The sequence below is a fragment of the Crassostrea angulata genome, chromosome 3 (genome assembly GCF_025612915.1).
Source record: "Crassostrea angulata isolate pt1a10 chromosome 3, ASM2561291v2, whole genome shotgun sequence".
Classification (NCBI taxonomy): Eukaryota; Metazoa; Mollusca; class Bivalvia; order Ostreida; family Ostreidae; genus Magallana; species Magallana angulata.
This window is the reverse complement of record NC_069113.1, coordinates 42,905,244-42,956,269: the sequence shown is the minus strand read 5'-3', so window position 1 is coordinate 42,956,269 and position 51,026 is coordinate 42,905,244. Positions and strand designations below refer to the sequence as shown.

Genomic DNA, 51,026 nt, shown 5'->3' with positions numbered 1-51,026 from the left:
TCATCCTGAAGTCTCTTCTGTTGACGGAACAGAATCTGAGAACCATTCTGTTGAGGAAAAAGAAACAGAGTCTGTGAGAGATCCTTCTATTGAAGAGACGGAAACGGATTCTGTAGAAGAGTCCACTCCCCCAAAGGCAACACAAAACTGAGTCAGGCCAAAGTGGACAGATTTCAGAGAGCCAATTATTTGCGAACACTTGCTACTACCGAAGTATTTGATAAAATTGACAAAGATTCCGCTAAAGCACTCGTAATCATCATCACAGGCAAGTAGTGTTTTAACTATGCTGCTACTTTTTTCCAGTTATGTTAGTTACATTCTCGGTTTTTTATTTCAATGGTGCGGACGCCATTTTTGCACCAGCCATAGCTCGATATACTTAGTTTTTATACAAAACAGACACCCATTCTTTTTTCAAAAAGCATAATATTGCCAAGAGCATGTGACATGGCTGTGATTTTATTAAGCAACCCAATGTTTATATTTTAAACCATGTAGAGTGGTTGTTCTAGATATCATCGTTTAGTTTAAATAACCGCTAGATGATGAAATAAGACAAACATCACATAGATTTTCATGTTTTAACATAAATCAAAGTAGGATATGATATGAAAACGACCAGTACTAACGTATTTTGAGAATATTATACGAAAACTCATACTTCCGCTCGAAATTTCCCAGGAACTGTACAAATCTCGGGGAAGTCTCGTGAACTTTCATTCGAGCACATGTTTATTACATAATTCGCAACGATAAAGAAAACGTTCCCAACACATTCCCAGGGGTGATTGACAGACCATGTTACATATTTAATCAATAATAATGACCTCACTTGATAGTTCTAAGAGAATACAAGAAAGTATATTGATTGTCATTGACTTTCCTTACAGGAAATTTATGCATCAATCGCCGAGTTAATTAAAACTTATATGTAGTCTTTATCTAGCCCTTCTTTTCTATTCACATCGTCTTTCTCTATATCTTTTGTGTTCATTGTATATTTAACAAGCTTTCACTTTTTCTCAGTCTATTAATTATGACTCGTCCGAGTCATCCCATCACCTAAAACATTTTTTGGTCACCGGAAACCCTCCATTTAAGGATCCATGAAACCATCAACCAAAATTGCGAAATTCATGGCCCCTGGGTCAGGGGTTCAGGCTCTAGGGTGGAGCCAATATGGCCAAATTGTTAAATGTATTGAATCTTAGAAAGTCTTCTTCTCTACTCCCATATATATTTGTAAAAAACTAAATGCATGATCATGATGTCCATGAAGCCCTCAACCAAAATTGTGAAATTCATGACCCTGTCTTAGCGGTCTAGGCTCTAGGGTGGGGCCAATATGGCCATATAGTAAAAATGTATTAATCTTAAAAAATCCTCTTCTTTACTCCCACACGTGGGCAAAAAACTGAATACTTGGTTATGATGTCCACTATCTCCTCTACCAAAATTGTGAAATTCATGACCCCTGGGTCAGGGGTTCAGGACAAAGAGGGGGTGGGGGCATTATAGTGTTAATGCATATAATGTTTAAAATCTTCTCTATTCTCACTCATCAGTATGAAAAACTGACTTCATAATTATGTTTATCAGGAAGTTTTCTACTAATTGTTTTTAATTTCATGTTCCCTGAAGTATGGGTTTTGATTCTAGGGCAGGACCAAAATGAATGTAAAGGTGTTAATGCATATAATGTTTAAAAAATATCTTCTTTACTCCCTGAGAGGAAAACTGAATTCATGATTTTGTAGACCAAATCTTTAAGTTTTTCACCAAAATTATAGGTTTCATAGTTCTTTTTGAAAGATTTCAGACAGGGAGGTGGTCGTCATTACAAATTTTAAAATTGTTTTACTCCAGAATGAAACCTAATTAAATGCATATATGAGACTCCTTGACAGGTTTGCTTTGGGGTATATGCTACTTAGTTGACCGTTAAGGCCAACTGGCCTCTTGTTGTGACTATAAATGTTACTTCAGCGGTCAGTGAGAACGTGAGCGTGCATATGAATAATTAGGAATCTTATTTTGCGAATGTTAATTAACTTGTCCAGTTAACAAAAGTGCCAAATAGAACTCAATATGTTAACATTGAACCATATTTTAATTTGTTCATTTTCGTATATACTTTTTCCGATATTTTCCTTATCTTATTCTTTAAAATTGAAATAAAAAACAAACTGCATTATTAGATATTTTGAGGAGCGGACAGGGATGAAAATTCTAAACTGAAATGGATAATATAAACATGTACGTGGCCTTTATCCTGTTCGTTGCAGCTGACTGAATTTTTTTTAAGTTTTTTGTATTTTTTTTCTCAAATCAGTGAATGGGTATTTAGTGTATCTTTCTCTAAATTTGGTTCTTTTTGGTCAATTTTCAATAAGTTTGAAGGGGGGGGGGGGGGGTGTCCCATTAAAACTTACAGACGCAGAATACAATGATCTGTTCATTAACGTTTACTAATTATTGTCCAAGGGTTTACAACCAATCTGTGGTGGTATAAAAAGGTCTGAAATTAAAATACGCTAGGTTATGCATTATTATCCATTTGCATGCATATTTTAAACCTAAGTTGTCCGGCCGATGGTTAACTCGCCCTACACTTTCCGCCATGATGTCAATTAAACAACCCGTTTCTGGGCACCCGTTCTGGAGAGTTCTTTCCATTAGTACTAAAATCGCATTAATTGTTCCATTTTATTTATTACGGGCCGCCGGAAGGCGGTCCGTTATTTGATACACATTTAAATATTGTTACTGCGTTTCTGCGGGATAGTTCTTTTTTAATAGAATTAATATTATGAATATTTTTATGAATTAAAAGTAAATTTGCATGTTGAAATATGTTTTATGCCTTTTAAAAAATATCACATATTTTTTGTTTTACTCGTAAATGAAAAATAGGTCATACTTAGTAGATTGTCGTGTTTGTCGCGTTTTTATCGAGATTATAATCTATTCGGAAAATTCCGGTATGCGGGACATACTAAAGACCTGAAATACTAAAGACCTGAATGTCATTAAATTTTATATAAATGATATTGAATTTCTATGTGCCGTGTCAAATAAAATGACTTTGTGTGTGAATTTTTTATATTTCCATGTAAAATGAGGTAGAAAATATCATGAAATGACATCCATATCAATTATTTACTCAAAAATATAACAGAAATGAAAATTTGAATTGACTGGAAAATTTGAACTTATCAATTTCTATTTTATCATGTGGTCACTTGAAATCATATAAACTAATGCATTAAGTTTTCATTCAATACAATGCAATAAAAAAATGGTTTGAAATACATAATCTCCAAGAGAAAAATAATGAGTTGAACTTTGTATTGTACAAATCAATGTGTTTTCCATTACTTCATACTATGGCAATGATCAAACAATTACCGTTAGAAATTCTTACAGAAACGAACTCGATTCTTTATGATAATAGTAAAATGTTGAACTCTAAAACAAGTTGCTGAAATTATAATTAAATTTACCATAAAGATTAGTACAACCAACTTTTTTTCTTCTTTATGGTGTGTTTTCATGTAAACAACCAATGATTCATACAACAATTATATTTTTGCGGCCCATTTGACGCTTGCGTCAAGATGATTTCTTGTTAACTTTTTGTATTAATAGAAGTCCGATCTAAGGTATGATGAACTCGTCCTACTCTTTTCGTCAATCCGCGGTCTTGGTTACCCCATTCTGCAAAGTTCTCAAGCGAATGTGTATCAAACTAAAATCGCCGACTAAAGACTCATTTTATTTGTTCAACATTTGTCAAATCCTAACTTCTATGTATTTTCTAAATAGTCTCACAGTAAATACAGTCACTCTTTACGTTATCATTCAATATTATTTCATTGTAAGTGTATATTTTGATGCAATCTATGATCCCTGACTTGGATCCGCCAAATCGTGTCCACCACCTTACTCTCATTTTTGCTATTTCGGGCTTGTTTATCGAAAATGAAAGTAGGTTTTTTTATTGATTTCACAATAATAACTTACATGTATCAGTTAAAACTAGAAAACTGACCAGTCAGGAAGGGCCCCGCTATGACAATTAATATAGAGAAGTGAGAAAAACTTTGAATCCATCCTCTTTATATTAACAATGATGAAAAATAAATGCCCGGCATAAGATGTAAAGAACTGCATTATATAGGATCTCATGATTTGTAGTTGGATATGATTTTCATCCAACAAGTAAAGTGTTAAACTGAGGGGTAAAAATATAAGGGTGCAGCTCATGGAATGAGAGTTTAATTTGATTACATTTAAAAAAAAAAATGAAAATTATAAGTAACAACTGTATTTTTAAAATTTCAAGATAATTCCTGAATGTCCAAAAACTCTTAATGGTAACCTTGTATCTGCATAAAACAGGGATAACCTCATGTCTTATAAAAAAAAACCCTAGATTAAATGTGTATTTAAAAAAGATTTGAACAGGTGTTTTATAAAATGCAAGCCTTCAGTGAATGCAAATACATTGTATCACCCAGGGTTGACCTCAACTTCAAAACAAACATCTGTTGCATACAAAAGTGTTCATTAATCTTCATATGACAGATAGAGATAAGCCTCTAAATTTTCTGCAGCAGGCAAGGTAATTAATCCCAGGGGGTTAATTGTTCTGCTCTCCCATCCTTTTCTTCTAAATTTACAATAAGATTTTTTTTTCAGAAATGACAGAATGTGGTTATTATCTGATTACCTGTTAAAATTAACAGCATTAAGGCAGAAAAAAATAAAATAAAAAATCAAAAAATAAAATAGTGAAAAAGGATATCTTAATATATAGCTTGATTTTAGAATTCAATAAAATTATCATAAATCATTGTGTACGGTATTTTAACCAAAATAAAGTATGAATATTATATTTTAAATCCATATTTCAAAGAATGTACACAATACTACACATCATTCAAAATTGACCTTAACTTCAAAACAAAGTTCCTTTGCAGACACAGGCAGTGCAGTAATTAATCTCAATGTGACAGATAAAGATAAAGCTTAGGATTTTCTTCCTGTGGAAGGTTAATTAATCCCAAAGGACAAATATTGGACAGCCTTCCAAGTATACAATGGTAACATTCTCAGAAGTTATCTCTCTTTGCCCATTCATTCTTATGCATAGTTAAGGAATCTACCCCACCACCCCAGCTCCAAACCAAAAGACATAGAGAACCACACATAGCATCAAAACATGTATTTTTGTCTACTGAACTACCATACCAAATTTGAACTTGATTGGGCTACCATAAAAAAAGTTATTAGAAAAAAACAGAAAATTTGTGGACGGAAGAGTGACAGACGGACGGACAGAAGGACAGACGGACAGAGAGATTACTATAGGGCACCCGCAAATCCTTGCGGGGCCCTAATTAAATTATACCTTACGGACATCGTCACGCATGTGTTGAAATACCAAAGGTGTAAGCAGATACTCTGGTGCAGGCATTTTGTAGTTTATTTGCAAAATGCCTTAATTTATAAGTATATATCTTTCGCGAGCAGCTTTTCTTTTAAAGGGGGGGGGGGGGGCTATACATAAGTCACGTTATGAAAAAATTTTAAAACGCCCCATTTCAAAGTTTTCGCCGATCAATTTCTCTTCAATATTCAGGAAAAAGAAAAGATATATTCTTCACAAATACTCAATTCTTAGCGAACATTGGGAACATTTGATTGGCTGAATACATATAACTGGGTTAGGTTCTAAATTAATTTAATATAAGAGAGTTAAACCTGACTGTAAAATCGACAAGAAGGTACATTTTAAGTTACAAAACTAAAGAACTATAAATGCATGTCTACTCAGGTATATTTTGGGTATATCATAATTTAAATAAGTTTACCACATCTTCATAATTTGTAATCTGTTGGTTTTAATGTCAAGTTTTACATAAAGGGGGTTGTAGTGGACGCCTATGTAATACATTCGAAATGTTGTTCGAGCTCTGCCGAAAGATCCAATGGGCTGTGAATGCCTTTTATTGGGGATTCTGATTATTTTAACTCACTTGTGTTGTTAACTTTTGTTTTAGCTGTTCTTGACCATGCAGTTTCATCGAATTGCAATCTCCTTTTTCGCATATGATAAAAGGGGTTATATGTCTGACTGTTCGTCTTACATCCTAATAAGATCGTCTCAAACTTTATCATTTCATTGCAGAAATGATCTGCTTGTGAAGTATGTATACCTTTTGCATCATATTTATTCTACGTCTATTCAAAGTAAGTAAAATATATGTTTGAAATCATAGTTATCTATTCGACTATTTATCGAATTCATCATCTTAATAATTTAAGAATGTTTCAAAAGCGAATCAGGTATCATCCAAATGTTCCTGTACCAAAAAAAATTACAATGTTTTACATACTTAAATAACACTGATAATGGCTATCTGCCATGCATTTTATCGAGTTTGACAAAATGAAAGATTGTCATTTGGAAACATAAAATATCTTATTTTTCTAAAAAAAAAAAAGAAATTTCAATCGATGAAAAGTAAATATCTGATGTACATGTATTGTTATTTGTTTTGTTTCACATTTGTTTCTTAACAATCACATCCATCATTTTAATATATTTTTAGCTTAAATGGCCTTTGTTTTGTAATTTATATTACAACAATGCAAATATCATGTTTTCAATCAACAAACGGTGTTCATCCCGTTTTTCATCAATTTAGTATATTTTAGAATTCCGTATATTATTTTATTATTTGTTTATGTTTTCCATTAGTTATTTAAAGAAACAAATGTAACGTTTTCATAAACATCAACTTGCATGGATATCGAGCTTATATTCTCCAAACAAACACTTAGTTTTAAAAAAAATCATTTATCTGACTATTTATTGAGTAATACAAAAAAATCACTCGTGCAATCGTTATATTTTAACTCCTTGACTCCTTTGTGTACACCATTGCTATTTCAGATTCTAGTTTATTTTTCTTTCGACCTTTCTTTATTCGAAATCCGCTGTGTTCAGCATACCAGGCTTTATCTAATGTTTGTAGAAGATCCATTCCACGAGTCTCCGGTAGATACAATGTTAGGATCGAGACGATAAAACACACACTGGCGAATATAGTCCCAGGAGCCCAAGGGATATATAAAGCCTAATGGTAAAAATATGAATTAAAACAATTTTTAATTAAAGCTATACACACTATAATTTGCGTCAATTCTGAATAACGGTGAAAATGTATATTTGATAACATAAAGTAAAACCTGTCTATCATGTGATATCAACAGCTAAATTTAGTCTTATATTCATACAAAAATTGGTGAAGGGTCAACATCTTCATAATTGTAATAGTATCACAAAGGAAAGGATAGTTTTAGTAAAGCATAAATTTGTCCGAAGTACGAGTACAAACAAAAAGAATACTTCCTTTTTTTCAAAAATGACACAGACCTATGTGTTCAAATAAACAACTGTTAAGCCTATTAAAAATCAAGTCGGATAGCAAATTAGGCAAACAATAACGGCCACCTGATTCCCGCGGACATGCGCAATGAGATCGGCTTCGCTCTTCTTTCATTAATATTCATGAAAAGGTACATTTTCCCAGCAGGAAAATAGTTAAAAATCCATATCTTTGTAACGAGAAGGAATTCACCGAATAAAGGTAACTTTTATAAGTAGACAAACACGCGTATTCACTGTCATTCAAACTTTATACAACTTATAGCGTGTATAGCTTTAAATAATTTCTCAAACGAAAAAATATATATTTCAAAGATAAAATTTAACGCAGATGCCCCTTGAATTTATGTAATAGGAATTAACAACTTATATGCTTGAAAGGAGATCGTAGATTTAGAAAAGTAATGACTTCCTATTCATACTGTTGTTTAAAATGAGTTTTACTAAGAGTTTTGGTATTGTTTATATTCAGATGTGAATTTGAAAAAGCGAACACCCTGTTCTATAGGAAGCTGCACTAAACCACAATTATTTTAAAGAAATAAAGCTTAAACTCTTCACATTTACAGCAACCAATATACTTGAAAAATATCGTCAAAGAAAAAAATACATGTCATTAGTCCTTATCTTTATTTTTACTTGGTGCTTGTTTAGTCTGTTACCATAAACAATAAACGAGTTTACCAGTAGTCCAGCAAATGGAGATATTATGGCACCAATTCTGGAGAATGTTGAGCACACCCCAATTCCGACATTTCTTTAATAGAAAAACACAATCTGTAGGATAATATATTCATTAAGGATAACATCAGTGAGTTTGTTTTCATTTGTTTTTTTTTACCTTAGATTTGTGGGATAAAGTTCTTGTGTAAATAAAAGCAATACACTAAACGATCCGGTAACCGACATTTTCCCTGCAAACGTTGCTATTTTTGAGAGCATTTTAAGAGTCTCATTTCTTCCTGTTAAGAAAAGAAATAACAAAGTTATTAACATTTTCAATGAAAACAGATGGGTCATCAATTTTAATTTTACCTGAAAAGTAATTCAACAGAGTCGCAAGTGCCAATGATGACCCTGTGAAGGTATGGAAAAATATTGTAGCGGTTCGCCTTCCAAACCTGCAAGAAAATAGAAAAACATAAAACATGATTAAGAAAATAAAAATTAAAGGTTTTTCTACCCTTGATGTTTTGATGGGTTTTTTGTAATTTTTGTTAAAATTTTAAAATTAATATGAAAACAAACAGAACGTAAATATTGATATGCTGCAAATATTTTGTTCATTCTGTAGGAGCTAACTCAGGTACACCACCGTGTAGAATCACACACAAGGTGGCTGTGATCGTTGTTACACGGGGGCCATGATTTTCAAGCTGTGAAAGTAGGTCACCGAGTATTCAAAGACTTATTATGTTAAATTAAAATTGATTTTGATTACATAACTTATCGCACGTAAGACAGTGATCATTTATAAACTACTTCTAGTAACATGGGAGTTGAGATATCTTTGGAAAAGCCCAAACACTTCGACAATATGCAGGTGGGGTATCTTAAAGTATATCCATATATATTAGAACGATCTGATGGATAATTTGTTGACAACCTAGCCTCCTTTATACAACATATTATGCAAAAAATTAGCAGTAGGTATAAACTGTATACGGAACAAAAATCAACAATAAAAAAAAGTTAAAAACAAAATAAATAAGGATACATCAGTTTCAGTTTGGGTTATTTTTTTAAAAGGTTTAAGAAAAAATACAAAAAAAATGGATACAACATATCGAAAAAGAAAATGTTATATTCCTTCGAAAATAACCAATTTATTAGAAGAAACAAAGTATCTGCAAGACGTTTGGTTAATTTTGTTCAATATGAGACAAAATTTGTGAAGTAGGAGGCAAATTTGAATTCTCATCAAGATAATAAAAAGGAATATTTATACAGGGTTACATTTTGCCCAGTGTGTTTTTATACCTTCTTCATTTAGATACTTTACTCAATCAAAAACTATTTCAAAACTAGTAGACTAATTGTTCTCGAACAATTAGAGGTCTTTCCACCTCATTATTCTTTATGTTTTGTTGCAAAATGATTAATAAAACATTTTCTCTGCGTAACTTTATAAAAAAAACTTAAATATGGGAATTTTTTTTGGTTTGACCTTGACTTTTGACCTCTATATCACATTGACTGGTAAAGGTCAACATTTAGTTTAAAGAGGTTTGACCCTACGGTGTAAGGTTCAAAAGTTGTAAGTGTTTTTAACAAACTTAGAAACTTTCAGGGGCGATAACTGCTAAAAGGGGTACTCAGGCCCTTTCGGTTTGATAAACTCAAGAACCCTTTAAGAGCACTGAACACTTAAGTAAAAGTTTTCAAGTCCCTACCTCTAACGGTTTAGGAGAAACAGCGATAAGATTTTTGTACAAAAGGGGCAATAACTCTTCAATTGTTTCAAGGTAGGGACTGAAGAGTTATATTTTGAAATGTCTCAAGAAGTCCTACTACATCCCTGAAAAGTTTTCTGTACCATCCTAAACAAAAGAGATCTAAAAACTCATTAATAAACAGATTTTTCAAATGACCTTGGCTTTTGACCTTTATGTCATTTTGTTCGGCCAAGGTAGACGCTTCCATCCCAAGTGGGACGAGGTTTCCATGACAAATAATAAAAAAGTTGAAAGTGATGTTATAGAAATTTAAATACTTTTAGGGGCAATGACTACTAAAAGGGGGCCTCTGATCCTTTTGGGATGAATATATTGAAGAACACTCTAAGTGTACTGAAGACATTGGTAAAAGTTTCAAGTCTCTATCGCTTATGGTTTCAGAGGAGTAGCGATAACATGCTTTTAGTACACAAGGGCAATAGATTTATAAGTTCTGGGAGTTTTCAAGCAAAGGGTCATTTGGTACTATAACTTTTGATGGTCAATAACATGAAGAAAAAAAAATTTCAATATCTCTAGAAATAAAAAAGCTGTCCCTGGAAAAAAAGAGAAAAAAAAATAAAAAACATAATACAAAAGGTCTTTCACCTGAAAGGTGCAATCGCAACTTCTCGGGCCTTTCCGGCAAGCTCCGAAAAACACCTCGAAAGTATTACCTAGGCGTCCATGACAACCCCCCTTTTTGCAAAACTTGAAATAAATAGAACACGTTTTACGATCTGTTGAGATGTGAGCTATACTTCATTAAAGTAAACGATATACACTAAAATATAACACAGAAGCGACATACAAGACTGTCTAGCCGATACTTATTTTAATGGGAAGCGACTCCATTTTGTATAAAATTCTAACATCCGGTGATGTTAATACATTCGAGGTGTTTTTCCGAGCTTGCCGGAAAGGCCCGAGAAGTTGCGATTGCTGAAAGGTGGAAAGACCTAATGATTTGATTTCGCCCTTTGACAACAAAACCAAAAGTAAACGGTGACAAATACTTCGCTGTATACAGTATTTTTTGCTGTTTTTTACGTTATTCTTGTTTTAAGCTATGCTGCGTACGATATAAACAGTTAAAGAAAACAAGTGTAAACGTAACTTGCCTTTTAAGCATGAAGAATTCTAATGCTAAAGATATGTATTCCACACAAGCCATGAAGAAAAAATTAAGAAAACGATTCCCTGCTAGAGATGTGGCGGTCAGTGTCAGGCCAAAGTAGGTCAGCGAATTAGCTATCCTAAAAATAACCAAATTTTTAATTTTAACACTTTCCTCCAAATATAAATTTGCATACCTTTTTTTTCTTCACTGCATGGTAAAAAATGACAAGGAATAAGAAAAAGTAAGTACTAAATCAAACTCGTATGCCATGAGTTAGGAAATGTATACGCAACATTACACCATTTAACAATTTATAAAGGGTCAACTGTCATTACCCAAAAATTATAAAAATATTGATTACGTGATTAGTAAAAAATGAAATACTGTGGAATCTTCAGAATTTGTAGTGGCTCGAACTTTATGTATTTGTGGGTAGCCCTTACCCATGAAATTACATAATCAACGAAAACTAATTATAAAAGACATGGTTTTCCTACTAAAACTGAAAACCAACGCATCCACGAAGGAACATCTTTATGAACAAGCTAAATAACACACAATCCACGAAATTTGGCATCCACGAAAGTAAATAATTCCACAGTATTGTAATTATTTTCTTAACAACCCAACTATCTTAGCTTATTTTTGAATTTTCGTGATTTTTTAGAGAGTACTTGATTATTCAAATATATTAAATACCGGTATACCATGTAAAACACATAAGAATCGTTATACGCAAAACAGATTTGGTCCGTAGGATAGTCAGTATGGAGTATTTCTCTACAGTGATGGATTTGTTAACATTTTCCAAAAGAGATTCCTCCAGATCAGGTTTTTCTGTACTGGAAAATTTTATTTTTCTTGTGACATTTTTCTTCAATTCTCCATAATTTAATTTGTTCCACTTTGCTACTTTGTGTAATATTCTATCGACTTCTTTTGTTTTTCCGTTGACGCTCAGCCATCTTAATGATTCGTCTTGAACCCTGAAAATAACAATAATATTAATCATTTTAAAACATAACTTCTGGAAAGGAAAATAAAAATAATGATGTTATCGATTGTCTTGCCTGATGAATTTAACTGAAAATGTTAAGTTATTCACTAGTCTGTCATAAAAGCTGTAAATTTGTGGATCTGCTCGATATACTAAATGAGTTAGAGTGCACATTCCCATTATTTCGCCTACACCCTTGTTCAAAAGGAAAATACCTGTTACTAAAATATATACAATTCCTTGTCACAATACCTAGGTACTAATTTTTAATGGTGTTTGTAATCACTGATTTGTCATAAATTCAGGAAACCTGCGTCGAGAAATGGGCGTATAGAACTGCGTGTATATAGACAGTAGATTTTCTGCACCGAGATAACATATGGAAATTAGTAGAATGAATATGAGTGTAAATACAAAATATTCTTTTTGAAAATATCAGTTAATATTCGATGTGCTCTTACTCTGAATTTAACAAGAGAATTTGAAGAATAAAAAATCCAGCAGATTGTGCAAAAAAAAACAAATACGACGGCATCCTAACATCAAGACATGTCTTAAACATATTAGAACTCCTAACATCCAGACATGGCTTAAACTTATTAGAACCATGGGTTCTAATAAGTTTAAGACATGTCTGGATGTCAGGATGCCATCGTTTTTTGGCACTTGGATACTTGTGAGTTTTTTTTAAATCGCTATTCTTCTCATGTGTTCAAGTGAAAAAAAACAAATTTGCTTTTTAATGAAATCATTCAGCGACTGCAAATATATATATATATATATATATATATATATATATATATATATATATATATATATATATATATATATATATATATATATATATATATATATATATATATATTGTTGCATTAGAAAAGTCAGAAATTGAAATATTTTTTTTTAATTTTTAGTACAAATGCCACGTTCAACCAAAAGTAATCCAATGTTAACATGTACTACAATACCTGTAGAACATAATTTTAATATGGCATATTTGGTTTCAAGTAGTTCAAATAGTCAGTATTTAACTTTTGATTGCATTTCAAGTATTTTCTTGTATATCCCTAACAAAACCTAAAAATTTAAACGATGTGGTATAAGATAGTAAAGACTCTGTTGACTTGACACTCGTGTGATTTGCGTTTCTTTGAATACATTTTAACTAAATATTGTATAACTTTGACATGTTCCATGCTGCAATAGGTTTTTTTTTAAGGCTTAATATTGTGGAAAGGCGCTATACCTCTTTGGTAAAGAACTACTTTACAACTTTTACCACCCACCCCAACCCCCACACGCAAAAAAGTGAAAATACATTTTAATAACAACACCACCCACCCCAACCCCCACAAGCAAAAAAGTGAAAATACATTTTAATATCCTTATTGTTATGATTTTTTAACTCGACAGTTAATATTTCAATCACAGTTAGTTAAAATACATATTCGAAAGAAAAACTAGAATTATTGTAAGCAAGCTCACAAATTATACCCATTGCTAATAAAAAACAAATATAACTCGACGCTCATTGCGTGCATAAAGTAGACTAAAGGGATACTTGTTTTATTTTATCCTTTCTTATCACTTCATTAAATTCCATTTAACCCTCTCTAAGAATTTCAAAAGACATATAATTATACTTAAATTATACTTTAAAAACCGCTTTTATTGCGATTTGTGAAAAATAAAATTTGAAATAAGGAAAATATACCATTTCAAATATAAAATCATAAATATTAACACAATTAAAGTTGAAACTTAACAGGGACTGAACCCAGGATCGCCTGGCCATACTCTACTCCATTACTCTAACAACTGAGCTACGCAGCTCTCGCTTCAGGACTTTAAAGCCCAAAATGTTGGGAATGTGAGGATTGATTTTAAAACAAATTTAATATTCTGAAGATTTAAAAACGTCTCTGTGAAATGGAAACAAAAAATTTTCAAGTCATAAAATTGAAAAATTTAGATATTTTTTTTCCTTTTCATGACGACCAAAAGTGACTGCGAACGTTCGAATATGTGAAGGGCACTGCGGTTGAAACTCTTTACCACTCCTGAAAATCTAAAAGTTCCATCTTTGATAGTTTTGAAAAAAAAAGGGAAACAAGCAAATATAAAAAATCTTAAATATCGCAAGACCGGAGGTGATGACCAAAAAAATGAGGTGTAATTTTCTTACAAAATTTGCAATGAGTAAGATCTGAAAATTTTATTTAAATAGACTGAAACGTTTTTGAGAAAGCATGAGAGAAAAAAACAATTTTAATCATAGTGAAAAAGAAACAAAGCAATAACAATGAGGTCTTCCATTTTCAACGGAAGACCTTAATAACTCAAGTATTTCTCTGTTAAAAAGTAATGTATGCACATATAATCAAAAAGTGACCTTGAACTTGCAGAAATGACCAGAGCTCAAGTTCATATTCACAGGTCACAAGCAATCTTTAAGTCACACTTAAGCTTCTTATCATTTCCCATTACAGGATATGGCCAAGTCAGGAATTGTGCATTTTTTAAACAACGACATAAAACTAGAACAACTGATTCGGCCAAGTTCATGACACATCCCCACATATATTAAAAAAGATATACAATATAGCTATACTTATAAATTAAGACATTCTGTGAATAAACTACAAAATGTCTTTAACAGAGTAACTGCTTACACCTTTGATATTTCAACACGTGAGATTATGTCCGTAAGGTATAATTAAATTTTAACTGATAGGTTATTATTGTAAAATTTATAAAAACCTTCTTCGTTTTCGATAAACAAGACCAAAATAGCAAAAATGAGAGTAAAGTGGTGGACACGCTTTTGCCGATCAAAGTCAGAGGTAGTTTTATTCAAAATATGTACTTGCAATGAAATAATATTGAATTATTACGTAAAGAGTGAATACATTTACTGTGAGCCTATTTAGAGAATACATAGAAGTTCAGATTTGACAAATGTTGAATAAATAAAATAAGTCAATTCTTTTCTTCAGTAAGCGATTTTAGTTTTGATACTCATTCGTTTGCGAAGCACGACCTCTGATGAGAAAATTGGATAAAACTTTCCAGAATGGGGTAACCAAGAACGCGGATTGACTAATTGACGAAAAGTGTAGGACTAGTTCATCATGCATCCAGGGCGATTTTAGTATTGATGGAAATTTCCAGAACGGGGTGCTAGAAACGGGTTGACTAATTGATATCATAGCAGAAAGTGTTAGGCGAGTTAACCATAGGCAAATACTTTGGATCTGACAATCTAAAATTTTAAAAGTTTAAAATATGCAAATTAATATGCATAACCTAGCGTGTTTCATACATTTTCATACCACGAAAGATCAGTTATAAACCTTGGACAATAATTTGTAAACATTAAAGAACAGATTAAATAGAGGAAGTGTTCTACGTCTATATGGATATATGATGTATGCATTAAACGGGAAAGTTTAATTTCGATGCCCCCCCCCCCTTCCAGATTGTTTTTCAAAACAGTCATTTATCTGAAATTCTTATATGGGACAGTAATAAAAGTTATATTGAAAATTTGCCTAAAGAACCAAATTTAGAGAGAGATACACTAATACCCATTCACTGGATTGAAATGAGAACAATTAAAAAAGTTTTTTTCTTTTTCAGTCAGCTGCAACAAACAAATTAAGGCAACGTACACATGTATATATTATTCATTCCAGTTTAGAATTTTCATCCCTGTCCTCTCCTCTAAATCTCCAATAGAGTTGATTTTAAAAAAATAATTAACAATAAGTTAAGAAAAATTTCGGACTAAGTATGAACAAAAATGAACCAAAAAATATGGTTCAACGTACATGTAATAAGCATTATATTATATTAATGTGAAACGTCCCTATTCCCGCACTTGCGCGGGGTATCATCTAGTAGATATATAAAAGATATAAGAAGTTTTTTTTTTCCTTCCAGTGACTTTGAACTTGCTTAAATGACCTTGGGTTAAAATCATGACACACTATAGGCTAATCAGCATTTTTTGTTCCAAGTAAGAAAAGAGATGCACCGAAGACGAATTATGAACTTTATTTTCAAGTTACCTTTAACTTGCCAATATAACCTAGGGTAAAAATTACGACATACTTTCAGGTAATCTTACTTCCAAATTCTCTCCAAAAGAAATATATGGACTGGACACAAATTTTGCTCTTTTTATATCCTTGAATTTGCCAAAATGACCTTTTCTCAAACTAACGAAACACTCTCAGGTAATCTTAGTAAGAACTCCATAAGAAAGATATGGATGGACAAGATTGCACAGACAGACGGACAAAGTTATTCCTTTATACCCTCCCCCTTTCAATTTGCGGGGGATAAATTTAAATATTTGAATTTGAATAGATTTAACAAAATGTCAATGGGCCATATTGCTCACAAGAACTATTTTGTATCCTTATCTGTAATTTTAATGAAAGAAAAGGTGAGTAGAAGTGTGTTCAGTAGAGCGGGTCTCGCAAGCGCTCGCCAAAATTCCCATTACCTGCAAAACAAATTTTGGCGAGCACTCGCTCTTTTGAACACGCCTCAGGCTTAAACACATCACGTTCCCACATCTATTTCATCTAAAGAAAAACATTCTTAATCTAAAAGGCCTTACGTTTTCAAAAAAGAATGGAATGGGTATTTTCTAGTCATTCACATTACATGTATATATATACAAATGTCTTGATACTATACATTGTGTCATTGTGTAGATGGCCAATTGTATTCAGCGCGTCGGCGCGCTCGCGCAACAGATTTTGTTTATAAAATCAGTTATCGATTAATTTTATTTTTATCGGGCACGTTGTTTTACTCTTCTAGAATGATTGGCTACATGTATTTCTTCGTGACCAAAGCTCGTGGTTATTAATTTCTCATTCATTAATAAGACTTCTTACTCCTGTGATGGTAGACAATGCAAAAAGTAATAAATAATCCTGATATCAATGAGTTGGATTTAAATGAGGCACTTATCAATAGAAATATAGAGAACATTAAGTTTATAAGAATAAAGAAATGATCAATAAAGGAGGGAAAGAAATTGACCGTTTTAATATTGTGAATTTTGTTTCAAGTTAGTTTGATGTTTATAATACAGCTAGAGTTTGACCCGTGCGTGCACGGGTTGACATTTTATATGATATCGGACATTTACGAAACAGATACACCGACGCACTGTATTCCATTTACATAATAAAGCTTTAAGCCTACAATAATACTATTAATTTCACTACACTCTGCTAAGTTAAAATAATATAACTGTGTCTCGGGACAGGCCTATACCACAGTTAAAATGCCTCCCATATACCCGTAATGTAGCAAAAAAATGCAGAATCGCACCGAAACGATTTTGGAGAAAATTAATGAAGCTGCATTGAAAATAACACTCAAATTAGTCATAATTAACCATTTTGAGGCCGTAAATACCTTTCCTCTATAAATATAATTCATATTAATGAATAATTCAACATTTTCTCCAGCAACGGTTTTCACTCGCTTCGAGTTAACATTCGGAACTATCGGGATTTTTCATATTAAATGCACTGAGTTAGAGTTATCTCCCGTATTTCCTTTGATGAACAGAATATACATTATATATATGGCAAATTCTCAATGAAAATTTACACGTATTTGTAATATCGTTTCTGAGTTTATCCATGCAAATGTGATATCGGGAAACAATTACATGTACTAAAGAGCCTCCCGTGATTTAGCATGAATGTAATGCGCATGCGCAAGATTTTAAAATCCAAAAAAATCTACATGATTTTCGGCTTTTTTAAAGGAATTTTCGTTGATTATTAATTAGCAAAATTATCATATTATTAAAATAAGTATTTTGTTAGGCATATGATATGTGTGACTGTCTTAAACCATTATCCGAGTTGAGAAATCGTACCCTGGGTAAGTATTCATTTATCATGTAATGGGTTAAAGGCTTTGGAGATGGAAACATAATCCTATTTGGTCAGTTACCTGTGACATATATACATGTATAGTAGTACCTTGCATTATAAATATTTTTGATTAGGCAAGAAGTTCTCACTTGGTAAATAACAATAATCGGAAATAGGTGCTTGGGAAAATGAAGTTATAAAAATGTCTGTACAAATCTTGTCATAAACTTTGATAATATTAGTGACAGTATGGATAAATCTCGCAGCAAATTAATAACTTAGCTATCATGACATGTAAATTTACAAACTTGACGGCTCCATACCCCGGTTTGTTTAGGCCTGTTGGGCTATTGGCTAAGCAAGTCCAATTTCCAGATGATTGTATTGCACTGATATAAAAATAAATACGGACAGTATGCGTTTGTGAAGCTCTGCTAGCCCACACTGTATGGCATTTTGGCCCAGATTAGTGTTACAAGAGTAGACTAGACTGTAGTATCAATGTGATTTAAAAATTAAAAATTTACGTGATGTTCACAGGGAATAAAAATTAAAGCTCTAACCACTTGTGCCCCTGTGCCGGGGTCTAACCGTTCAAAGTAGCAAAAAGTAAAACAGAACACAATCCAAGGTGAAATCATGAATTACAAATGAAACACAAAGAACATTGGTTGGAGGAACTAAAGAATAAATGTAGGATATATGAAAGTTCTAGCGCCAACCGTAAAAGCTTTGGTTTAAACTGAATCAAAACTGTTTGACAAAGTACTGTAAATTCCTTACAGTAAAGTACTTATATTCGCGATTCTGCTGTTTTGTGTCAAATCGCGAGAATATAAAATCACGATCACCAATTTTTTGTTAACATTTCCTAAAGTTCAAAACTGTCCAAAAAATAATGGCGAGATTTAAAATTTTGCAAGGGTTGCTTCTCGCGATTTTACGCCAAAATTAGTTCCCCGCGTTTAATTAGGAATCTACAGTAATTATTGTCGGGCTCGACATCTCTGGACATGAATGTAAGCGTTAATGCTTTAAAATAAAGAACAAGAGGCTAATAGGCCTTAACGGTCACCTGAGTAGCATATAACCCATATACAAACTTGTTGGGGAGTATCGTGCATTTAATTAGGTTTCATTCTGGAGTAGAAAAATCATAAATTTGTAATGACAACCACCTCCCTGCCTGAAATATTTCAAAAAGAACAATGAAACCAATAATTTTGGCGAAAAACTGCTAGGTTAGCCGCTAGGTCTAAAGACTGATTACATCGTAATTTGTTAATTTTAAGCGAAAATATACATAAAAATTCATTTTCACTTAAAGGAAGAATAAAATATCACTACAGAAATAGATTTCATGTTTGATACAAACAAAAAACTAAGGTGACCATCTTGAATTCGATGCTTAGCATAAAATATTTAGGCTACGAATATCTACGTAGCGGCTAGGCTAGCTTACCGTTCAACTACGTAGCCCTACGTAGCAGCTACGATCTCGAACGCAGCCCAGGTCTACAAAATCATGAATTTAGTTTTCTTTTCAGGTGTGTGGGAGTAAAGAAGATAATTTTTAAACATTATATGCATTAACACCTATACATTTATTTGGGACCTGTCCTCGAATCAAAAGAATATATGCCTTAGCACTATATTGCCCCTTCCCCCATGTCCTGAATCCCCTGACCCAGGGGGCATGGATTTCACAAGTAAGGTAGAGGAGTTAGTGACATCATTACCATGTATTCAGTTTTTAGCCCACATGTGTGGGAGTGAAAAAGATTTTTTTATGATTTAATACATTTTTACTATATGGCCATATTGGCCCCACCCTAGAGCCTGAACCCCTAAAACATGGGTCATGAATTTCAAAATTTTGGTAGAGGGCTTCATGGACATTATAACCATGTATTCAGTTTTTAACAAATATATATGGGAGTAGAGAAGAAGATTTTCTAAGACACAGGGCGAAAAACCATCTTTAAGCAAGTCCTTAAAGGTGGCTTAAAGGTGACTTAAAGGAGCTTAAAGGCTATACAACCTTTAAGCCGCCTTTAAGTCACCTTTAAGCAAGTGCGTATAGGTCCTTAATGTCCAAACTTCTTTAAGCTACCTTTAAGCCACCTTTAAGCCACCTTTAAGCATCTTTAAGTGGCATTTACGCTCTCTTTACACTGCCTTTACACTGTCTTTAAGTGGCCTTTAAGTCAATATTGATCAAGCTGAACAATAAAAACATATATTAAATGCAAAAGCTCTTTTATAGAGATGGGAGGGGGTCATCCGAGTGATAATATAATTTCCAAGGAAGGGGGGGGGGTCCAGGCGGTTTTAATCGTCGCTCCATTAAACACAGATCGCTATCATCAGCACCGCTCCGATGGACACAGATTGCCGTTATAAAATTCTTTATATTTTTTGGGGGGTTTCAAAATTATTGTAGGGGTGAGCGCAGTCTCTGTATCTTAATATGTGCATAAAACTAATTAAAGTATGTTTGTTTCCTATTATAAATTAATCGGTGAAAAAACTCTCTCTCTCTCTCTCTCTCTCTCTCTCTCTCTCTCTCTCTCTCTGTTCATCTGGTTACTAACCAAAATAAAGATAATGAACCAAAAATGCATGATTTAATTTGTTAATCGGTTTAAGGTTTGTATTTTTTTTTTCAATTTTCATTATTTCTAACTCTAGATCTGCTAGATACATGTTAAAGATGAAAAGACTCTCAACTGCCTTTGTTATATCGGGCAGGATATTACTGCTTTGTTTGTCTAGACATAGTTTTGTTCGTTTGTGTATATCTAATTAGAGTCTATTATTTGTCCAACTTAAGAAAACCCCTGGAACTAACACAGAATATACAAGATATACACAACAGTTGTGTCGTGTGCCCAGGTGCATGTTTGTGTATATCTAATTAAAGTCTATTGTTTGTCCAACTTAAGAAAACCCCTGGAACTAACACAGAATATACAAGATATACACAACAGGTGTGTCGTGTGCCCAGGTGCACGTCAGGGTTTCTAAAGGCGTTGAATCTTAGTATGTACGAGTATACGATAAGTCTAGTGAATAAAAGTTAATTTACATTTGTAATTCATTTTCAAAGTATTATTTCCTAGCTCTGGGTTTCAAATATGTTACGTCTACAAATTAACGATACATGTATGTAAGAGTAAAATCTTGAGGCTAATTAATTAATGTACCGGTGATCATAAATAGGGGTTGATTATTTAAATATATGTATAAGGGTAAATATGTCAAATATACCCGGCCTGGCACATCATACAATTGTATGTACAAGTCATTTGCAATTGCCACATGCAGTAAATACTTCACCGGTAATTGGTAATTTATAGAATTGATAGTTTAAAAATCATGTACATACAATTACATGTAAATATTTAAACATATTAGAACGGCGCCGCGATCATGAAAACCGGGAAATTGCGGGAAATTGAACAAATACCCTAATAGTATCAATGCATTTAATAAAAGAAATGATTTCATTTTCTTTCTTACATTTTTATAGCTATAAATTAGATGAATTACGTATATCTACTCTGTTTAAATTTATTAACTAAGAAAGCCTACTATAGTGAACCTAACGGTTTCCATTTAGGTATAATATATTTTTGTTCACTGAAGACCAAGTTCCGTATTTCATTCTAAATACATGCATGCATGTAATTTATAAATTAGATATAATTGATTGTTACAAACTGAATGGTTTGTCAAAATCTTTTCAAGTAAACACATTCAATACAGTGATTCAATATCCACTGATATATAGGATATTAAAACGCTTATAAACATGTAAGTTGCCGTGGCGCAGAGGATGTGTGGTGATGCTAGTAAACTAAGGGTCCCGGGTTCAATTCTCACCGTGGCCGCTTTTTTGTTTTTTTTTGTGTTTTTTTTTTCATTTTTCTTTCTAGAACAAAAACCGTTTTAATACCTTTTCTTTCATAAAGTGAATACATTTTGTTGGAAATTTAGCACAATATTGAATTAAATTTTTTTTAATGGCTTAAAGGTGGCTTAAAGGTAGCTTAAAGGTGGCTTAAAGGTGGCTTAAAGAAGTTTGGACATTAAGGACCTATAAGTTGTCCTTAAAGGTGGCTTAAAGGTGGCTTAAAGATAGTCTTTAAGCTGCCTTTAAGCCATCTTTACGCTTTCTTTAAGCCACCTTTAAGCAATACATATAGCTTAAAGGTAGCTTAAAGATCGTCTTTAAGCTACCTTTAAACACCTTTAAGCTATCTTTAAGGAGGACTTAAAGATGGTCATTCATCCTGTGAAGATTTATTACATTTTTACTATACGGCCATATTGGCCCCACCCTAGAGCCTGAATCCCTAAGCAATGGGCCATGAATTTCACAATTTTGAATTGGTAGATGGTTTTATGGAAATCATAATCCATCATTAAGTTTTTAACAAATATATATGGGAGTAGAAAAGAAGATTTTCTTAAGATTTAATACATTTTAATTAAATGGGCATTTTGGCCCCACCCTAGAGCCTGAACCCCTGTCACATGAATTTTAAAATTTTGGTAGAGGGCTTCACAGACATTATAACCATGCAACCAGTTTTTTCCTCACATGTATTGGAGTAGAGAAGATCTTTGAAAATTTGTTCTTTTTTGCAAATTTGGCCCCACCTGTGGTGCCCCGTGGATGGTAGAGCCATGAATTTCACAATTTAGATTCCTCTCACCATAGAGATGCCTCACACCAAAAATGGTAACCAAAATTTGAGTGTCATTTGTTTAGTTAAAAGCTAGTTACAGAGTTTATAATTCTTCGCTATGTTAACAAAGCTTTTGTTTACATTTTGAATGTTGAAGTGAAAATTCCAAATTTAGACCTCAACTGAATGTGTTTACCGTTAGGAAGTGTTTATTTATGCTTAAAATAAATAAGAAAATAGACAAATCAGCTTCAAAAATATTTTTTACTGGTATATTGAACCTATGTTAACAAAAACAGGGCACGAACCTTGACGAAGAATTGCATGCACTGTATCTTGCTTAAAACTCATCGACTGGCACCCAAATTTTATTTGATTATAAGAAATGCATTTTTAAAGCATTGTAAATAATGAAAACAGAAAAATAAAATTTTAGCAAAATCGTGACCATACCCCTTTAAGAAGAAGTTAAAAATGTAAAATTGTTAACGCACGACGGACGGCGCACGACGACGGACAAAAACGGATAGCAATAAGTCACCTGAGCTTACTTAGGTGACCTAAAAATCGAATTAAGTCATTTGAGTGTTTTTCTATGGGAAGGTTTTACTTGGAACAAAAGATATGAGATGGGCGCGCCAACGCGCTGAATACAATCAGCCGAGTAGATATTAGCATTAAAGCCTATTATTTTAGGTTTTGATAATAATACCTATCGACATGTTAAAAATTTTAGGTAGTGGTTTAAGAGAAGTTGCAAGGACAAAAAAATTTGACTTGTTTACTGAAGACGAGTCAAAAACATTATACGTCAGCAACTTGTTGCATATGGTCAAAATGTTAACATATCATGTTTGGTTAGATCTTGCGAGGTGTTTTTTTTTCTTCAGAAAAGGTGGTTATTGTCAAAATAGTACGAATAGACAGACGGACATCAGGTCATCAGAATAGCTCACCTTGGCTTAAAACCTTAAAATTAATTTTTATCTTTAAAAACATGCAACTGTTATTTTATAATTTATTTTGTTAAAATATATCGAATTTTTTTCCTTCGATACTGTAAATATTTTACACTAGTCGTAAATGTAATTATTAACTATACTTGCCAATACTGAATTAAACTTAGAAGTGAAAAACAACTTAAAGTAATCTGCAAGTATCTCCAAGAGTAATCTCGAAGCAGGTATGCTAAGGCTGACAAGATGACTAAGCCTGTTGTCCAGAAAAAAGACCCAATGAGCTCATATATGTAGCGGGTCTTTTGTGGGAAAAGTTCTATTCCAAATACTGAACTGGACATCATCATTCCCTAAAATTAAAACAAATCAATTTCAGAAGTAACACTTATTCACTTAGTGTCTAACAATCAATTTAACTTAAGCAATTATTAAAATCAAGATACCTGTTGAAAAACGCCTAACATGAATTTTATCAAAGCCAGTGTCGTATAATTTGGAGCAAAACCGACACCAAATCCAAAGATGAAGGTCAAAAGGTTGGACCAAAGATGTACAATTTTCCTGCCCATTCTATCACTAAGAGAAGAGGCGCAAGTTGCCCCCACCATCTGACCAGCCATAACCAGGGTCTGAAGGAGTTCCGCCAGACTGGATTTATCACATATCAGATCAAACTGCAAGAGGACAAAAATGGTCCTATGTTTAGTTATTTTACCCGAAAACTGCCCTTTCTGATCAAGGGCTTAGATTATTTCTTTTTCTCAAAGAATGAAAAAACATATAAATTTTTGTTCGAGAAAACATTTTTTTTTTACTCGAACTTTAATGATGTTAATGAATTACTGCAAATAGACGCAGACGTGAAATATATAAGTTTTATATCGTGCTTAAGTGTTTCTTATTCGACGTGTTCATGTAATTGTGGTTCTAAGTATACATTATTAAGTCATTCTTGTCATATGAGAAACCGATAAATGCAATATTAGATTCTTTGGTGGTATATCTTCAGTGTGTTCTCGGCTGTACCGCAACATCTTTGTCACATTTAACAGTGATTAATGCATTATGCCTTAATATTGTTTCTAGTATTGTCTTACTCTATTTATGTCCCCGGGGCAAATATTGGTTCTCCGTTCGTCTTTCCAACATATCATCCGTCCGTCCTTCTGTCATTACGTCTTTTCCGATCATTATCTCAACAAACGTTGCACATAATAAACTGAAATTCGTAGGTGGTTGTATCATATGAATAAACAGGTTGAGTTTGAATATGGTTCCGTTCCGATCCAATAAATTTTGACAAAGTTGTGCCTTTTGGACTTTGAAAAAAATTAAAAATTCTCAGTTTTGAAGGGATGAATATATAAAGGTGATGGAGTGTTTTCTTAGATGAAACTGTTTATAAAATATCTATACTTACCTGCACCGAACATTCAGCAATATATAACGAGTTATCTTCCCTTAACCCCGACATCCGAGTACCCCAGTTTATAATAGGGTACACTTAAACGTAGGGAGGTAGGTAAGGATTTGCAGGTAATTATAGATATCTTGTAAACAGGGGATTTGTTTACGAAAATTCTCAGTCTATTTCATTATCTATACTTAACTGCATCGAACATTTAGCAACTTACAGAATTCGTTGCTTAAGAAGGCGGGAATAGAGCAAATAAAATTCTAGTAGCATGTGCTCTAACTTCTACCAAGTTTAGCCCTGTTGATACTCTTGTACATATTTTTAAGGCAAACAATCCATCTATCCTATAGCTACTGGCCTATTAAAATTCTTTTGATGTCACTTGATCATTTTGATTTCTTTGTTTTCTTTCTGCACGTCTTTAGACATCAGCATGGGCAGAGTAACAGATCATTGGAGTCTGTTGCAAATCTATCAAATTTGGGAATAAAAATTGGATTCCATGCCTTACCCAGTCGTTGAGTTACGGCCAAGGACTGTAAATTAGGAAGAAGTCTAATACCAGCACTTTCTTTTCTATACTTGATTCCCTGATAGACAAGGCATGTATTTCACTTGCTCGTGTAGCAGATACCAAAGCAACCAGAAATACAGATCCATTTGGCCCAAATGGGTAGTTTGTCCAAGCCCAGAACACAGAGGGTAGGTTCCAAACAGGTAACAAGGTTTAAATGGAACGATTAGAATGGAAATTCCCTTCATCTTGAACTTAGATAAAAATGGAAAATTCTAAGTTTCCGCTCTTTCATTTTTTTAAGTGATGTATATGTTAAGTTGATATTTCATAAAAGATTAATTTTATTAGAAAATACAGGTCAAGTTTGAACTTGGTTCCAATACGATGATTTTTATTAGAGTAATACCTCTTAATCTTGAAATGAGTAATTTTCAAGGATTTAAAACGTATTCTGCTTTCAATCAAACAATTGTTATACTTAAAATTTGGCATTTGAAATTTTAGTAACCTGCAGGGGCATTTGCGACGTTACGACACATTTAGTTTCCAACTTAAATGTTGCGTTTCATTAAAATAATAAAGTTAATAGTTTAACTTGTCTCCTTTCTTTAATTTAATAAATGATAAACTTTTCTTCCCAATAATTTTCATGAACGACGGTTTCTTTATTCATTTTTTATAAAAGATTTGACTCTTACAGGTAACAGATTGTATTCAACCTAACAAAATAAATATTTTACTTTGTAAACGATTATATGTCGTTATTACTCAAACAAACCTTAGTATTGTTAATGAGTTTAAAAAGATGACGTTTATAAAATGTATCAATATTAGCTGAATTGAATCGCGTTCATTTTGGACGCTGCAATCATGGATATTATATCAAATGGTAATGGAAATTTCAAATTTTAAAAAAATATTAAAAGACACAGTAGTTCTGTTTTTATCCACTACATCAATAGCAGTATGTCTTGTCTAACGAATATCCATTTTCATTTTATCACCTTTAGTGTACTACCGTGAAGGTCATTTCTGTCACTGTGTAATATTTTAATTTGACTGAATTTTGTCAGGGTTTACGAATTAAAAACTAATTAAAATTATTTTTTCAGTTGATCAGTCAAAAAAAAATTTACATTTACCTCAGTAACAATAGTACTCTCTTTATCCAACACATATTTATATCCATGTGTACAGCCCTGGACGGACTTGAGCTCTAATCCATTGGTGTCGTTGTGGTATAATTTGATTTGGCAATTTTCGTGGATGACATAATTAGACTCATTGTACAGCGAATGATTAACATTGGCAGATGGTGCACACTCGAATCTTGGTCTGAACGCTTGAATAATTAAAAAAAAAATTAAAAAAAAATATATGCAAGTACAGCTAAAATAATTGTTTAGTCAAAGCCTGGGATAAAAAAGAATGATCAAACGAAAGACGAAAATGGACACATAAACAAGACCTACTGATAGAAAAATACATTAATGTAATTTTTTATTTATTACATAGTTTGTTTAAGTATACTGGTTGAAAATTATATGACATCGATAATAAACGAGACACAAGGAATATCTATACTACTATATTAAAATAATAGACCCGAATTTTTGGTCTTTAATACCGATAAATCGGAAGAATACTGTCTTTTGTTTTATATATTTCAAACATCATTGGTACTTGAAGATTACCAATTTGTTTTTTTATTTTTTCTCAGTTAAGCTTCGCTAATCAATAATCAACGAAAATTACTCAAAAAATCCCAGAAATCATCCGGATTTTTTGGATTTTACTTGCGCAATACATTCACCTAACGGGATCTTTAGTTTATGTTTCCACAACATCATATCTGCACGAATAAACTCAGAAATGATAATACAATTACGGGTTAAATTTTCAAGTAATATATAATAATGATTTCTTATGACAGAAAGTATAAAATAACAAATATACATTTCAACTAAGTACATGTACTTACTTTTGTTATCGTGATGACAAAAAAAATTTGATTACATGCAAAAAATTCACATTATATTTCTTAGAAGAGTGAAGATAGAATATGTTTTATCGTAAAAATGAATTATGTCCTACGGACCAAGTTTTACGATAGAATGCGTTCCGTGTAATGTCTCTGTAGCAAATAAAATATGTTTACGTTGGTGAAAAAGTGTTGAATTCTTCCATTATATGGATAAAACTTTTAGACGAAAGGTATTTAGTTTCAAAAAGGTCTAATATGATGAATTTGACTTTTTTTCAAGGCAACTTCATAAGCTTTCTCCAAAATCGTTCCGGAGAGATTTTGCGATTCTCTGCTACATTACGGGTATATGGGTGGCATTCTAACTGGGGTGAGGGCCTTTCCCGAGACACAGTTAGATTATTCAAACTAAGGAAAGTGAAATTAATAGCATTATTGTATGCTTATAGCTTTGTTATGCAAATGTCAATAATACGGTGTGTCGATGTACCCATTTCGTAAATGTCTGATATGTAATGTCAACCTGTGCACGCACGGGTCAAAGTCTAGTGTAATATATAACAAAATAGAAATGTTCCAAATGGAATATTTTTAAATTGAGTTTATAAAAATTAAGAATACATAAGGTTTTCAGAAAAGACAGGTGTAAAGGTTTTACAAGATTTTTATGATGAAAATTGTAATTTTTCAGGTATTGATGAATTTAAATGTAAAAAGAATTTCAATGATATATTTAAGGCAATACAATAGTGTAAAACAGCAATTTTTAAAGTTTTTCAAAATGTCTAATATTGACAGAACTTTAGTTGAAAGAAACCCTAATCTATGTATACCATTTTTTTTCAAAGTTATATCCCATGAAAAGTGCACAAAAATTATTTGCAATTTTTGAATGAAAATGCGGTTGTTCCAATTGCTGTAACCAGGGATGGGGTCAGTTACAATAGAAAGTAATTAATTTACAATTACTTGCTTAAATCCTTCAATTAAATTACCATTACCATTACAAGAGTTTTCAAATGTAATTGATTAAATTACAATAACTTTGCAGATGTAATTAATTAAATTACAAATTACATTTTCATCAAAATTTACTAAAACCATGTTGTACCGGTAGCCACAACATATAATCATTGATGGAGGTATGTCTATAATGTGAACAAAATCTCGTCATAATCAAAATACTTGCACTCTTTTAGAATTTGCTAACTACTCTGATAGGTAACAATTTTTGGAAAGAAAAAAATACATATGTGGCTTTAATGTTTATTTCAAAACGCAGGTAGTCACAATATGGAGGTGTCCTATACATGTACCACCTTGATATTCAATAAACATTAAAAGTAATATCCCCTAACCTACACCTATCATGTTAACTAAAGTATTACTTGCATGCAAAACTTTTTCTGAAAATTTTCTCTTTTGCATTTATATCCACTATTTTTTCTTTATAAATACAATGCAAAAATACAGGGTAATATCAGGTATAGGGCAGACTATGATTGTTATCAAAACACAATTAACACCTGTTGTTTTATACCTTATTATCAAATGTTTGCAATAAGGGAACACACACTGTGGACATGTTTGGCATCAAAAACTTAAAACCCATTTGAAGCCATGCATTTTAACTCTATGTATTTTATGCTATCAATTACAAAACATTGACTTGATAGTTTATATAATTTAGATAACACTGATTTTGTTTGTAAATTAACAGTTATTTTTGTTCAATTAATTTAATGATAATTGACACACTAATTGTTCCAATAAGAATAATAATAAGTTTTTTTTATTTTTTAGAAAATAGATCAAGCAAATCATCAAATACATATACTTAATTTAATATGGGAAAACTAATGATTAAATATTGAATCACTGAAGAAATTCATTTTGAATAATATTTAGTATAATGCCTATGATAATAGTTCAATGATTTTCACTACTCTTCCTAACTTGTCCTTGTACCATCGATAGTGTGGGGAACAATGGGTAGTAAACAGTTTCATATTTATATGTACATCAGTGTGTAATTTAAAGTAATTGAAAAGTATTTGGAATTACATGCCTATTTTAAAGTAATTAATTAAATTACCGTAACATGTAAATAAAAATTTGGCCAGTTTAATTACATCAAAATTTGTAATTAATTACACTCCATTACCATTACAAATTACCATTTCCCCATCCCTGGCTGTAACCAAATGAAAAACAAATATAACTGATTACAATGTTAAAGATCTTACTGCATATGACATTTTTAAGATTTGTTTTAAAACTACCAAAATTTCTTCTGTAGAATGGCTTCAAGTTGGCTACTACCTTAAAAAACCAACATCAAAACTACTGACAGATGTGGGGTCTGTAAAATACTGTTGAAACGATAATATATGTTTTTATTTCTTGTGAGAAAATACATACCCTGTGCAGTGAATTTAGTTTATATACTGTGGTTTCATCAATATTCGTTGAATACCAATTTTCGTGGATTTCGTTATTAAGTTGATCCACGAAATTAAATGTTCATTGAAGTTCAATTTCAACTAACATTTTGTATAGATAGGATCATTGGCCACGAAATTATGTATCCTTGAAATTGTGGTTTTCAGAAAATCCACGAAAATTGATACCCACGAAAATTAATGAAACCACAGTATTGACAGAAAGACCTCTGAAAGAGTTGGATTTTATGTCTAATATTATACTTGGTCAACTTCCATTGTCGTTTCATAACAAAGTCATTAATTTTATAATTCTTTATATGACACAATATATATATTGTTGTCTTATGTAAAACTAGACTTGGACCCGTGCGTACACGGGTTGACATTGCATATTATATCGGACATTTACGATATAGATACATCAACACACCGTATTGTTGACATTTACATAACCAAGCTTTCAGCATACAATAATGCTATTAATTTCACTGTACTCTGCTTATTTGAATAATCTAACTGTTTTTCGGGACAGGCCTTCACCACAGTTAAAATGCTTCCCATATACCCGTAATATGACAAAAATTGCAGAATCGCTCCGAAACGATTTTTGACAAAATTAATGAAGCTGCATTGAAAATAACAGTTGAATTATTCATAAAAAACATTTTGAGGCTGTAAATATCTTTCATCTAAAAATTTTCTTTCATAGTAATGAAGAATTCAACATTTTTCACCAACGTTTTTACTAGCTATCTCCCGTATTTCCTTTAATGAACAGAATATATGACAAATTTTCAATGAAAATTTACATGTATTTGTATTATCGTTTCTGGGTTTATCCATGCAAATGTGTATTGTGGAAACATATTAACTACAGAGCCTCCCGTGATTTAGCGTGAATTTAATGCGTATGCGCAAGATTGTAAAATCCAGATGATTTCCGGATTTTTCGTTGATTATTAATTAGCGAAGCTCGGTTGTGAAAAAATAAAAACAAATTGGTAATCTTCAAGTGCCAATGATGTTTAAAATGTATTAAACAAAAGACAATACTCTTCCGACTTCTCGGTATTAAAGCCCAAAAACTCGAGTCTATTATTTTTAATAAGTAGTATAGATAAGATCCCATGCTTGATTGGCTTCATTTGTCATTTTAAACTTAAATACAATATTGAAAGATATGCTGCAATACAAACTTGTAAATTATAATATTTTGAAAATTTATGGGACAGTTGGAAAGGTATTTTTGATGCTGACATCTAATTTATTTTCATTATGATTATTTTTTTCTATTTCTCTTTTGTTACTTAAACTGGGGTTTTTTTTTCAGAAGTGTTTTTGACTGAATGTCTGTTCTGAATGTCTGATCTTAGAATAAGAAATAAATAATAATAAAAAATACATTATTTCAATTCTCGGTACATATAGAGCAGTTATTTTAGAAGCTCAGAAACGATCATTTATTGGGTATTGATTGTAATTCAATTTACACGTGCATGTTTCAACTCTGAAAATGGAGAAACATCATATTTAAGAATCTCATACCGATAAAAACACCCATTAACATTTGGAAAGATAGTGACCAGAGGTGGAAAAGCATAAACGCAGCTTGGAGAGTTTGGTATGGACCCCATCGACCGTACCTAAAGAAAGAACGATTAAGTAAATTTAAAATATTATGTTTTGAGCTCAGTAAATGTTTTCTAAATATAATTATCTTTGTAAATATTGTCCTCGATTGAACGCTTTAATGGTATGGAAATGACAGTAGAAATATTCAGAAAACCTCACCTGTACGTGAATTTGTAGGTGTAACTTTGCTGACAAATTGAAAGGAAATTGTTAACATAGAAAGATCAGATTGATTGTATTTTTTGAAGATGGTGATGAAAATTCCAGTCACAAGCAGTCATTCACACTTCAAATTTAATTTACTTTTAACACCTCCCCATTCAGTCATTAGATTATCAAAAAAAATAGGACTATACCGGCAAAAATGAGCACATAAATAAAGATTTAAAAAATCATCTCGGGACATAATAGAACTATATCCTGTAAAAGCTCATTCAATTTATGAAAATTCCTATAGAAATATACAATACTGGTTGAATATAAAGCCTAATTCGCCTAGTTGCAAGTCCGATATGACAAATAGCTTACTGCAAAAATCTTGAAAATTGCCAAATTGAAAGTAAAATGAACCGACAAGACTTTCAAATTTGAGTCAAGTTTTCTGACACAATACATTTGCAATAAAAACTTTGTAAATATATATAGAACAACTTTACCTATGAATAACAAGTATTTCTTAAAAATTCCAAGATCATCTACAAAAAATTTGTACATATCGTGTAACATTATTATTCTATATAAAAAAAATTCAAGATGTCCCTCTGGATATTCTAATGTTTATTATTAAGCTCATTTTGTAACAGGGGTTTTTTTTAAATTCATATCATATCTTGAGCAATGCAGTTCTAAAAAAGTCTTAAACAACTGTTGATAGATAGATAGATAGATAGATAGATAGATAGATAGATAGATAGATAGATAGATAGATAGATAGATAGATAGATATCTCGTTATGAATGATTCAAATCTATAAATCAAACTTTGAACCCCTTGTGATGCCAAGGAATTGTCCAGGGGCGAAGTCTTCACAATATTAAAGAATTTCACATTGTCATAATGCTTGCTTACAAATAAAACCATACATTTAACCGTTTCAATTGTTGAATTTTTCTCTGCTATTAGACCCACTAATAGCCCCCCGCCCTTCTCCTAAAGATTTTGACGAATTTGAATCTTAATGGTTTTCACAGCTTCTTTTGGCAAATGAAATCAAATAGAAAACGATTTTATTCTATACATTCTTATTGAAATTGGACCCCAATTGTGGCGTCACAATATTCCTAGGGATCATAGCTTTAACAGAATACAATCTACCTAACCTGAGGATGCTTTCACTCAAGTTTCATCTTTTCTAGTCAAATGGTTTGAGCGAAGTTTTCAAAAATTTCTCTACTTATTTTCATGTAAAAATTGGACCCCCATTGTGGCCTGAAGCCCTCAACACCCAAAAATGCACGATATATCAATCATAACCTTTCCTAAGTTACAAGGGAAAATCAAACCTTCAGACGTTGTACACGCAGGATCGGGAAATGAAACTATCTTAAACATTGGGAAGAAATCTATCTCAAAATATATTTTTTACTAAAAAACATTTCTCAAATTATAATCCAATTTAATTGGTAATATGAATGAAGTACATAACGTTTAGCTGTTCTATAATGAAAAAAATAGTTGAATCGGTTGGAATTAATTTAATACATTCTGAAAGGTTCGATCGGTATCATAATAATTCAACGGGTCAGACTGGTCTTGCATCAAAAATATTTGAAGTATAATTAAAGAAATATTAAAGCTTTCATTTCTAAGACTAACTTGTACTTACACGTAGTCTTCATCCAAATCTCTTTTCTCATCTACTCTGTCCTCATTTTTGTGATCCATTTCCATCATTACAAGAGCGCTACTCCTGACAATCTTCTATTGTTGAAATTTCTCAGCAAGGCTGATAGCAATAAGTAGTATCTTGTATAAGAACTGAAATGAGATTTATTGCCTGGTGTCATGACGTCAGGCATATCTAAGGTTTAAAAGTTAAATTCTCCGAAACAGTGCAGACAATGGGATCATGCGATATCATGATATTTCACAAAAAATATTAACCGTTGCATGTTTAAGGTGTCAGCATTCACATTCACAATTGATGAAAACAGCGAGCAAGAGTTTTCAAGTAAAAGGGATGTTCACAATGCAGTGCACGTGTGTAATCCTGATTTAAAAATAGATCAGCATTCCACCATATTTGAATGGTGAAAAAGTGAGGAGGGGGTCATCGCAACTAGTTGTAACATACTACCTATTACGATACAATGTAAGTAATAATTGTTGTTGGATTATCATTAATACAAGAGAGTCATCAGTTTGGATTAAAACAAATATATATTCACCCCTGCAAATGTGTTCGGAATGTTTTCTTTATCGTTGCTAAGTATGTAATAAATTCAGAGGTGCTCGAATGAAAGTTCACGAGACTTCACCGAGATTTGTTCAGTTCCTGTGAAATTTCGAGCGGAAGTATAAGTGTTCGGATAATATTCTCAAAATACGTAGGTACTGGTCGTTTTTCATACATATCCTACTTTGATTTATGTTAAGGTATTCGATGTATAACGGCCACATTTTGTACCTTATAAATGAATGGTCCGATATGCTTAATCATGATATCATTTTGAAGGTGTTATCAAATAAAAATACTCCACCAAAGGAATTTTCAAAATTTTGATTATGGTCCAACTAATTACACCTTGAATTTTGCATTGAAGTATATGGGCAATGTATGTTTTATTAAGATATTGTAAAAAGTAACTTAAAATTCGTAAAACTCTTTTGGTTAATACATGCACAAACTTTCTCTTTATTTAAATATGAATAAAATGAATTATTTACCGCAGATATTTTGACGAAATTAAAGTTTTCTTTTTTTCATCACGGGGAGATAACTCTTTAAAAAAAAAATAAAAGTGCGAAATTACCGTCTCCTTATATGTTGTCTGTCATGTGAATTTGTTTCATGTCACTTTCATAGTTATCTTGCAATACATATTTAACTAGTTTAAAATGATTCAAAATTGTTCAATATCCCGTCATTATACATTGAATACCTTAAAACATGACAATCTGTCTTATTTCACCAAACAGCGGTTATTTATATTAAACGGTAATATTCAGAAAAGAGTTATCGTTCGTGTTCAACCAAGTGTATAGTGGTTGAAAATATAAACATTGGGTTGCTTGATAAAATCATGACCATGTTTGATGCTTGCGGTGTGCAATACAATGTTTTTAAAAATAATAATGGGGGTCTATTTTGTATAAAAAACTTAGCATAGCGAGCCATTTTCAAGGAACATTCTGCATAAAATAGTGTAGTCTGTTGCACTATTGATACTATTACTAGGTCAGGCGCGGATCGAAAATTAATCATCCTCAGGGGGATCTCTACTAAGCATTTTAATTGTTGCAACAGCAGACAAATTATATTTTTTTGTATTGTCACATTTATTTCTAGAACACATTTTATCCACCAATTAATGATAATAAAGTTTAAAATCAATAAACCTCTAGATTTGATTACAAGTACCTAGATTCTATAAAATAGAATATAAATACGAGGCACGATTTTTACTAGAAACTGAAAGGGTCAAATAAAACCACGTGGTCTAAAATTTAAATGATAATAACAGCTGGAATGTTTACTGGAGGAACTAAACCGCCAAAGCGGGTTGTGACCCAATTTTCGTTCAGTTGAGCGATTTCATCAATCTTGAAAAGGGGTCATAAAACTCGTGTGTCTTACTAAATGTACATTACTACATTTAACAACTACTAATCAAGTGTGTTTGGTAATTCGATAGATCTCTTCCAAAACATCCGATCCAAAGTATAATATACATGTATGTAGCTGTAACAAAACAAATGTCAAAAAATTCATCTGACCCCCACCCCATGGATCTCTGCCAATGGATGAGTTCATTCAAACAATATGATCAAGATCTCAGCCGTTGCGTGAATGGTAAAGCAGGACTTCGCGCCATAATGTCTCATTCATAGTTTTTGTGCGCCGAATAGTGGACGAGACCGTTGGGATCGTGCGAATACCACAGAGCACACCGTGCTCTGTAAACTCACAGGCACGTAGCATCGGGGGGGGGGGGGACTTTTTTTCAGCAGGCACTTTTCTTAACTTTTATATAATGAATTGAAATATCATGGATTTGCCCCGTCCATTTTTGGAGGTGCATGTAATAAATGAAACTGCAAATAAGGAATTGAAGTTACAGTTTGGGTTTTTTTTTATGAATTCAAAAACAAAACGTTACCCCTTCATATTTTGTATGGTTGAAAATTTTAAAAAACGCCTTTCAGTTGATTTTGCATCTTAATATAACAAATACAATTTTTAATAAAATGACTACTTAATCTCCAGCTTTCAAGCTTACATGCACTTATATGATATGTGAATATTCCTTAAAAAGTTAAATAAATAATTCAATTTCAAGTGAGACTACTAATTATAAACATGTTCTAGATCAAAAAAGGCTGAACGTTCCGTTCCGTTTACTAATTTATGAGCAGCTGCGAAAATTTAAATTCATTACTTATAAGATAGCCTAAATGATACATGCATGCTTCCATTGAATAATTTTGTTTAGTCAGGCAAGCTTTTTGGAAAGCTATTACTTGTATTATGCATAGGATTACGAAGTTCCATTTTGTATAGTCGGCGCGGAGGGCCCTTGGCCGGTGTAACGACGAATAGTGACCCCCCCCCCCCCTAGACTACTGACCAAGGGCCATTTTACTACGGAGAAAAATCACCCACTCAGTTGTAGAATTCTTTGAGTACAACGTAGAAATTATGGCTTTAGAGTAATCTTTCTCCGTGTGGTTTGTAGAAAAAAGGCCCCGTTGAATATTGACTATATTTCATTACATATTCTCTGTTTACTTGTTTTATTTCCAGCGCATTTTCTTTAGGGTAAATACAAGGGGTGATGGTTGGGGAATTACATTGCCTGCTTAATACTTAGATTATAGGAAATATAATTTTCTTCCGTGTCAGCTTGTTCAAAATAATCAGCTTGAGTAAACTTTTCTGATCACCTGTTATTGCCTATCATCATTTTTTCAAATTATAAAAGATGTAGTCAAATTTCGTGAATTAAATTACACTGAATATAAAATGTGTCACTAACCTTAAATCTTGGCAAGAGAATAAGACTTACCTTAGAAAACAATTGAATGTTTATAATGGATAATTGAAACAGGCGCGAATCTAGAATATATTTTAAAAGTTAGGGGAGGCAAAAATAATCGATAATATAATGTATTTTTACATTGTCAAACCAGACTGAATAAAAAAACCCCACTCATTGTATATAGAAACTGATACAACCCTGGTATTTATATACGACATTTGAATCTCGTTATTAATACATCCATATTCCTTTAACTTTCCTCGGATTTTTCATACACGTGTCCCAGGCATTCATAATCGTGTATTGCAGTTTCTAAAAGAAGAAACAACAGATGCTCGAAAAATCCTGGTTTTTATAAACGCCATTTAAATCTAGTAATTGATACGGCCATATTCCTACATAATTTTAACTTTTCTTGAATTTTTGTACCAGGTATTCATACTCGTGTTGAGCAATTTATAAAAGTAGAAAACATCATCTGTCTATTTATTACCATTCTCGAAAACCCATGGAATTTATAAACGCCATTTAAATCTAGTAATTAATACGGCCATATTCCTACATAACATTTAACTTTCCTTGGATTTTCTATATGTGTCGCATGTATTCATACTCATTTATAGCAATTTCTAAAAGTAGAAACAACAGCTATTTTCTGGAAAAAATGATCTCTTAACTGAGTGCTCATGAAGTGTGCTATCTATTGAGATATGTTTGTTGATCAGCAAAACCCCTGGCACACCGGAGCTGTGTCCTCACGGCAATCCCGCTGGGTCTTAAATATGAAAAACGCCAAGGTAAACGCAGTAGAGTCTCCTACAGCGCCGTAACAAAGCAACAGCATCTTCGTCCGTCGCGGTGGGATCGCCTTGGACATTTTTGAACGCTACGCGACGGCGCGCACTTTGAACATGCAAAAAGTACGCGCCGTTGCTCTAGATCTGCGTTCTGATAAACACGCCGTAGGAGCGTAGTGAGGTCGCCTAGACAGCGCTCCGTTGGAGCGCTCAAGTAATGCAGCTAATCGCAGTGTAGACGCAGTGGTAAGTCGATTGCGCATGCACGGAGTCCTTTGGGATCTCACTGCGTCTCTATCGCGCTCCACTGCGCATCCACAGCGTTTGAACAAGTTGTTTTTCATTTCACATAGCGACCCAAAACAGCTGTTGCTGCGTTCATCGGGCTCTCCTGACGTTTCTTCTGCGTCTATAAGCGTTTGTCGTAAGAAATTCTTGTTTGTTTCCAATACAGTTGTACAGATTAACATTAAAGCAATATGAGCTGTATTTTTTAGAATTTTATTTTGCTGCAAAATGTCCGAAGAAAGGTTTCTCTTCAAAGGAATATATAGCAATTCAATTCTAGTACAGGACAAATAATTCAATCTTGCTTAAATAAAGGTTTCTTATCGGCTTTTCCCACAAAAGTAAGGCTGACAGAAATTAAAAAAACATATTTTTGGTCAATTTAGTAGAAATAACATTTTTGTTTTAAAAAAGTTCAGCATGAAAATTGCAGCTCATATTGCTTTAACCTACCAAGAAGTAAAGAACGTCTTTTGCACGCAGTCGGCGTGCAAAGCACGCCCTGGACGCGCGGTAAAAACTAGCACGTCATGAGCGCTCGGCGGATACTCAGCGAAAGCGCAGTCAATCGTCAAGTAAAACTCCGTGGAAACGCAAGTACGCGTTAGAAACCAAGGTCGCCGCCACTTGTAAAATTTTGAAATAAAATTGTATATTTTATCTGAAGTTTCCATGCGATCTTTAACCCATGTCACACCAGAGCTGCGTCCTCACGACGATTCCGCTGCGTCCTTAAATAATGTAAAACGCCAAGGTAAACGCAGTAGAGTCTCCTACAGCGCCGTAACAAGGCAACGGCATCTTCGTCCGTCGCGGTGGGATCGCTCTGAACATTTTAGAACGCCATGCGACGGCGCGCATTTTGAACATGCACAAAGTACGCCCCGTGCCTCTGCGTTCTGATAAACACGCCGTAGAAGCGTAGTGAGGTCGCCGTGACAGCGCCGTAAGATCTCCAACAGCGCCACGAGAGCTCCGTCGGCGTGCTCAAGGAACGCAGGTAATCGAAGTGTAGACGCAGTGATAAGTCAATTGCGCTTGTACGGAGTCCTTCGGGATCTCAATGCGTCTCTATCGCGCTCTCACTGCGCATCTACAGCGTTTGAACAAGTTGTTTTTCATTTGGCTGCGTTCACACAGCGACCCCAAAGAGCTGTTGCTGAGTTCTTCGCACTCTCGTGGCGTTTTTTCTGCATTTATACCGCGCTCCCACGGTGTTTCTAGTGCGTTGTTATCAAGACCACGAAAACTCGAACAATGGCTGTTGTACAATAGCAAGAGATGTAATAATTATAAAATTGGATGTAGATAACTATGTAAAAAGTAGCATTTGCGTATATTCCAAGACCTATCAATGGACGTAGATGGAATTCATGCCATTTGGTTCTGATGTTTTCACATCTTTTCTATGTTTTCTAACAACTAATAACGAAACTTTTTTATAGACCTGACTATTAAGAATTTTGTCCTAGTCCTTTACAAATTATTGGTTTAAGTAGTTATGTTTCGATTACAATGTACCTTTTCCTAAAATCAAAACAATTTTTAATCATTTATTTACTAGTTGTAAATTCTTGTTTCTTTCCCATAAAATTGTACAAGTTAATATAAACCTACCAAGAAGTAAAGAACGTCTCGTGCACGCAGTCAGCGCGCAGAGCATGCCATGGACGCGCGGTGAAAACTCCTAGCACGGCGGAGACTCAGCGAGAGCGCAGTAAATCGCCAAATAGAACTCCGTGGAAACGCAGTTACACGCCTTGGGAGCTCCGTAAGAATGCCTCGGTCGCCGTCAGGACGCCGTGACATCTCCACTTGTAAAATTTTCAAATAAATCTGTACATTTTTTCTGAATTTTCCTCGCGATCCTACGGCGATAACATGAATTTACAACGCCGTGAACACGCCGTGGGGACTCAGCTTGGTGTGACAGGGCCTTTACGGCGATTCCATGAATTTTACAACGCCGTGGGAATGCAACTTGGTGTGACAGGGCCTTTAAGAATCGGATTAAGTATTTAATTTTTTGAGAATATTTACATTCTACTACAATAAAAGAGTCAATTATGACAAAAAACTGTCTTGTCAGCAATAACAACCATTGTTCATTTATTTCCATATAGTGTTTCTCATTTGCAGCAGAATTTCAATCTTTCACCAAGGCATTGGCTTTATCATAAAGACATTTTTCACTTCTTTCCAAATTTTGAAATTATTTAGATAAATTCTCCGATTTTTTCGAAAACTACGCATGGAATTCACTGAAAACAGACTAAAGAGGGTGCTAGAAAACCACACCGAAGAACTGACTGGGCCAACAGATACCATCGAGGAAGGCGTGAGAGGCAGGAAGAGAAAGAAAGAAGAACATCCAGTTGTTATATCCAGGTTACAAGTGGACCCCTTCAGCTTTGCTGACCACCATCACGCAGGTAAGCCAACTGTAATCATGGGCAACCCTGTGGCAAAGAACCCTTGTTCTTTTGAGTCAGTAAAAGACGTTTTAAAAACTATAAAGAGACAACAGGTGAAGTAAGAAAGTGGACGATCGTTGGGTGGGATGGCCTGCCATCTCATCTCATCGGGAAAAAGGTCATTAGACAAGAAGACCTGCAAGACATCCTTCTTGTGCCAGGGCCTGGTCACTTTGAAATGAACATGACCAAAGGTATGCATGGCCTTCATTTATAGTAATATAAAATAAACCTTGACTATTATGAAAGTACTAATTATATTTTCTATCTTAATAACAGCCATCATAAAGCTGGTGTGGGACATCTTTGGAGAGAGCTTGGCAAAGATGCTTCGTTACAGAACGGCCAAAGCCCTTCATGCAGGCAAACGACCACCACAAAGCCTTTCAATTTGTTGAAATTTTACTTTTTGGCACAGGTATTTAATTCTTTACAAACATAATTTATTACATTTGTAAAGTTAATATTAATATTCAATAGAAATATGACGTAATTTTAAGGTGATGAATTACATACTCCCTACGTAAGAGAAGGTCTGTCATCAAACCAATCCCCATTAGCCTTAGGATATTTCTAATGGTGCAATACAGTTAAAGACTCGATTTCCAGGTAAAGTTTTGTTATTATTCCAACATACTCTTCAATAAATTTTATTTTAAAATATATGCTATGTAAAATATATTAATTGCTATTTATATTTGCAGAATACTGCAAGACATTGTATTTACTTACATTCGTGCACTATGTTTCGGGTTGGTGTACGTCGAAACAATACTTAAGTCATGATGGCAGGAAGGTTAAAGTTTGCCCCATTATTTTATGGTTTAAACAAGTATAATTATCAACAAATTGAAATCCTGGATTCCATGATGAGACTTAGCGCCCCTCCTGATATTGCTAGCAGTTTTTTTACCAACTGCCTCCAGTTAAAGCTTCATCCTTGTATAGAAACATCAGTTTAGTGATGCCTGATACGTGAAATCAGGCATTCAAAATAGCAACTCTCACAGAAATCATGAGACAAAAGACGATAAAGAATTTGCATGCTATTGAACAGACTCAGAACTCACGAAAAAAGGACAGCCTTTTTCCTCGAACGATTTTTCGAACGATTTATCTATACTGTCATCTGTTTCTATTTAACAAACACCAGAGGAAGCAAAATATGTTTTACACATTTTCCCAACAAACAAGGAGGTGAATGAACACAATGAGCATATGATAAAACAAGTCTGTTTCCAAGTTAATATCTCAAAAGCAACAGATTTCTACAAAAATACTGTCAATGGAGAAATCACACAAAGAGATGAACCATACTCAACTTTTGCATCAGAAGATTTACTGGACATACTTGAACTTGGAATCGGTGCCACAGCTATGCTAGTTCGGAATATTAACACTGACGATGGTTTAGTGAATGGGGCCTTTGGTACCATAACTGGATTAGAAAAAAGTTCTGACAACATTATCAAAGCCGTTTATATTAGATTTGACCATCCTTATTCTGGGAAAAAACATCTCTCCAAGTTAAAAACCACGAACACAATACCAAAACATTCAGTTAGGATGTCTCCAGTTGAAGATAATTTACATGGTAGAAATATGATCAGAAAACAACTGCCTTTAAAATTAGGATGGGCAGCTACCATTCACAAAGTACAGGGAATGACATTAAAAGAAGTTGTATCTCTTAAAAATACGTTTGCAGCTGGAATGGCATATGTTGCCCTCAGCAGAGTATCATCGCTAAAAGGATTACATATAATTGACTTCGACTCAAAAGTTATATAGGCATCACATGACATCACTAAAGCTCTTCAGGCATTGGAACCTTTCCTTTGTTCAACAATATTGCCAACAACTGCGCCAAAAGCTACAATGACTCTCACTTTTCAAAATACCGAGGGCCTTTTACCCCACAAAGACACGTGTAATGATATTGGAGAATTCTCAAATCATCAGTTTTATAGAAACATGGTTATCAAGATATGCTTACTTGCCAACATCATTGCTACCCAACTTTAAACCAATATACAAGTTAAGATCAGATTCCTCCCATTCCCAAAACATTTTGTACACTTCACTTGCTATTGCAGATAGAGGAGGAGTTGCAATCTTTGTTCAAAATGACCTGCAATTTACTGAAAGAGTGTATGATACCCATAATCTGGAGTATGTTGCAATTTTAATTGAAAAATCAATTGTGTGTATTCATCGTAAATATTTACAGACCACCTATATATCCCTCACCAGCATTCTGTAAAACATTACATAATCTTCTTCAGGAAATTGACTTAAAAGAAAATCTACTACCAATTATTGTCACTGGGGATTTCAATGAAAATATTTTTCAGAAGCCCTATCCTATCCTGCAGCTGTTCCAAAAATATCATTTTACACAACTTGTACACGACATGACCACTGCGCCAGACAGCTGTTTAGATTTAGTTTTTGTAATGAACTTCCACCGTAATCCTACTTGCAAAATATTTCCAATTTATAACAGCTTTCATGAATTTGTGAAGATATATTTCGTTTCAAAAACATATTTTCAAGTTTGGATGATATTGCACCATAGTTATAAGTTATTATTTCCCTGTGACAACTTTTATAGGCAGCAATGGTTATTAGTTCAAATGTTTTGAATGTCTGTAATCACATGAGATGAACTTTTATCATTTATATTCGGCATTTCATCGTCTGAGTACATTTTTAATTCTTATCATTTATTGAAATTAAACAATATATATGTATAAATAGAAAAATACCATTTGTCATATCTGCAAACAGAACAATTTGTGAATTATTGATATATTTGATATCAATAAGAATGAAATTTTTTTTTACATTTTTTCGCAAAGTAATGAAAACTACAAGGACTGTAATTTTTAGCCATGACTGCAAAAATATTGACTTTTTTCAAAAACAAACGAGTACTCATCTGATTAAGACCTTCCGCAAAGATTCTGTAAATTTGATAGTTTTCGAATGTAGTAATAAAAAGATTTTAGACGCCTGATACATTTTTCAATAGTTTTTTTTCTTTTTTTCGTTCTAAACCATACTTTTATTAGTGCTTTGATATTTATTCTCAACTCACATACAGTAACATTCAATTCATATCAAGATCTTATGAAAGTCAGACCTATTTTAATGTTGCCTTGCTTCGTTTGGGAGACTTTATAATCGCCCCGATTATAATTAAACCTTGTATTTTATATATTATTAACATCAATTGTACCTGGATATTACCAATTTGTTTTTATTTTTTTCTCAATCAGGCTTCGCTAATTAATAATCAACAAAAATTCTTTTTAAAAATCCGGAAATCGTCTGATTTTACTATCTTGCGCATGCGCATTAGATTCACGCTAAATCACGGGATGTTATTCTTTTTTTAGAGTTCGCGTCATATAGGAATAAGAGTACCAATGCACCGGATGTTGACATCAGAGAAAAAGTTATAGAACATTGTAACACGAAATAAATGGATAGGCGTCAGGCGATTGGCTGAATTCAGGTATATAATTATTTTCATTTTAAAGCCAAAATATAAATGTTTGAAAGAAATGATGGGATGAGGGAATATTGCAGAAAGTACAGAAATGCCAGAGGAGATTGTAGGAGTGGGGGTTAATTTTTTATGCAGGGTGCCATTTACTGCTGATCGCTGTACGTTGTAAACAAGTGCAAATTTGACCTATAAACGCCACGGGACCATGTATTTTTTTTTGGGGGGGGGGGGGGTTCTGAAAGTGCTTAAAATGAAGTTTCAAATGATACCAAAGATTGGGCTGCTATTGTCATAGTAAAGTACTGAGAGGTTTTAAGGTTTGTATAGAGTTCTATGGGAAAATAATTGGTAGGCTTTTCCCTATAGAGACCCAATTTTTGACATGTCATGTTACTTTAAAGAAGAAAGTAGTTATTTTTAGTTACAGAATCCATGATGGAGAACGTTTTTAACAAATTGAGAAACAAATTAGAAGAAAAGAGTGAAAGGGTTGGGGGTCTGGAGGATTGTGTCTTATGGAATTGGGGGGTTTTGAGAAATGGTTATGGGTATATAAGGGTTTTATGGCCAGATGGGGGAGCAAGGTTGAGAGAGTGCATTGGGTGGCTCTTATGGTGGAGATGCGTCTGACGAGGTCACAGTTTCCAGGTGGAAACCTGGAGGTCAGCCATCTCTGCCATGAGAAGCTGTGTGTCAACCCGATGCACCTCTCACTGGAGCCTCATGCCACGAATCAGGAGAGGATCCATTGCATGCAGCAGGGGGTATGCAGTGGGGCACACCATCCCCATCCAAGATGCATATTTTAGTGTAATTTGATGTTTTTAAAATATAATCATGGAATTATTGATCTGGTTTGGAATAATTGTGTTCTGTATGAGTCTTTTTGCATGATCGGGCTCGAGATTCAGTCAACATCATTGTTTTTTTATATTTAATTTCTTCCTGATGTTTCTCATAAAGTTTGTACATTTTCTTTCGTTTTGTTACTCTTTTTGCTTTGTAAGATAAAGACCTTTGATATGATTTATTTAACTCATAATCTGTTTGTATTTTATCTAGGGTCTGGTCCACTTGGCCACCAGAGGGTATGGGAGCTCCAACCCCTGCGCAGAGACCTCGGAGGGAGCTGCCGGGACCGTTGTTACAGGAGTGAGCAGCATTGTGAGCCCGGCCAGCAAAGTTTCTTGTGAAGGTGACATTGCGAGGCAGTGATCGTCGCAGAAATCTGTAGAAGCTTTCGACCTTCTGAGAATTACTGTTTTTGATTGTCTTGTCCAAGACAGCTGGAGACAGCCGCTTTGAGAAACAAGCATGGAGCATTGTTTCATTCTCGTCGAGGACGGTATCGAAAAATTTTGACCTAGGTAAGAACTCTTGCGTACCCAGTTATTATTTACCCTCCCTTTGCACACTAACGAGTGTTTTTGCATAAGGCATGATCCCCTGTGTAACACTTAACCACTGCATGTTTGGTGTAAAAGAGCTTGTTTTTTATTTTATCTGCGTCACCCGCATATAGTGCATGCGCTTGATTTATCTCGGCTGTACACCTGTCAACAGCATCAAGGGCAAAATTGTGCTAAAGTTTGGTTTTTTCTGCTTTGGTTCTTTTCGGCATGATCTCCAAGAGTCTCTGGTCTCTTTTGATTGCTTTTCTTATGCTCTCAGACAGGTGACGAGTGTCAATATAGTGACATGGCTTATTTTCCAGCAGACCATACTTATAGAAGGAGTCTGCAGCCCGACCAGCAGAGCTGTCTGGATCGGTGGTCACTTCCCTTACCTCCAGGATATCTTTACAGAGTAGCTCCGCCATACCTTCCCTGGCCCACGTGAACTCATCTCCTATCGTATGATGCATCGGAAGGTTTGCCCCACAGACCCCGGGGTTGCATTGATGGTCACGAGAGCCCTCATCAAGTGACCATGTTTTGAGCATATCTTATTTTTAGTCACCATTTTAATTATTTGGTGTTTTGAGGTGACATTCTCAGCAAATGAGTACACAGTTTGTGTCGCCGGCTGGAAGGGTGTCTCACCCACTCCCGAGTAGAGGAGGTTATTGTACATGCCATCGCATTGTACAGGGATGGCATGTGGGTATTCATTTCCCCTCAGGGTGTTCACATCTACCAGCCGGCGACACCTGTCACTCATGTCAGCCTCGTTGATGTTTTGGATTAAGGCCAAAACTTTATTGGAAGTTTTTTGTAGGGACCTACGAGCAGGAGGAGGAGTAATAGTACAGAGAAGAATTTTCCGTATCCCATCATTACCCACAGGAGTTTGACTGAGCCCAACTTGCAGACCATAATTGATTTTAGCTGCCTTTCTACCCGGGGATTTGGTATCTACCTCCTCATACAGGTTGTAACGCCTAGACGAGTAGGTACACTTGGTGCAGCGGAGTCCCATTCTGCTTCCAAGTCCCCGCCTCTCTTCCGACGCCAAGTCCCAGGACAGAAGTCCAGTGCATTCAGGTGTCTCCTGCTGGTGAAGTCGGAGAACCTCATTCCACATCTCAGCTGTTTTTCCCAGGTGGAGGAGTCTATGTGAATTTTGATCAGCCAGCCTAGATAAAGTCACAATGATTTGTTTACTTGAAACAGTCACCAGTATGCAGAGCATGCAAGCAGTTATTAGAGTTACTTCCCTTAGACTAACAGGCTTGACATGTACAATTTCAAATTGATGTAATTTCAGTTTTAGGCAACCTAAGCTTCTTGTTTTTGTCTCAATCTACTGAAATGCCCTTTAGCTGCATGTATCACACTTGACTTCTCATGTACCTACATGTAATTACATGTAATTTTTAAATACGTGAACCCCACCCTTTTAAGGTCATTTTCTTGGATAATTAATCATATAGCAGATATTTGAATGGGGTAAATGTAAGAAAATTGGGGAAAAAATCTTCTGTCTTACACGTTTTTAGCTCACCTGAGCTGAGAGCTCAAGTGAGCTATTCTGATCACATTTTGTCTGTCGTCCGTCTGTCCGTAAACTTTTCACATTTTCAACATCTTCTCAAGAACTACTAGGCCAGTTTCAACCAAACTTTACACAAATCATCCTTAGGCAAAGGGGATTCAAAGTTGTGAAAATGAAGGGCCACACCCGTTTTCAAGGGGAGATAATTAGAAATTAATGAAAAATTTCGAGAATTTTTCAAAAATCTTCCTCTCAAAAACCATACAGCCAGGAAAGCTGAAACTTGTGTGGAAGCATCCTCAGGTAGTGTAGATTCAAAGTTGTGAAAATCATGAACCCCGGGGGTAGGTTGGGGCCACAATGGGGGGTCAAAGTTTTACATAGGAGTATATAGAGTAAATCTTTAAAAATCTTCTCCTCAGAAACTAATCAGCCAGGAAAGCTGAAACTTGTGTGGAAGCATCCTCAGGTAGTGTAGAGTCAAAGTTGTGAAAATCATGAACCCCGGGGGTAGATTGAGGCCACAATGGGGGGTCAAATTTTTACATAGGAATATATAGAGATAATCTTTAAAAATCTTATTCACAGAAACTGATCAGCCAGGAAAGCTGAAACTTGTGTAGAAGCTTCCTCAGGTAGTGTAGATTCAAAATTGTGAAATTCATGACCCCCGGGGGTAGGATGGGCCACAATGGGGGGTCAAAGTTTTACATAGGAGTATATAGAGTTAATCTTTAAAAATCTTCTTCTCAGAAACTAATCAGCCAGGAAAGCTGAAACTTGTGTGGAAGCATCCTCAGGCAGTGTAGATTCAAAGTTGTGAAATTCATGACCCCCGGGGGTAGGATGGGCCACAATGGGGGGTCAAAATTTTACATAGGAGTATATAGAGTAAATCTTTAAAAATCTTGTTCTCAGAAACTAATCAGCCAGGAAAGCTGAAACTTGTGTAGAAGCATCCTCAGGTAGTGTAGATTCAAAGTTGTGAAAATCATGAACCCCGGGGGTAGGTTGGGGCCACAATGGGGGGTCAAAGTTTTACATAGGAGTATATAGAGTAAATCTTTAAAAATCTTCTTCTCAGAAACTAATCAGCCAGGAAAGCTGAAACTTGTGTGGAAGCATCCTCAGGTAGTGTAGATTAAAAGTTGTGAAATTCATGACCCCCTGGTGTAGGATGGGGCCACAATGGGGGGTCAAAGTTTTACATAGGAGTGTATAGAGTAAATCTTTAAAAAACTTCTTCTCAGAAACTAATCAGCCAGGAAAGCTGAAACTTGTGTGGAAGCATCCTCAGGTAGTGTCACAGGGGCCAAGCACGTTTTAACATTAATTTCAATGTAACCATAAATAAAGAAAGGGGTCGAACTCCGACCCAGATAAAAAACTACCAGCTCGCTTCAAAAGCCTAATAAATCAATTATTTTTTAAAACACTTGCAAATTCGCACTAATCTTTTAAAATCTCACATCAAACGCACGCTACTTACTTCCTAAATTCCGATAAAATTCCTTAAATACTCTCCAAACTGAACTTTTATTCTGCAGCCACATCAACGTCTGACCAGACCGGCCATTGTGATAGAAAATGTTTAAACTCAGTTTCATTGGTTAATATTCCTGATAGTCCAATCAGAATCAGTCTTTTTCGAAGACGTCAAAATGGCCGGTCTGGTCAGAAGTTGGTGTGGCTGCAGAATAAAAGTTCAGTTCTGAGAGTATTTATGGAATTTTATCGGAATTTAAAGATGTAAGTAGTGTGAGTTTGATGTGAGATTTTAAAAGATTAGTGCGAATGTTTCTCGACTTGTTGCAATACTGCTGTTGTCATAGGCAAGATCCCATCGTGAGCCCTGGACCGGTAACTGTCCGAGTAAAAATAAATTGGCGAATTCGAGAGAATAATGACGTATATCTCCGCTATTTTAAGACCCATCAACTTAAAATTCGGCATGAGTGTATCTTAGACATTACTTTTCTGAAAAATACATGCATATTGCAAGTGCTTTTAAAAGTAATTGATTTATTAGGCTTTTGAAGCGAGCTGGTAGTTTTTTATCTGGGTCAGAGTTCGACCCCTTTCTTTATTTATAGTTACATTGAAATTAATGTTTAAACGGGCTTGGCCCCTGTGGGTAGTGTAAATTCAAAGTTGTGAAATTCTTGACCCCCGGAGATAGGGTGGGGCCACAATAGGGGTTCGAAGTTTTACAAAGGAATATATAGAGTAAATCTTTAAAAATCTTCTTCTCAGAAACTAATTAGCCAGGAAAGCTGAAACTTGTGTGGAAGTATCCCCAGGTAGTGTAAATTCAAAGTTGTGAAAATCATGACCCCTGGGGGTAGGGTGGGGCCACAATGGGGGGTCGAAGTTTTACATAGGAATATATAGAGATAATCTTTAAAAATCTTATTCTCAGAAACTAATCAGCCAGGAAAGCTGAAACTTGTGTGGAAGCATCCTCATGTAGTGTAGATTCAAAGTGGTGAAATTCATGATTCCTGGGGGTAGGTTGGGGCCACAATGGGGGGGGGGTCGAAGTTTTACATAAGAATATATAGAGTAAATATTTAAAAATCTTCTTCTCAGAAACTAATCAGCCAGGAAAGCTGAAACTTGTGTGGAAGCATCCTCAGGTAGTGTAGATTCAAAGTTGTGAAATTCATGATCCCTGGGGGTAGGTTGGGGCCACAATGGGGGGGGGTCGAAGTTTTACATAGGAATATATAGAGTAAATCTTTAAAAAAATTCTTCTCAGAAACTAATCAGCCAGGAAAGCTGACACTTGTGTGGAAGCATCCTCAGGTAGTGTAGATTCAAAGTTGTGAAAATCATGAACCCTGGGGGTAGGTTGGGGCCACAATGGGGGGTCGAAGTTTTACATAGGAATATTTAGAGTAAATCTTTAAAAATCTTGTTCTCAGAAACTAATCAGCCAGCAAAGCTGAAACTTGTGTGGAAGCATCCTCAGGTAGTGTCACAGGGGCCAAGCACGTTTTAACATTAATTTCAATGTAACCATAAATAAAGAAAGGGGTCGAACTCCGACCCCGATAAAAAAACTACCAGCTCGCTTCAAAAGCCTAATAAATCAATTATTTTTTAAAACACTTGCAATATGCATGTATTTTTCAGAAAAGTAATGTCTAAGATACACTCATGCCGAATTTCAAGTCGATGGGTCTTAAAAAAGCGGAGATATACGTCATTATTCTCTCTAAGTCGCCAGTTTATTTTTACTCGGACATTTACCGGTCCAGGGCTCACGATGGGATTTTGCCTATGACAACAGCAGTATTGCAACAAGTCGAGAAAAATTCGCACTAATCTTTTAAAATCTCACATCAAACGCACGCTACTTACTTCCTAAATTCCGATAAAATTCCTTAAATACTCTCCAAACTGAACTTTTATTCTGCAGCCACCTCAACGTCTGACCAGACCGGCCATTGTGATAGAAAATGTTTAAACTCAGTTTCATTGGTTAATATTCCTGATGGTCCAATCAGAATCAGTCTTTTTCGAAGACGTCAAAATGGCCGGTCTGGTCAGAAGTTGGTGTGGCTGCAGAATAAAAGTTCAGTTCTGAGAGTATTTAAGGAATTTTATCGGAATTTAAAGATGTAAGTAGTGTGAGTTTGATGTGAGATTTTAAAAGATTGTTGGGCCGGAGGAGCATTTCCTCTCGTTCGGAGGATGATGGACAGATTCGAACCATTTGGTCCATATCCTCAGGCAGTCTCCTGTACTGTCCTTGTGAATTTTGCAACTTTTCACTTGCTACCCCCTTATTGTGGGGTACATTTCTTGCCTTAAAGTCGCAATTGTTTCTCCTTTTGAATTTTGGCATTTCTCTAAATTAATCCTTTTTCAGTCTTAGATTTCAAAAGTCTCCCTTAATTTTTGTGTAGAGTGAGGCTCCAGTGTCTGAACTCTAATGCGTTTTCAACAATAATGGACTTTCTCTTGTCTAAGTTAATTGTAAACAAAGATTATGTGGGGCACCTGCTATCTCTTGAAGCTGCATTAGATTTGAGGGGTGGTGATACATCTCAAACATGCTTAATTAGCAGGAAGGTCCAGATAAGAATCACTAGCTACATTAGGGTCAGGGATAATTTTCCTCTCATATAGATCAAAAATTTTGCTAATTGGTAAATTAAAAACCTCCATTTTTTACATTAATTCCTAAATTTCTTTGATTTTTTGAGGCTACTCTCAAATTCTGGGTAGAATCCACCCTTATGAAGAAAT

General features: G+C 34.1%; 1 protein-coding gene and 1 pseudogene across 1 annotated transcript; both read right to left on the bottom strand.

Moving 5' to 3' along the window:
• Window positions 1–6,635: 6,635 nt before the first annotated feature.
• LOC128178317 (solute carrier family 22 member 16-like) lies at window positions 6,636–37,609 on the bottom strand. The gene is made up of 13 exons (XM_052845429.1): window positions 36,793–37,609; window positions 33,393–33,532; window positions 31,481–31,578; window positions 26,650–26,849; window positions 24,017–24,247; window positions 23,903–23,923; window positions 16,524–16,594; window positions 11,722–12,003; window positions 11,016–11,150; window positions 8,495–8,580; window positions 8,301–8,421; window positions 8,144–8,216; window positions 6,636–7,148 (listed from the first exon to the last, which is right to left on the bottom strand). Exons 2-13 carry the CDS (start codon window positions 33,458–33,460, stop codon window positions 6,924–6,926), a joined length of 1,611 nt encoding a protein of 536 aa, XP_052701389.1. The 5' UTR covers window positions 33,461–33,532; window positions 36,793–37,609; the 3' UTR covers window positions 6,636–6,923.
• Window positions 37,610–45,252: 7,643 nt separating this feature from the next.
• Window positions 45,253–46,968, bottom strand: LOC128176894 (uncharacterized; annotated as a pseudogene).
• Between the last annotated feature and the right edge of the window lie 4,058 nt (window positions 46,969–51,026).

What these genes read in the sequence shown, in the direction of transcription:
- LOC128178317 (XM_052845429.1), bottom strand. Translation starts at nt 33,460, where the DNA reads ATGATGGAAATGGATCACAAAAATGAGGACAGAGTAGATGAGAAAAGA. An exon ending in TGTTAGGCGTTTTTCAACAG is followed by an intron (nt 23,924 to 24,016) that starts GTATCTTGATTT and finishes TTTTAATTTTAG; the next exon opens with GGAATGATGATGTCCAGTTC. An exon ending in GAATGATGATGTCCAGTTCA is followed by an intron (nt 16,595 to 23,902) that starts GTATTTGGAATA and finishes TAGATGAAATAG; the next exon opens with ATGTGGGAACGTGATGTGTT.